Raw genomic sequence first — 70913 nt, 5'->3', positions numbered from 1 at the left:
CTGTAGATCTGAATTCCCATTTGTTAATTTAGCCACTGTTCTAAACAGTACCCAAGGATTTTTATTATTTCTATCTATTATTGTAGAATAGTATTCTGAGAGAGTTTTTAAGAGAGCTTTTTTATATTTTTTAAACACTCTCTGTCAATGCAATTTGAAAGACCTGCAGCTTTGTTGTTCTCCATCTGCTCTCCAGCTCTAATTTAAGAGCTTGAGTGTTTTCATTAAACCAAGGAGACTTTCTATGTTCTTTGATCACTTTTGTTTTAAGGGGAGCCACTGTGTCCAGAGCATCTCTCAGGGTCATATTATAATGTTAACTGATCTAAATGGTTTTCCACAATTACACTTGATTTACTCAAAGTATCTATAAATTTTGAAGTAGAATTATAGTCTAGATGTCACACAGTTTTTGTTTTAATCTGTGAGTGTATTGATAAGGGTAGGGCCAAATCAAACGAAATTAAGTAGTGATCGGAAATATCTTCATTTAATAGAGTACTACATGATCATAATTTACAGCCAAATCAGATAAAAGGTTGTTAAATTCAGTCTTGAGCAATGAATATGGCCCTAGTGGTCTGTAGACTAGCACTATAATTGTGTTGGAATGTGTTTTAATATTTAAAATGAATGCATCAAAGGATGTGAAGTCGCCTAAATTTTTAGAAGTGATTTGCATTTTGTTACAATGAATTATTCCAAGGCCTCCCCCTCGACCAGAATCTCTAGACTTATGAAGGAACGAATTTCCATCTGGTGACGCCTCAGCTAGGGGAACAGTGTCACATTTAATAAGCCAGGTTTCAGTGAAAAGACACAGATCAGATTTTGTACTTAATATAATATCATTTACCAAAACAGCTTTACTTCCAAGAGAGCGAATATTTTAAAATTTTAAAATGCATGCTGTTTTCTATACTGCTGATATATTTTTTGTTTTAATTTGAAGTAAATTTCTATTACAGGTGCCCCTGGTGGAGGGTCTGGATTTATCTCTTGATCTAATTATACACCTTATTTTTTGGTTATCAAGTAATTTAAGGTCTGCATCATGACTAAATTTAATGGATGCCCCACAACAGGGATTATAGGTAACAGTTTCAGAAAAGTAACCGGTGGGATAAACAATAACCTGTGATTTAAGATCACATGACTGCGGCCTAGATGGTGCTCTAATCAGTCAGCCAGGCAGTTTTGCTGCCATATTTTGGGATAATACATAAGATCCCCTCCAGTTAGGATGAAGACTATCTCTTTTGAAAAATCCAGGCCTTTCCCAAAAATCATCCCAATTGTTCACAAAAGCTATGCTTTTATTTGCACACCAGGTTTCTAGCCAACAGTGAAGGGAACACAATCTGCTATGATAATGATAAGATATTTGTAAGTCTGGATATACTCTAATAATCCAGTCCTAGTAGCCGACAAGACAAATTCTGCTGTTGCAAAGTGATTTTATCTCTGTGGTCCAGGCCAGTGATATCAAGCGAAAGAAACTGCATGTAATCTTGTATTATTTGTATCACATCATTTAGGGCACAAGTGCTTACATAGCTTTCATAAAATCCAAAGCATTGACTACAACTTTCTTTGTACAATGTCAGTTGCCTAGAATTCAAGAGTGAAGAGTGTTTGCTTTCCAGCTTACCCACCATTCATTGCTGTTTGTGTATGGATCAGTGTGATCCTGAAGTGCATATTGTCTATTGCAAGCCACTTTTACTACATACTGTAATGCCTGTGAACACAGGGGACAGCTTAAGGACTATGGTGATTGTAATTCCCCGCCTCTCCAGGGGTTGGCACTGTGTCCTAATTCCTTTCCTCTTCCTCCCGCTGCAGACCAGATGATTGACAGCTACATCACCTCTGATGTCACTTCCAGTGTCTATCAGCTTGGACCCACCTCTTCCTGCTGACAGGACTTAAGACTGGAAGATTTTCCATCTTGTAACAGTTCAGTTAGAACAGTTGGAACTCGCGTCTAGAAAGAAACATTTGCAATTATTGTGAGTTTTGTTTTGTGCCGCAGCAATTACATGAGGTCACCAGGGTGGTGCACCAGCTCTTTATTGTGGCCTGTCTGTTCTCTTACAATGCATTAACAATGCAAGATTTGCCACTGCTTCAGAAAGACAAAAAAAAAACCTGCCATTTTTCATTTTCTCTCATAAATCTTACTTTTTGGACATTCACTTATAACTTCATTCTATTAGATAGATAGATAGATAGATAGATAGATAGATAGATAGATAGATAGATAGATAGATAGATAGATAGATACTTTATTAATCCCGATGGGAAATTCACATTCTTCAGCAGCAGCATACTGATACAATAAATAATATTAAAATAAAGAATGATAATAATACAGGTGAAAAAAAAAAAAAAAAAAAAATTATTTTATTATTTAAAAACTTATTTTTCTTGTTATAATGATTGATTTTATCTAAAAACCAATATGCACAATTTTGTGCTTTAATGATGGTTCCATTCCTAAGGGACTTGTAGAATTCACCAGACCTTTTGGGAGTCTAATGGACAGCTTACTCTTGGAATAGATATTAGATTTTATTTCAAATCTCACATTTTCAAATCTATTTTAGGTTACTCTTGACTGCAGATGCGTTCCCTCAGGTTTAAGTGAGCTTAAAGGAATGAAAAGAATTGGTCTCTTGAGGTTCAGGGTGCTTTCAAATGTGCCTAGATTCAATAATTATTCATTTTATTGTTTGTTTTTGGATCAGTAATTGTGTCTTCTGTTTATTCCAGGTTTACAGATGCATTTTAGAGACAAAAATCAACCGTATCATTACCCAAGGGCAAAGTGCATGCATTATCCAAGCTAGAAAGTAAGTCTATGAAAGATCATATCTGGGAGCCTTGGCCTCCTAATAGTCCAGCTGGTCCAAGATTTTTCACTATGAAGAAAATGATGGCCTTGGTAAGACCATGTACTGCTGGTTTTAAATTTAATAAAATAACCATAAAAACAGTTATACCTTACCTTTGATTTTGTCTTGAATGTAAACTAGAAAAGAAAATCTGAGCCCATCTCGCCAGCTTTAGCCTTGTTACATTGGTTAACTGTATTTTTTAGAATCGAGTATAAAATACCACTAATGGTATTTTAAAGTATTCTTGCTCCTTAATATATTTGGGTGTACCTGCCCCTCTACATTCCAAGTCATAATGTTAGATCTTCTAATGGTGGTCTAGTGAGAAGTCAAGTAAAATGACACCTTTTATTTTCACATATCAGTCAAGGTTATACCCCCAAAACAACAGACACTCAAATAAGAAGAGCTACTGCCATTCCCAGAGACAACCTTCTGGAATATAAAAACAAAGGCAACAAGAACCACATCCCCCTTGTTATCACCTATAACCCACATCTTGAACCACTTTGAAAAATTCTGAAAGAACTTCAGGCAATGCTACACAATGACGAAACACTGAAAAATGTATTTCCAGAACCTCCCCTTCTGGCTTACAGACAACCACCAAACCTGCAGCAACTGATTGTCCGAAACTCCCTAAGTGAACCAACAGAAAATGGTACAACTCCCTGCCTACAGGAAAGATGTAAAACATGTGCTCAAATTTTTAATACAGACCGTGTAGTTATACCACACTGCCGACTAGAACATCACATAAAGGGATCATTTTCCTGCAGATCATCTAATTTGGTCTACCTCATGCTCTGCATGAAATGTCCCAACACTGCCATGGATGTGGGAGAAACTGGAGAAACACTCTACCAGAGAATGAATTTACACAGGTTCCACATCAAGCATGGCATCACAGATGTTCCTGTAGCAGCCCACTTCAACAGCCATGGACACTGTGAGAGGGACTTTAAAGTCACAGTGCTTATGGGCAACTTCAGAACACAGTAAGAGAGAAAAGAATGGGAAGTTAAGCTCATGCTAAAATTTAACACATTACAACATGGTTTGAACAGAGACAAGAGTTTTATGTCCAGGTATGAGGATTGTTTGCATGTCTGAGACTGACACAGACAACCTGACTACAGACCCACAATATATTGAAAAACTCATCAGAAACTTCAAAAGACTTTGTTGGAAAGTTATCTTAACCAAAAATCTTGACTATACATTGTTCTCCTCTCTTGCTTAATGAATCTTAGTCTGAAGAGGTGTATTATTTATTTATATTTAAGATGTCTCACTTAAAGGTTTTCCAGTGTTGTATCTGTCCTGAGGCCTCATGTATAACGCCGTGCGTAGAACTCACACTATAACATGGCATAAGCACAAAAGCGGAAATGTGCGTACCACAGGAAAATCCAGATGCAGGAATCTGTGTGTTCTTCCGCTACATAAATCCCAATCAGCGTGAAAAGTAACACACGTGCAAGCGCCTGCTGTTCCGCCCCAACTCCTCCCAGAATTACACCTCTTTGAATATGCAAATCAATATAAATAGCCCTTAAGCTCAGCCTTCTGTGAAAAGACAATGGGAAAAGCACAGGGGAAAATCTAAGAATTTCAGCGAATACCAAGTGGAGGCAAAGAAAAACGTACTATTTGTTGGTTTAAACAGTGATATAAACAACAAAAGGAAGTTGATCGAGTGACATAGTGTCAGAGAAACTCGAAAGCTCAAGTTCACAAAGTCGTACAGTGCCCAAAATAAAAAAGGTTGTCACATATCAAAGTCATTGTGAAAAGGCGAGTCATAGCCCACCGTCTGAGTGTCATATGAAAGTTTATTAGGGTACAGACAAAAAAAATAGGCACACAGTGGGAAAAAAGCACGAAATGTCAACTTTAATCTCGAAATTTCCACTTTAATCACATAGTTTATTTTGCCATTAAAGGAAACATCATAAACTTCATCTTAAAATCATTTAATTTACTACTTTCTCAAATCCCATCATAACTAAAGTAGCATGTTAAATGCTTTGTTCTGTATTTGATCTTCTATGTGCTCTATGTGTGTGAATCACTACCTGCTTGTTCATGTCTCATGCAAGATGCTTGGTGCGCCATGCGCGACCTTCAATGAAATAATTTATCGCAGCAGTACTGTCTCTTTCAAACATAGTAACCTCCAATTCTTGTCCTTACTTTTCTTTCCCCAAATACCCAATCGCCACACAATCAGCTCTGTAATAAACGTTAAACCATCTATAAGCTTAGAACAACGATTCTTCAAAACGTTTAAGGAACATTGAAATATCTTCGTAGTACATGTTTAATTATTCTATCTATCTATCCTACCAGTGTCGCGCCAGCACCAGCAAGAATAAAGCACAAGGTATAGAGTAATCCGTGAACTAGCCAGCATTGCGGCACCGTGTCCTCACATGTTTGATTATTAACAATATAGATTATTTAAATGAAGTTAAAGTTTTATCTGTATAATATAATCAACATATTTTGCTGCATTTCATCTTAAAAATGATACCGTCATCCAGGGCCAGATTAAGAGCTTTGGGGGCCCGTAGCACATTTCAGATTTGGGGGCCCTTTTGGTCTGCATCATCTGAAGTTTAGATTCTGAACAGTTCAAACCGGACTAAATAATTATTTTTCTCTCGATTTATAATAAGAATCTTATATTTATGTGAATTTTATGTGTTGGGCCCCTAAAGTTTTGTTGTGTAAGAAATTTACAGTTTAAAAACGTAAAGATAATATTTTTAAAGACCAGTTTTTCAATGCTACACTTTTTCATTAAATATTGGGTCCACCATTTGGGGGCCCCCGAAATTGCATATGCTACATGTGCCTATTGGTTAATCCGGCACTGCCGTCATCATATGTAAAAACGCGCTTTATAAAGTGGCGCAGGTTGTGCAATATTATAACTGTAGTGCAAGTTTACAGTGAGGTGATTGTACTTATAAGTACAGACAGTTCTACAAGGAGCACTTGATGGACTGATTGAGTGCATTTAAAGTTCTTGGGATAAAACTGTTTCTGAACCACGAGGTCCATATAGGAAAGGCTCTGAAGCGTTTTGCCATGGCTAAGGCAGCGTGTGCTTGATGCTGTATCCTGATAATTCTCTTTCTGATCAGCTGCTGCTGTGATTCCCCACTCAGGTACAGTGATATAAATACTACAAGTGGTGCAGTGAGAGTAATATGGAAAAAGATGATCCACTGTGGCAACCCTTAACGGGAGCAGCTGAAAGAAGAAAAAGAAGGTGCAGTGAAAGTAACAACGCTAAAGCAGTTATGGTATTTGGCTATTCCCTGGACCATTATATTGTTACAGGTTAATTACAATCAGATGCATTATACTAATAAACAATATGCAGTTAGTTTCAGTGTATTTATAAAGCTGCGTTAGGAATGTGGATCTAAGAAAGAAAGGGTAACCACACAGGAACAGTAGCACTGCTTTGACACTGGGTGCTGCCAGTCTGCAGAACCGAGCGGAGAACTTGCGTACACCAGGGTATGAGGTACCGTGGAAATGTGCGTGGCTCTACGCTAAGTTTAGGTTTTATACATCGCGATTTGAGCGTAGAAACATTCGTATGTAACATTTCTGTGCGTACGCACCATTTATACATGAGGCCCCTGGTGTCTATATAAACATAGGGAACTCCAGTTTCTTTATTACATCTTGCTTGAAGAAGGGGCCTGAGTTGGCCCGAAAGCTTGCATAATGTAATCTTTTTTAGTTAGCCAATAAAAGGTGTCGTTTTACTTGACTTCTTACTACATTCATAATGGGTAACATGGTACAACATTCTAGTACTAATGATGGTCTACTATTTTTTCCAAAAGCCACGCATAAAAGAAGTGATAAGGAGGCCTTTTACAGCTGAATACTCTACCAATAGAGATCAACACAGTAGATCATTACATTTTTTTAATTTGGCCATTTCATAACCATATTTTAGTTGTACCATTAATAAATTAGATATGCATGGAATTATCTTTCTCTTGAATGAATCTGCAGTCATTATTAATCTTTAAATTTCTCTGTTTTCTTCTCTTCTGTGGTGGCGTTGTGAACCATCATCACCTGATCAGAGTCCTGTGCAGAGGCCTGTGATGTTTGAATGAAAGCAGATACCCCAACTTACCATGAGACCCACTGCATTGAATCCCCTATAATAAAGCCTAAAAAACAACAACAAAGAACTACTTAAGATTATTTATGTTAGGTAGAATGCCCAGTGGCAACTGAGTGGTCTTTGTCCTTGAAGCCCTACAAATTTTGTTTTTTTCCCCCAGCTTAACTACAGTTGTTTTTTTTTGTTTCTTTTTTTTTTCTGTCTACCCTGGTAACTTGACGTCATCATTGAACTCACATTTAGAGACAATTCTATATTTAAGGAGTCAATTTCTCTTAATTTTACTGTACTAGCTGTGTAAGCCCGTGCTTTAAAAAAGCCTGGGGTCCTAAAAACTATTGAAATCATCAGAAAAAAACTGAAATATAGAGATCTCAGATAATTGAAAGGAACTACTCTGGGCATCTCCCTCCTAGGAGGATTTGTTTTGCCGACGTACTCACATCGCTTGTGCAAGAGTAAAAGGGATACTGTTTTGCCGATGTTAGCGACTAAGCGACTTTGTCTTTCTTCAGAGGTTTCGTTTTGCTGACATGATCACATCGCTTGTGCATTAGCGGCTAAGTGAGTTTTCTGTTTCTGCAGCAGCAGAGCCCTTACCACGACTCCTCCTCTCACTTCTGGGCTGACAGACACACACACTTCCACGTGTAGACATTTATATATAAGATATCTATATTATCTGTGTGAGTTATTTATTTTTGTTTACTGTTTATTCATTATTCTTCTTCTTCTTTCGACTGCTCCTGTTAGGGGTTGCCACAGCGGATCATCTTCTTCCATATCTTTCTAGCCTCTTGTTCTGTTACACCCATCACCTGCATGTCCTCTCTCACCACATCCATAAACCTTTGCTTAGGCCTTCCTCTTTTCCTCTTCCCTGGCAGCTCTATCCTTAGCATCCTTCTCCCAATATACTCAGCATCTCTCCTCTGCACATGTCCAAACCAACGCAATCTCACCTCTCTGACTTTGTCTCCCAACCGCCCAACTTGAGCTGTCCCTCTAATGTACTCATTTCTAATCCTATCCATCCTCGTCACACCCAGTGCAAATCTTAGCATCTTTAACTCTGCCACCTCCAGCTCTGTCTCCTGCTTTCTGGTGAGTGCCACCGTCTTCAACCCATATAACACAGCTGGTCTCACTACCGTCCTGTAGACCTTCCTTTCATTTTTGCTGATATCCGTCTGTCACAAATTACTCCTGACACTCTTCTCCACCCATTCCACCCTGCCTGCACTCTCTTTTTCACCTCTCTTCCACAATCCCCATTACTCTGTACTGTTGATCCCAAGTATTTAAACTCATCCACCTTTGTCAGCTCTGCTCCCTACATCCTCACCATTCCATTCACTTTCCATCCCTCTCATTTACACACATGTATTCCGTCTTGTTCCTACTGGCCTTCATTCCTCTCCTCTCTAGAGCATATCTCCACCTCTCCAGGGTCTCCTCAACCTGCTCCCTACTATCGCTACAGATCACAATGTCATCAGCAAACATCATAGTCCACGGTGACTCCTGTCTAATCTCATCTGTCAACCTGTCCATCACCATTGCAAATAAGAAAGGGCTCAGAGCCGATCCCTGATGTAATCCCACCTCCAACTTGAATGCATCTGTCACTCCAACCGCTGACCTCACCACAGTCACACTTCCCTCGTACATATCCTGTACAACTTTTACGTACTTCTCTGCTACTCCCGACTTCCTCATACAATATCACAGCTCCTCTCAAGGCACCCTGTCAAATGCTTTCTCCAGGTCCACAAAGACGCAATGCAACTCCTTCTGGCCTTCTCTAAACTTCTCCATCAACATCCTCAGAGCAAACATTGCATCTGTGGTGCTCTTTCTTGGCATGAAACCATACTGCTGCTCACTAATCATCACCTCACTTTTTAACCTAGCTTCCACTACTCTTTCCCATAACTTCATGCTGTGGCTCATCAATTTTATTCCCCTGTAGTTACTGCAGTCCTGCACATCCCCCTTATTCTTAAATATCGGCACCAGTACACTTCTTCTCCACTCCTCAGGCATCCTCTCACTTTCCAAGATTCCATTAAACAATCTGGTTAAAAACTCCACTGCCATCTCTCCTAAACACCTCCATGTTTCCATAGGGTTTGTCATCTGGACCAACAGCCTTTCCATTTTTCATCCTCTTTATAGCTGTCCTTACTTCCTCCTTGCTAATCCATTGCACTTCCTGATTCACTATCTCCACATCATCCAACCTCTTCTCTCTCTCGTTCTCTTCATTCATCAGCCTCTCAAAGTATTCTTTCCATCTGCTCAACACACTCTCCTCACTTGTGAGTACGTTTCCATCTTTAACCTTTATTACCCTAACCTGCTGCACATCTTTCCCAGCTCGGTCCCTCTGTCTAGCCAATCTGTACAGGTCCTTTTCTCCCTCCTTAGTGTCCAGCCTCTCATACAACTCATCATACGACTTCTCTTTAGCCTTCGCCACCTCTCTCTTCACCTTGCGCCTTATGTCGTCGTACTCTTGTCTACTTTCTGCATCTCTCTGACTATCCCACTTCTTCTTTGCCATCCTCTTCCTCTTTCCAGATGTCATACCAAGCATCCTTCTTGCTGTCACCCTTACTACATCTGCTGTAGTTTCCCAGCCGTCTGGTAACTCTTCACTGCCAGCCAGTGACTGTATCACTTCCTCCCTAAACTCAACCTTGCGGTCTTCCTTTTTCAACTTGCACCATTTGATCCTTGGCTCTGCCCTCACTCTCTTCCTCTTCTTGATCTGCAACTTCATTGTACAGACCATGACCCTATGCTGCTTAACTACACTTTCCCCTGCCACCACTTTGCAGTCTTCAATCTCCTTCAGATCAACTCTTCTGAATAAGATGTAATCTACCTGTATGCATCTTCCTCCACTCTTGTACGTAACCCTATGTTCCTCCCTCTTCTTAAAATACTACAGCCATGTCCATTTGGCAAAATCCACTATCCTCTGACCTTCTTCATTCCTCTCCTTGACACCATACCTACCCATCACCTCCTCATCTCCTCTGTTCCCTTCACCAACATGCCCACTGAAATCCACTCCAATCACCACTTTCTGTCCCTCGGGTACACTGTTCATCACTTCATCCCACTCATTCCAAAAATCTTCTTTCTCACCCATTGCACACCCAACTTGTGGTGCATATGCACTAACAACATTCATCATCACACCTCCAATTTCCAGCTTCATAATCATTACTCTGCCTGACACTCTTTTCTTCTCCAAAACACTCTTGACATACAGAATAACTCCTACCCCATTTCTCCTCCCATCCACACCATGAACAATTTCAATCCAAATCCAATCCACCTGGCCTTACTCCCCTTCCATTTAGTCTCTTGCACGCACAATATATCAATCTTCCTTCTCTCCATCCTATCTACTAACTCTTTCCCATTACCAGTCATACTGCCAACATTCAAAGTTCCTATCCTCAGTTCCACTCTCTTTACTTTCCTTCTCTCTTCCTGCCTCCGGACTCGTCTCCCCCCTCTTCTTTTTCTTCTTCGGCCAACAGTAGTCCAATTTCTGCCAGCAGCCTGTTGGCTACCAGTACTGGTGGCAGTCGTTGTTAACCAGGGGCTTGACCAATCCAGTATGGAAATTTGTATTGTTGTCTGGATATTGATTTGGAAAAATTTTACACCAGATGCCCTTCCTGACGTAACCCTCCCTATTTATCTGGGCTTGGTGACTGGCATGAAGAAACACACTGGTTTGTGCATCCCCTGACTGCATTTGTATTGCAGACAACAATACAAATTTGGCTGGGTTCTATTTATTCATTATTATACTTACCTAATTTATTTTGTTTCTTCTTTTCTTGTAGTTACTGCTTTGACATTTCAGTACAGTAAATGATCTTACAGTAGAATGGAGGTTCTGGGCATGGCTGCCATGACTCTGTGATGTCATGCTGGCCTCGCAAAGCATCATGGAGTGCTGAGAAAAAATGTTCACCTAAGCCAGCAACACCATGATTTTCCAATTAAATATTTGGCGAACAAGGTCATATTCATTGTGAAATACACTTAGGCAAATTTCACTGATCAACACTATTATACACCAAGTAAGATCGTCTGCAATGTGGTGATGCTCAAAACTTTGGTGCTCTTGACCACCTCAATAATAGATCCATTGATGCAGAATGGAATGGGTATGTGCAGGACCTCCTCTTTTGTTTTGTCAACATTAAGTGTGAGATCGTTGCTCTTACACCAGTCAGCAAGACTCGCCACCTTCTCCACGTATGCTGCTTCATCATTATTATTGATGAGATCCACCACAGATGTGTTGTCAGCAAATTTGATGATTTAGTTTAAGGTGAATGTTGCAGAACAGGTGTGGGTCAGCAGTGTGAAGAGCAGTTTTGACTTGAAGACCCACCTCTCTTTGCCATTCATTAGTCAAGAGTGCTGTCTTCGATTCAAAAAGCCACTCTAATGAGTCTTTAGTTTACAGTTTACATACTGTAGCTGATGATGACTCAGGAAGTGACTATTTAACAACATTTTAGCAAAAAGGCATTTGTTTTGTAAGTTTTGAGCTAGCAACTGTATAAAAGACATTTGGATTATGTGACATAAGCAGCATGAGACTTTTTTTTCTGCATTATGACAAACAGGCATTCTGTAGGTAAAACTTCATCTGGTAGCATCCTGCTCAAAACCTGAACTGAGCTTATTAGGTTTGAAGATTTTAAGCTTTGTGTATGTAATAAATAGATAGATAGGTAGTGTTGGACAGCTAGCAGCTCAACCCGGCCAGGACGTGCTAAAGGACGGAAGGATGGGAGAAGGCAGCTGAAGAAAATGCAAGTTCTCCATCTCACCCAGAAACATTGGCAAGTCACAGAAGCATTTCCGGGTCAAGGATTATATAAAGGACTGCTGTAAACCCCACAAGCGTCCCCGAGTTGGGAGGTAGAAGACAGAGCTTGCTGGGAGGTATGGAGGAGAGAATTGTATATGATTATTGGTTGATTAATGTGATTATTTACTTGCCTGTATATGGTGGCTGTGGTGCTTCGAAGGCACTATATTTATAAAAGAAAGGAATTAAAAGTACCTTTTTGTACTTTTACCTGGTGTCCTGGATGTCTGTCTGTTGGGTTAGATTAGTGACAGCCCCCTCTAGTTTCACAATAGATAGATAGATAGATAGATAGATAGATAGATAGATAGATAGATAGATAGATAGATAGATAGATAGATAGATAGATAGAACTTTATTTGTCCACAGAGGGAAATTTGGATTTTTACAGAATAGTAAGAACACTATTTACACTTAAGTTGAAATATTAAAAAGGTGACCATTAATATGCCATAGCATTTTCATATGTGGTGCAGTAGTTTAGGCATTGGAGCACAAACCATAATGTGGGTTTAAATCCCACTACTGACACCATGTGAGTATGAACAAGTTTATAACTTTATAAGCCTATGCTCTAATAGATAAAATTGCTTATATTTCTTTATTTTCCTCTTAACTTTTGTTAAATCACCTTGGATAAATGTGTCAACAAAATAAAACTTAATAATTATTGCCTAATATTAAACTACTGAATAATTTTCTTATACCATTATAAGGTAGTGTGACATAGTGGTTATGTCTTTGGACTTAAATTTGACCACTTGAATCTTAAATATTGTAAGTAACCTAGGATAAAGGTATCAGCCAAATAAGTTAATGTAAATATATGCTTCTCATTGATTATACTGTTATACTGTTGTCAAGAATATATTTTTTTTTTGCAAAAATTAATTAAACAGCTCTATTCTAAAATCAGATTAGCACAACATGAATCTGCTTCTCACCATTAAAGAAAATGACGTTAGTAGTTTAAAAATTCGAGGGTCAGCTGGGTAAAGGGATTAATTTGATGGGTCAGCTTCCCTTATCATATTTATTACTGATCTGGAGTTTTATGAAAAATCACATAATACCAGAAGCTTAGATTTAATTTAATTTACCAGGAATTGTAACATTCAGATGGTGACACTTAAAAGATTTCTTTTTTCTCTTAGGAGTTCACTAGAGGAATGGAGCGCAGGTTTTGCTGTTAGCAATAATTTAGAGCAGAAAATAACTCGCCCTCCTGCCACTTAAACACAATGACTTTAAATTAAAAAAACAAAAAAAAACCAGGACCAATTAAACCAATCTTCCTTTTTAAAAACAAGGCTCATTTCAGAAAACAATTACTGTTAATTCCTTTCCATTAAAGTTAATTTAAACTTTTAGTTCTTATAGAGATATTCCTGGTCTGGTGATACTTCTTTATTTTGCCTTATAAACTTCTAGACAATGCACATATTTAAGTACTAAATTACTTATTAGTTTGAAACACCTCAAATTTCTTTTGTCATCTTAGAATAATCCAGATGCCTGCAAAATGGAAGAAGAGTCATTAGGGAAACAGTATCACCTGATCATTTGGGTAGAAGAACTACTAAATGTCTAATTAATTCGGTCATCCTGCTTATTGGTCGTTAGTCATCTTGCTGCACCATTGAAGATTCTCATGAGGGAAGTTACAAAGTAGTGCCTTTAGGGCTTTGTCAGGGTTTTGTCTGTCTAGTTAGTAGACAATGGGAACATATTGGCGGGGGTCCTGTCCTGCCCTTGTTTTAGTTTGGTTGTTTTGCAGTGCTTTTGTATTTGGATTAGGAAATAGTTTTCTCTATCCTGAAGAGGCTAATTCTAAAGATGAGAGAAACTTGGCTTTTGAAGGAAATTCAAACCTTGGAGTTGATGGGAGCACATCTTTTGAAGGTGGTGTGTTTTCTGAAAACCATCTCTATAAAACTCATCGAGGTTATAGCAGTTCTGATTTGTCAATTCCAGCAGTGGCACCTAAGTACTATAAAGAGCTGTCATTTCAAGAAGATGATGCCAGTGACTCTAGTCCCTTGAAGACTGTGCCTGAATTTATCAATATGGCTGCTCACCAGGCCTCCCCTGAGTTGGGAAATGAGAATGCGAGAACCAGAATTTCAGATGGGCACCTTTGGAATGATGTCTTAACAGATATTTCCAATGTTTTATATGATGTAAACTGGAGAGCAGATCTTCTAGATGGAGAAAGTTCACCATTTAATTTCTATGGTGTGTTCAGTTTGTCAAAGTCTGTTAAAGTATGGGGTGATCAAAGTCCTGCCTTTCATTTGCCTCCAAAAAATGAATCCTCTTGTGGTAAAGATGGAGCCCCCCACCACCCCCTACAGTCTGTTAGTTGCAATATGACTAACATGACTGTTGTATTTAAAGGACATCTAAAAGAGCTCTTTGTACAAGGTAAAGGGTGAGCTTTGACGTCTGTAAGCTTGTGGAATGACTTATTAAAAGGGTTTCTTATGTGTATGGTGTGTGATTTTATTTTTACTAGTTAACTCCTCTACACTTTTGGATATTTCTAATCTTCTGCCTAAGTGTAAGTATGATGTAAAAGGAAAGCATGGGTCTTTTCATTTTACGACTCCATATAATGGCTGTTATGTAAAGAAACTGGTAAGTGACTACCTCCCCGCTATTCTCTCCAAGTAGTGGTTCTTTACAATTGGTCCAGTAAAGTCTAAGTTCCATTTGTTTGTAGGGTGACTGCTTTGTCCTCAACCTTGTATGGAAAAACAAGCCTGTGGTTCTTTCTTGTCCAGCTGAACCCACACCATCATTACTTACATTTTGCCAAAGGGACAAAATGACCATCGTCCTTCCTGAAGGTCCTCTAGACCTGCTAAAAGTGAAAGGTAATGAGCTTTCCTTTGTTACCTCCTGGTGTCCATTTTAGTCTCCCGTGCAAAACTTTAACCATCCAGTTTGCCTGCCTCTTGAAACTCTAGTAGAGAATTTAAAGTGTAATTATACCACTTCATTATGATGATATCCTGTAAATTTGCACCCACAAGAAATGTAATGAGGAATGGGATCTGCTGTTCTGTGCTCTTTTAGTATGGCAAGCTAGAAGTCCAATGGGCTTAATTACGTTTTCTCTTGTGCAGATCGCTTTAATAAATGGATAACTGCTTACAAGATTGCCCACAAGTGCAAATACCTTATATGGAGGGATTCTTTGGGCAGAATTGTCTTCTCGGCTTCTTTTAAAGCCTGCCATGTGATGGAAATGGTAAGTTTCACTTTACTTTGAAGGCTGAACCCATATTTGTGCTAGGTCTTGTATTAAGATGTTTTTTTTAACCTGGTCTAAAATGAGTTTGGCTTTATTGTTTTTGCAGAAGGATGATTATGTTCTAACAGTAAGCTATAAATCAGCTGGGGCAACTGGACACGTCGTGATGTCTTGCCCTGTTGAAACCCATGTCCAGCATCCTTACCACTATCTGGATTTCCCAAATTTGTTGTGTGCAAAGAATGGGATTATCATTCACCTCCCAAAATGGAACTTGCAGGCTATTCAACTAAAAGGTGAGAAGCAATTTTAATTCGACTACAGCTTTGAGTCCCATCAAATTTTGAAGCTCTCAATGATTGAATGGGAGACCCAACATAACTTGTTTTTACAGATGTATTTGGAAATGCAGTAAATATTGAGGATGTTGCAGAAGACTGTGACTTCAGGCTCATTCATGATATGGCTTCAGTCACGTTAATGGCTTCTTTTGAAAGCTGCAATGTAAAATTACAGGTAATACTCCAAGAATGTTTTCTTTCAAACATTAAGTTGCACATGAGTATCAGTTAAAAATATTTTTCCTCCTCGCCTTACCCCAAAACTCAACTTTTAATTTATGCCCAAGACCGTAAATTCATTCTGGATGTGTAAGAGGTGGGTGGCTATATTCTTCTAGAGGATATTTTCCGCTTTTTGAGCTTCTGTAAAAGCTATCATTCAAATGTTTAAAGTGGGCCTTGTAGAAGCATGGAAAGGGACAAACCACACATGACCTAATATGGCAGAATGAACACACCAAGTGATTTTAAATGAGTTTTTCTAAAGTAATCTGGATGGAACAAAACTGTAGCCACCACAACCCTCCAAGTGATTAGTAGCTTGAAGATTGGGTTGTAACAATCTGCAGTCATTACAGCCCTCCAGGAACTCTTTGCAAACCCCTTATCTAAAAACCAACCTACAACAATACCTGGGTTTTAGAGGTAGATAGGTACGATTACTACATGGGTTGAATTCCCAGTATTTTTGTTCACCCAACTTCCAAGATTTGAGACTGACTAGTTAGAATATTTAGGAAACAAATTCAACATATCTCCCTGCTGAAATGGCTTCGCTTCAAATAACTGAATTTAAATAATCATTTAAAGTATAGCTTTTATGATTGCTTAATTTCTTTTGTATTAAGACTAGCAAAACACCCACGCTTCGCAGCAGAGAAGTAGTGTTAGACGTTATGAAAAAGACAGGGAAACATTTTAAAAATGTAACATGATTGTCAATGTAATTGTTGTAGGCTTATTTTAGTATTGAGAGTGAATCTGATGATTGTAAAGTTTTGATAAATCTTGTGTATAAGAAATGCACATTTTAAGGATGGAAGGATCCCTTTGTAAACGATGTTTGTAGTTCTGCCCTTGGGCCGTAAAATGACCAAGCTGTCTGCTGAGCTTACTCTTGAGCATGCAATGTAATGTTGGCCATGTGAGAAACAACCTCACCATCAACCTTTTTTTAGTCTGGCCCTGTGACTTATTGTCATAGCGAAGCTGAGTCCGTTCCAGTGAAGAGAGTTGCCTCAATGTGATTCTTGTGCGGAGATCTGATCTGAAGCCTGGTGCCATTACAAAGTTTTGGTGGTTGTAAGTTTCGTAGTAACATAATTGGTGCGCCGACCTTCAAAAGTAGAGTATGCGGAGGCATGCCTTGAGGATTAAGTTTGAAGAAACTCTACCAGATAGTGCAGTGTCCTAGTTCTACAACAGAGTTGAAAGACTTGTATGTTTTTGTTTCGGAAGTTAGTTGGTGAAGTGTTTATATGAAGTCATTTTTAGGTGTTTAGAATAGCTCTACCCCTCAACTGTGAGATGTCATTTTCATGCAGATTTCGTAGGTTGGGATAAACCTTTTTCAATAAGGTTTTGTAAGGTATTCATCAGGATACCGCGATTGTTAGGAACATTGATTTTACAGTTCTGTTCAATTAAATTGCCATCTATTTTGTTGGAGAGCAGCGAACTCTCTCTAGCTTTTTTTTTGTTGCAGTTCAAGTAAACCCTCATGTTTATTATGGCCGAAGACCAACGTTCTTGCCTTAGGTATGAAGACTTCAGACTTGCTTTAACTTGTCGGCATGTGTTCCTCTTGGGATAACTGGTAAGGTCAGCTGGAAGTCTCCAGCCAGCAAGACTGTCAAGCCTCCCATCATTTTTGTCGCGTTTTATCCTGTAGGGTCTAAAACCTCAACACCTAGTCTGTGTGCCATAGTCCATTCATCCTATATAATGGGCTTGCAATCGTGCAGCACTTGTGCCATGGTGCTCTGGTTGGATATGTTACACATAGGGGAATTGGTATGGGTGAGGTTTAGAGGTAGCCTGAAAGAATGAGCAGTCCTTCCACCCTTGAAGCGGTGGAGTAAAGAGGAGAGCAGTGAGCACGACGAACAGCTGAGGAAAGTAAGGGAGTGAGGAGGCACGTGAGCGCAGGATGTCAATGTATATAGGCAGGGAGCCAACCATGTTGTAGGTGCGCGGATAGCAGCCGTGCAGAAAAAGGGGGACCAGAGCCAGCCCTTGTGTGTGTCTGCCGTGAAATAAATCCTCTTTTAACGGAAATAAGGAATGAAACCGCCAAAAGGAGAGGTTAGTTTGAAAAGTTCCTTATGGCATAATGGTGAGAACTGCCAAAAAGTCGTTACTTTCGAAGGATTCATTTTGCACTGTGCACCGTAATGAACTTAACACTTGTACGTACAGTGTAAAGGATGAGCATAGGAAATATTGGGCTTCCTACATATATTGGAAGTTGCAGAAATAGTGAGGGGTTTCCCATATATATATATATATATATATATATATATATAAAATATTATACACAGTTTAGGGGGTACATATGTGTAATACTTCTAAACTTAAGGACTACATGCAGGAAGAGTAAAGTAGGTAATGCAGGCTTTGGTAGACCTTGCAGACCTCCACCCATGGGACATGCAACAAATAATGTGACTTTACTATTAAGTGGTCAAAACCAGTCCATCTATGGCATTTAATAGTATGGTGCTATTGTATGACTTGTGAAATTTCAGTACTAACTGTGTTAAATGTTTGTATAACCTGGAACTTCAAGTGATTGGCTTGTCCTAGAATCAAGTATTCTACAATCTTTAATTATATCTGGCCCAAATAACCCATTTAGACTTGTATAATTTGTTACTGGTGCTGATATTGGTGGTAGGTGTTCTAGGTGACCATCTTAAATGGGCACCCTCTCCCATGACCATCCTTGCCGGGTGTCGCTGCTTGGCATGGGAACTGTAGTTCCCTCAATCGCAAAACCTTTTGTAAAGGAATGCATTCTGCCCAGCGAGTCATTGGGAGGGGTGGTGATCCTAACCTACCGGACCAGTTAGGGAGTGTCTATGGCAAGCCAGGAAAATCCTCAATGACTTCAGTCATTTGAGTTGTGTACCATTTTTTGTTTATTACCTTTATAGGCAGTCTGTACTGCAGCATTGGGTTCTAAACCAGCAGATTAACCACTTCATTTTAACAGTACCAGACACTACGTAAAATATACCCTTCACATCCACTCCCTCCCATATTCTTGTTGCTGTTCATCCCTATATTTTGAACTTTTGTATAGTTACTATACATTGTACAATCAAAATTTTCAGAATGTCTAGGAGTTTAAGATGTGACTTATTATTGTAAGTGTACTCCAGTTTTAAATTCAGTCAGGTGTCCAGGTTAGAATCTGAAATTTGTGCCACATGTGCCTTAAGTGTGAATACCCTGTTCTGTGCCATGTGTCTGTTTTAATGTGCCCAATGGTGAATTCAGTCTACTTTCAACAACGGGAGAGGATTAGGATCACTTAATCTGTCCTGCCTCTATCTGGCAAAAAGTCAGGGGGCTACACAAGTCCATTGCTTCACACTAATCCACTTGCCTCTTTTACCCCTTTTGTGCTTTTATTCTTAAACTAGCAAAATACCTGCACTTCGCAGCGGAGAAGTAGTGTGTTAGAGGTTATGTAAACATATATACATATCTACATATATACATATCTACATATACACATCTATCTATCTATATAAATATATAAATATAAATATATATACAGTACACACACACATACATAAACACACATATATACATAGTGCGTTGTAACACGGCCTGTGATTGTTACATGGGAGGGAGATGACAAATCACAGCTTCCCGCTTTCTAATCGGGCCTGTGATTGGTGCTTTGACTGATGCCCAGATCCCACAGTATGTCCCCTTAGGAGAGGCGTTAGGCAAGTGTAATGGAATAGCGGTGCTGCAAGTTTAGCTTTACACCTGTTTTTAAGACTTATTGACTGAAACGGGCTTTCACGAAAAAAGTTAGGGCTTTGCTACAGGATACACCCTCCACAAGTTAAGCAACTAAAAATAAAGGTATATATTTCTGTTTTATTTAAACCTTTTAAGTTTGTATGCGGGCGGCATGGTGGCGCAGTGAAAGGTGCCAGTTAGGAGACCTGGGTTCGCTTCCCTGCATGGAGTTTGAATGATCTCCCCGTGTCTGTCTGGGTTTCCTCCGGGTACTCCGGTTTCCTCCCACAGTCCAAAGACATGCAGGTTAGGTGCATTGGCGATTGTAAATTGTCCCTGGTGTGTGGGTGTGTGTGTGCGCCCTGCGGTGGGCTGGCACCTTGCCCGGGGTTTGTTTCCTGCCTTGTGCCCTGTGTTGGCAGGGACTGGCTCCTGTATTTAGGATATAGCAGGTTGGATAATGGATGGATGGACATTTGTATGCACAGCCCCATTTGCCCGTTTTCGTTTTTTTTTCTTTCTTCAGTAATATTTCAGCAAACCCGGAGCTTGTCAGTTCAAATCCTGGTATTGACACCACTGTGTGACCCTGAGGAAGTCACTTCACCTGCCTGTGCTGCAAAAAACAAAAGTAATGTAACAAATTGTACCTTAGATGTTGCAAGTTGCTGGAATAAAGGCATAAGTCAAATAGATAAATGTATTATACACACAGGAACTATTCATTTATTTTCAGTTAAGTCATCTGCAGCAAACCTTTATAAATGAGGGTTTCTCCTTTTTAGATAGTGCAAACTGTTTCTTCTTCATTGAGGTTTTCTCTTGGAGAGCTTTTTTCATTTCATTGAATATTAAAGCAGCAGCTGCCAAAATATATAGCATTCTTATTAATTTTTCAACATTGTGTAAAATAACTTTATAAAGTAACATAAAAGGTTTAAATACTGGTTATCCTTTTACACTAAAATATTACTAAAGAGATACAAAAAAAGTAAAATGCATATGTTTTTTCTTTAAGGAGATTAAATATTACTGAAGAAAGGGAAAAAAAAAAAAAAAAACTAAAACAGCCAAATGGGGCTATGCATACGAACTTAAAAGGTTTAAATAAAACAGAAATATACACTTTTATTTTTACTTCCTTAACTTGTGGAGGGTGTATCCTGTAGCAAAGCCCTAACTTTTTTCGTGAAAGCCCATTTCAGTCAATAAGTCTTAAAAACAGGTGTAAAGATATTGACAATAAGCTACGCAAATTCACCAAGACGTGGAATCGTTTAAATCAAGTATCATTACATCTTCCTTTCTTAAAGAGAAGTAAGGCAATACTTATAAGCTTAGTAATGTTATACATTTCAAATGCTACTTTGATAAACTTTTTATCACTTCAAACAACTGAACTATCCAGAACATTTCAGGCATACATCCAGCATTCAAACTATGTATAAAAAGCACAACTGTTAAAGGAATTCAGCATTTAATTGAAAATGTTCCTTTAATCCTCAACATGTCTCAATGAGTCGTTCTGGTGGTTTTACTTGACGTTTTGATCTTCTGGTTAATTGTGTTTGCAGTTGAGATGTTCTTTCCTGATTTATACCTGTTTTCTCATTAATATCTGTTTCGCTGGTGTTAGGGTTCTGATTAGAGGTTATTGGTCCTTTGATGTCTCGACGGTTTCTTCTTAGAACAGCTCCTATTACGCAATTCCGTCACATACTGGTCTATCGTTTCGCCGCTTTTCTGGAAACATGTAAAAAACTTGTGCCGCTCAAACGTCACATTGCGCTTTGGGTTGCAATACACTTCGAATTTTTCAACTATTTTGTTCAATTTCATATTGTCTCCATCTTCTTCAAACTGAAAATTGTTATACAACTCTAGCGCCTCTTCGCCAATTACATGTAGAAGCATAGACGCTTTCATTTTTTCACACTTCCTATCTGCTTCAATCGCAGCAAGATACAACTTGAATCTGTTTAAATCTTTTCCAATTTTTCAGCTACATTTCCCTTTAACTGGAGATTTGGTGGGGGCTGTAATCCTTCCATATTTTTTTTTTCCTCTTTTGCTAGAACGTCTTAGCGCTTTCTGACCACGTTTTCGGGGTACTCACAGACACGAGACTCGTTCAAAAGCTGAACCTCTTCTTCACATTCCTCTTCCAATCCGCCACTTCTGACACCATGTAGTGATCTTGTTAGGTTCATAGTTTAATCAATACACAGGATTGAAAGATATAATAACTTTTAAATAGACAGACTTTAGAGACATTTACTGTACATGTTACTACTCGTTCTTTAGTTCACGCCCATTCTCCTACTTGCATCAGCATTCATCCATCCATCCATCCATTGTCTCCCACTTATTCGAGGTCGGGTCGCGGGGGCAGCAGCTTGAGCAGAGATGCCCAGACTTCCCTCTCCCCGGCCACTTCTTCTAGCTCATCCAGGAGAATCCCAAGGCGTTGCCAGGCCATTCGAGAGACATAGTCCCTCCAGCGTGTCCTGGGTCTTCCCTGGGGCCTCCTACCGGTTGGACGTGCCCCGGAACAACTCACCAGGGAGGCGTCCAGGAGGCATCCTGATCAGATGCCCGAGCCACCTCATTTGACTCCTCTCGATGCGGAGGAGCAGTGGCTCTACTCTGAGCCCCTCCCGGATAACTGAGCTTCTCACCCTATCTTGAAGGGAAAGCCCAGACACCCTGCGGAGGAAACTCATTTCAGCCGCTTGTATTCGCGATCTCGTTCTTTCGGTCACTACCCATAGCTCATGACCATAGATAGATAGATAGATAGATACTTTATTAATCCCGATGGGAAATTCACAAGGTGAGGGTAGGAACATAGATCGACTGGTAAATTGAGAGCTTCGCCTTGCGGCTCCGCTCCTTTTTCACCACAACAGACCGATGCAGAGCCCCCATTACTGCGGATGCCGCACCGATCCGCCTGTCGATCTCGCGTTCCATTCTTCCATCACTCGTGAACAAGACCCCGAGATACTTGAACTCCTCCACTTGGGGCAGGATCTCTCTACCAACCCTGAGAGGGCACTCCACCCTTTTCCGGCTGAGGACCATGGTCTCGGATTTGGAGGTGCTGATTCTCATCCCAGCCGCTTCACACTCGGCTGCGAACCGATCCAGAGAGAGCTGAAGATCACGGCCTGATGAAGCAAACAGGACAACATCATCTGCAAAAAGCAGTGACCCAATCCTGAGCCCACCAAACCGGACCTCCTCAATGCCCTGGCTGCGCCTAGAAATTCTGTCCATAAAAGTTATGAACAGAATCGGTGACAAAGGGCAGCCCTGGCGGAGTCCAACTCTCACTGGAAACGGGTTCGACTTACTGCCGGCAATGCGGACCAGGCTCTGGCAACGATCGTACAGGGACCGAACAGCCTTTATCAGGGGGGCCGGTACCCCATACTCGGAGTACCCCCCACAGGATTCCCCGAGGGACACGGTCGAACGCCTTTTCCAAGTCCACAAAACACATGTAGACTGGTTGGGCAAACTCCCATGCACCCTCCAGGACCCTGCTAAGGGTATAGAGCTGGTCCACTGTTCTGCGACCAGGACGAAAACCACACTGTTCCTCCTGAATCCGAGGCTCGACTATCCGACGGACCCTCCTCTCCAGGACCCCTGAATAGACTTTTCCAGGGAGGCTGAGGAGTGTGATCCCTCTGTAGTTGGAACACACCCTCCCATCCCCTTTCTTAAAGAGGGGGACCACCACCCCGGTCTGCCAATCCAGAGGCACTGTCCCTGATGTCCATGCGATGTTGCAGAGGCGTGTCAGCCAAGACAGTCCTACAACATCCAGAGCCTTGAGGAACTCCGGGCGTATCTCATCCACCCCCGGGGCCCTGCCACGAAGGAGTTTTTTGACCACCTCAGTCCCAGAGATGGGGGAGCCCACCTCTGAGTCCCCAGGCTCTGCTTCCTCATTGGAAGGCATGTTAATGGGATTGAGGATGTCTTCGAAGTACTCCCCCCACCGACCCACAACGTCCCGAGTCGAGGTCAGCAGCGCACCATCCCCACCATATACAGTGTTGACACTGCACTGCTTCCCCCTCCTGAGACGCCGGACGGTGGACCAGAATCTCCTCGAAGCCGTCCGAAAGTCGTTCTCCATGGCCTCCCCAAACTCCTCCCACGCCCGAGTTTTTGCCTCGGCAACCACCAAAGCCGCATTCCGCTTGGCCTGCCGGTACCTATCAGCTGCCTCCAGGGTCCCACAGGACAAAAGGGTCCTGTAGGACTCCTTCTAAAGCTTGACGGCATCCTTCACCGCCGGTGTCCACCAACGGGTTCGGGGATTGCCACCACGACAGGCACCGACCACCTTACGGCCACAGCTCCGGTCAGCTGCCTCAACAATAGAGGCACGGAACATGGCCCATTCGGACTCAATGTCCCCCACCTCCTTCGGGATGTGGTCGAAGTTCTGCCGGAGGTGGGAGTTGAAGCTGCTTCTGACAGGGGACTCTGCCAGACGTTCCCAGCAGACCCTCACAACACGTTTGGGCCTACCACGCCTGACCGGCATCCTCCCCCACCATCGAAGCCAACTCACCACCAGGTGGTGATCAGTTGACGGCTCCGCCCCTCTCTTCACCCGAGTGTCCAAGACATGTGGCCGCAAGTCCGACGACACGACCACAAAGTTGATCATCGAACTGAGGCCTAGGGTGTCCTGGTGCCAAGTGCACATATGAACACCCCTATGCTTGAACATGGTGTTCGTTATGGACAATCCGTGATGAGCACAGAAGTCCAATAACAAAACACCGCTCGGGTTCAGATCGGGGGGGCCATTCCTCCCAATCACGCCCTTCCAGGTGTCACTGACATTGCCCACGTGAGCATTGAAGTCTCCCAGCAGAACGAGGGAGTCCCCAGAAGGTATGCCCTCTAGCACCCCATCCAGGGACTCCAAAAAGGGTGGGTACTCCGAACTGCTGTTCGGTGCATACGCACAAACAGTTAGGACCCGTCCCCCCACCCGAAGGCGAAGGGAGGCTACCCTCTCGTCCACCGGGGTAAACCCCAATGTACAGGCTCCAAGTTGGGGGGCAATAAGTATACCCACACCTGCTCGGCGCCTCTCACCGGGGGCAACTTCAGAGTGGTACAGAGTCCAGCCCCTCTCAAGGAGATTGGTTCCAGAGTCCAAGCTGTGCGTCGAGGCGAGTCCGACTATATCTAGCCGGAACCTCTCAACTTCGCGCACTAGCTCAGGCTCCTTCCCCTTCAGAGAGGTGACATTCCACGTCCCAAGAGCCAGCTTCTGTAGCCGAGGATCGGACTGCCAAGGTCCCCGCCTTCGGCCACCACCCAACTCGCACTGCACCCGACCTCCTTGGCCCCTCCCATAGGTGGTGAGCCCATGGGAAGGGGGACCCACGTTGCCTCTTCGGGCTGTGCCCGGCCGAGCCCCATGGGTGCAGGCCCGGCCGCCAGGCGCTCGCCATCGAGCCCCATCTCCAGGCCTGGCTCCAGAGTGGGGCCCCGGTGACCTGCGTCCGGGCAAGGGAAAACGCCGTCCAAAATTGTTTTTCTTCATAGGAGGTTTGTTTAACCGCTCTTTGTCTCATCCCTCACCTAGGACCAGTTTGCCTTAGGTGGCCCTACCAGGGGCATAAAGCCCCGGACAACAGAGCTCCTAGGATCACCCCTCCTTTAACCGCCACCTTATCGTGGTGGAGGGGTTTGCGTGTCCCAATGATCCTAGCATTCACAGGCATTACTAATCATTCTGTAAGTATCCCTTAATAGACCTTACTAATCAACTATCATTACAAAATCCAATGTGGTTTGTGCCCTTCAGAATGAAAACAGTTTGCATTTACTTTTTTAATAAAAGGCGAGCTTTTAAGCCTGAGAAATCACCCAGTAAATGCACACGTTTAATTGCACATGTGTTAATATGTATGCTTACACAGTATTAAACCCACCAAGACATGGAATGGTTTAAATCAAGGCACTGCGCTACCTTCTTCCAGATCGGCCCCAAGGCGTTTCATGTGATTACGTAGGAGGCGTGATGACGCGATACGTGACTCCACCCCCTGTCCATTACAGTATATGGACAAAAAAGAGGTTCCAGTTATGACCGTTACGCTTTGAATTTTGAAATGAAACCTGCCTAACTTTTGTAAGTAAGTTGTAAGGAATGAGCCTGCCAAATTTCAGCCTTCCACCTACACGGGAAGTTGGAGAATTAGTCAGTCAGTCAGTGAGGGCTTTGCCTTTTATTAGTATAGATTCTTGGCCTGCCTTTTTCCAGGTAAGATGGCATAGAACCAGCACATTCTTCTTGCGGCTTGTTCTTTGGTCTGATGCACCCTTGCTTGTAGAGAGCCAGTGTTGCTAGTACTGATAACTGGCACAGTTTGTAATGGAGATCTACTTCTAAATGAGTATAAAACCTCCTGGGATTATGTAAAACTTTGGACCCTTGTAATGCCTTTCCACTACTGGTATGGCTTTGAAAGATTTGGCCTGAACGATCTACTGAAATTGCTTTGTCCCAGTCCTTTACTGCCATACCAGTAATGGAAAGGCATTACAAGGGTCCAAAGTTTCTTACAATCCCCAAGGTGGGTTTTATGCTCTGCAGTGGATCTCTATAGTAGATCTCCATTAAGACTTCAGAATGATTTAAGATGCATACTTGTAAAGCTTGTACAAAATACGCTAGCAGTCCACTGTTGTATAGTAACAATTCAAGACCGCCTTGAACCTGCAAAAAGGACTCTGAAGAGTAAGTGAAGTGTGCTTTTTATAAGTTGGTGGTAAGGCCTTTTGAAGGCCAGCAGTCAAAATGCCATTTTAAAAAGACAATATTAGGTTAATGTCCGCTTGACTGTATGTGCTTCATTGAAGTAGTCCAATGTAGCACCCGTGTGGAAATTGTTTTTTTTTTTTTTTACGAGGGCAAGCAACATGTATTGACTGTTCAGTTCATAATGTCTGGAATGAACAAATCTGTCAATGTCCGATGTGAACAATCCATGAAGCCAAGAATTCACTGCAGGGCTTCAAACATGACGATAGAGCTACCACATGGACCCCTGGAGAAAGTTTTCATAAAATGTAAGTCACTTAGACTATACAGAACATCCTCTGCAGTCAAAAGAGCATGACTGTTTAGTGTCTTTTGGTTCCTTCAATGCCCATTCTAAGATTTTTTTTTTTTTTAAGCTCGACTGAATCAGTTGATTGCAGTCAAAGTTGCTCCCAAATACTGCAGGTACCATCTGGTCAGAGATCGTGGCATGAACCTCCTGACTGCATCTTACTTGTCCTGTGATGTTAAAACTGTGGTAAGAAGGGTTAGAAACTGCCTTTAGAAGTGCACACCATGAAGATCCTTCTTTGTTTTAGCTGACTTCTCTACCTTGTCCATCAGAATTACAACTATGTCTTGCCGGTGTTCTATATGTCGGCTTCTGGTAAGCAAGGTTCTGTAAACATGGAATGCCCAGCAACAACCGGAAAACCTAGGGTCCTCTGCAGAAGGTCCAGTATGACTCTGTACTTGCCAAAGGTTCCACTGGAACAAATCCGACTCAGAAGTAAGTTGGAAAGCTAAAATGTCTGAGGGGTAATGGAAGAGGGTTAAGTTGGCACTATTGCTTGTTTTCAGACCATCATGGAAAGACTGTCCCCATCCATGCTGCCAAGCACTGCCACTACATTTTAATGGAAGGAAACCGGCGCCTGATTTTCACTACTTCCTACAAGGCCTGTGATGTGCAAATAAAGGTGAGATGCTTACACCGGACATGTCCTTGGGCAGATTAATGCACTTTGTAGGCCAATACCGGATTCACTGTAGAGGTCAAAAACCAACTAAATTGTGCTGGCTACATTGTCTTAGTAGTGGTGTTCATGGATATCCTCTACTGTACTAATCGAATGGTGTCTCTGCATGTGGTATTTTAGTACAGGCATTACATTTTGACTGTGGTGTATGGAAGTGACACACAGGGCGAGGCATCTGTGGAGATGAAATGTCCAGTTGAAGAAACGGAGAATATTCCCAGCCAGGCAGTGACCTGTGGCAAATCTGGAATGTTTGTGTTGCTTCCAAAGGGTTCCCCAGAGGATGTTAAAATAATTGGTATGTGTCTTCAGTGTGGAGTCATCCTTGATCAGCTTGCAGTAATCATGAAGCTTTTGGTTTTTTTCTAGACTATCTTGGTAATGAGGTTGCAGTGATAAATGTGTCAAAACATTGCCAGTACATGTTGGAAAAGCATTGGAATGGAAGCATGTCTTTCACGGCCCATTATAGGAGCTGTGATGTTAAGTTGCAGGTGGGTTATAGGAGGCTTACAAGCATTTGACTGGCTGCTTCCTATGTAGGCCTCTAAATTATCTACATTTGTATAGTGGGTATTGACCATTGTGTCTTCGAGTGCATAAAAATGAACATTTAAAACAAATGGAGGCCAAATGCTTCCTCCTGAAATTGCTACACGTTGTGAAATATCCTTCAGCCTAGGATAACGGAACAACTGTCTGTATTTCCATATTTCACATCTTTTTAGGGGGGCTATTACTTGCTGACTGTACTCTACAAGCCATTGAGTGGCCCAAGATTGGTTGGACACATGAGGTGTTTGGCAAGTGACCAAAGCAGCCATACTCCTCATGACTTTCCAGTTGTGATATGCGAGTCTAATAGAATGATGGTGGAACTGCCTGCAGCTTCAGATGTCAAAGTTTTGGGTGAGTCTTCACCCAAAGTTTTGGGTGAGCTGGTGGGTGTACTGAATCTTCAAGGTTTTTACCCAATTTTTTTTTTTTTTTTTGGTAGATGAAGATAAAGAGCATCACATACTTGGTATTGCCAGGGAATGTGGCTATAAGCTAAATGAGAGAGAGAATACTCTACTCTTCACAACCACTTATGATGGCTGTCATGTAAATATTTTGGTAAGGTCCTTTTTTTGCTTATGCAGTTATGGTCTTTTGTTGCTAGAAGCCTCTGTTCATAACCAATAAAACTGATAGGCCAGGCTTAACACAACTTGCAAGTTTTGTGGACTTGTTCTTTGATGGAAGCCTGACTGTCTTTGCAGCTTATGTATTCAACCCTAAAACACTCTGTAAGCCTCACAGTAACAAGTGAATTTCCATATGTCCCAAGTGGGAATGTGAATGCTGCAAAAAGGATTTCCCTTTACTGTTTCTTGGTAGACTTTCATAGTCTTCAGCCCACCATGCTCAAAGGGTGGTGACACTAGGAGCTGTTAATGGACAGAATCTCCAGAGACTCCAAAGCTACCTGCATTATTTGACTGACTTCTTCCCCAGGCTGGTGTGTGTGTGGTGGTTTTTTGTTATCCAATGACTCCTAACTCTAATGGGACCCTTTTTATATAATCTTTCAACTAGTCTTGATGTCTAGTTATGCAAGACAGGTTTATTTGGGGATCCAAATGTTTGTCCCTATAGACTCTAAAAGACCTCATTTTGGTGTGTTAAAAATATTTCCTCCTTGCTAGGATGGTCATTATTCTCTGACAGTGATGTATAGATCCATTGGTGGAGGGAAATTCTGGCTGCAGATGAAATGCCCAGTTCAAGTATATCCAGGGCAGCCAACTCCACCTGCTACTGTGCCAACAAAACCCCTTCCATATGTGGCTTGCAAAAATGCCAGTATGACTGTGATGTTACCAGACACTAATCTTGATGAGATTACAGTCAAAGGTAAGTGTTTCAAATTTTATTTTTCTTTTCTAAATGGTTCAGCTATGGTTCTAACTTACTTGTTTGTGGGGTTTTTTTTTCTCCACCCCAAAAAGATGCTTTTGGCCAAGAAGTGCAAGTGGACAGTGTGACAAGTTATTGTGGCTACCAACTGGTTAGGAGTCATGGAAAAATAAACTTCACTAGTCTTTATGGTGCTTGTGATGTTTCCATTGAGGTAAGCTTTCCTCCTTTTTTGGGGTCAGATCTTCACTCTGGTTGGTAAGGAGAGTCCTTTAAGAAGTTCTAAAAGTGTGGTGTGCACATTAAACTGTACTTGCCACTGAATTTTTACAGTAGGAAGTTTCCTTGGGTTACCTGCTCACTAAGGACAAGATTTCGTTTGTTGCCTTGACTGACTGCACTTTTTTATTCTTGAATATGGAAGGTTTGTGTTGCGAATGTGTGGTTTGACTAAAACTTCTGGGAGGTGACAGTTTGCACAGTGAAATAGGTTTCTTTCCATTTTGTGTATTGGGGTAGGCTTTAAGAGTGACCTATACATGGAGTTTTAGAATTTTTGCCTTGAGGCTTCTCTTGAAGCTGGTAGAGTATGCAGAAATTAGGATGTGAATTAATGGTCTGATTTGAAATGGCTTTTTGGAGCTGTGGTTGGAGTTGCATGGAGACCTACTCTTGAGGGAGTACAGGCCTCCATGGTATGGTAGCAGTGTGCAGGGGTGGTGGGGATTCTCTCACACCCTGTCCATCCTGTGGACAATGGTGGTCCACAGTATAATATGGTATGGTTTGGTTTAAATTTTGGTGACTAATAGGTGTTACTTAGTAATGGTAGCTTGTCTGGTTCTTTTTAGCATGGCAACTATGTTTTGACAGTAGGCTATAAACTAACTCATGGGCCAAAGAAGTATATAACCTTAAGATGTCCGGTCCTCGTAGTGACCACAGACAGCTCTTCAGTAATTTGCAAAGATGATGGCATGAATGCAGTCTTACCTGATGGCAATCTAAATAAGATCAAAATAATAGGTAAGTTCTTAGGGGGTGGGATAGAAGGTAGCCTGGATTTTTGAAGTTGCTCATCTTGGTTTTTAAATTCTTCAGATCTATTTAATGAAGAATTGATTGTGAACCAGGCTCCTGTGGAGTGTGGCTATAGCCTAGTAAAGGGACATGGAAAGATTACTTTGACTGTCCGGTACACATCTTGTGATGTTACTGTGAAGGTGAGTTGCACTGGTCCTGTCCTACTTGACTTGAGTGGTGTGTGGTGGTGGTGTTTTTATATATAAAGTAGGCTACATATAACTTGTATAATTTAATTTATTTTGGCAGCATACTATGTATTGGCTCACTGTTCTGTACACGCCAGCTAAGAGTACAGAATTGTCTCTGACCATGAGTTGTCCTGTTGTGGCACCAAGCGTACCTACTACTACCACTGTCATGACTCCCAGCAGTCAACCCACTGTGATCTGTGGAAGCTCCAACATGAGGGTGATTCTGCCAAATGGGTCTCCTGACTGGGTCAATATCATAAGTGAGTAGTTTGGATGAGTCAAATGTGTGGCTCCAGAAAGTCTGAGGTTATTAAATTCCTTCATGTATCTGTAGATACCTCTGGGTATGAGGCACAGGTGGTGTCTCAACCAAGAAGCTGTGGCTATTTACTGGAGAAAGGATACAACTATCTTTCCTTCACAACTTCATACCAAGCGTGTGATGTAAAAATTTTGGTAAGTAGGCTTTTAAAATTTTTAAATCCTGTAAGTGCTGTAGGGTGTGTTTTTTTTTTTTTTTTTTTTTTTTTTTTTTAAAAGTGGCTTGTACTAATGAGAGGTAGGTGGTATTGGATCAAGATCTGGATTTTCTTTTCTCCAGGGTAGTTTTTATGTGCTCACTGTAATCTATGCACCCAAAGTTGGTCCTCAACTGGTAGTGAATATGAAATGCCCAACTGCTTCTGGAGACTTTGGCTTCACCACCCTTCATCCGCTAACTTCCCAGAAGCCCACCACTATTCCTCCATCCCCCATTGTTTTCTGTCGAGCAACCAGCATGATGCTGGTATTGCCTGGTTTGCACTATGAAATTCAAATACTTGGTAAGTGTGTTAGGATAAACCTTGGACTGACGGTCTGGGTGGGTTGTAATATGATTGTTGGTTACAGACATGGCCAGTGGGGGAGTTCTGGTGAATCGTTCGTGTGGATACACAGTGACCAAACATGATGGAAGCCTAATTTTATCAGCTCTTTATGATGCATGTGATGTCAACATTCAGGTGAGGAATTTTTTTTTTTTTTTTGGTCTTCCGGATGTACAGTATGTATGGGGAAGATGGGCAGCTTTCTTATTTTGACTGTAAGCTTTTTGGACTCTCTGTATCCAGTTGTATTTAAAGCTTAACTTGAATTTTGCAGCATCACCATTATGTACTGACGGTGCTATACAAATCTGCTGGTAATCCATGGAAATCTGTGACCATGAGATGTCCAGTTAAGGTACCAACAACTGCTCCACCTACAAAGCCTTCCACCCCAATCTCTGTGACTTGCAGGGCTAAAAGCATGATAGCAATACTACCAGATGGGCCTACAGATCAAGTCAAATTAATTGGTGAGAGTCTTGAAATGGACAGTCAAATCTGTTTTCCTAACTATACAAATCCATGTGTGTGGTTAACTTTTTCCTTTTTCAGACTTGCTTGGTGAAGCAGTATCTGTGAGCGCAGTTTCTCCAGAATGTGGGTATGTGCTGAGGAAAGTGAAAGGGAAGATTGTTTTTACTGTTCCATATGACTCCTGTGATGTTTCTGTTGAGGTAACTTTTATCCCATTTGTGTTCTGTAATCGCCAAACCCATTCTCAATCTCCTGTAAATGGTAGGACACTGAGCTCTAGATTTCAGGATTAGTTATGGCCTAGGTACTTTTGTGTAGACTCCTGAATTCTTTATCTGCAGGTAACATCAGCATGTTGGTTTGGCTAGTTGTGTGACCTGACTGTAGTGAGGCTACAGGCTGACTAGCTTTTAGTTCCAATATCCTAGTTAGTTATTTATTAACAGACCTGCATGGTTCTCCAGCCAATTAGATGTTGGATGGATGGGTATTCTTGGGGGGGGGGGGGGGGTGTAACATTTCTCACTGTTTAAAGTCTGAAGTTTCACCCAGTTAGTTTTTTTTGATTAGCTTGACTTAGCTTTGCTTCCCTATAACAGGACTGGATGGATACTAGAGGGTGTTGTTCATTGTCCATATAATGGATTGACACTTGTTGGTACTATGACTGGTGGGGTATATACAGTATGTTGAAATTTTAAGATGGTCTGTAATTAAGCTAGTTTCATGACTTGAGTAGAGAAGGACATGAGCAGAATTTCACTATATGCAGATATGGTACTGTATATATCGAATCCACAAAATACTGTGCCTGCAGTCCTAACAGTACTAACAATTTCAAGATTTTTTTAAATTTTTTTTTTCGGTCCGTTTTATCATCGCAGATCAGATTAAATACCTAGAGGGTAAAAATCACAAGTAAACAAAGCTCTTTATCAACCATTTTTGCCATCTGTATGATGGGGGGGGGGGGGGGGCAAGAGTATAAGCAAGACTTGCATAAATGGTCTACCCTTCATCTCACTTCAGCTGGATGAATTAACATTAAGATAGATACTTTATTAATCCCAATGGGAAATTCACATTCTTCAGCAGCAGCATACTGATACAATAAATAATATTAAATTAAAGAATGATAATACAGGTGAAAAAAACAGACAATAACTATGTATAATGTTAAATATTAACGTTTACCCCCCCTGGTGGAATTAGTCGCATAGTTTGGGGGAGGAACGATCTCCTCAATCTGTCTGTGGAGCAGGACAGTGACAGCAGTCTGTCACTGAAGCTGCTCTTCTGTCTGGAGATGACATTATTTAGTGGATGCAGTGGATTCTCCATAATTGATAGGAGCCTGCTGAGCGCCCTTCGCTCTGCCACAGATGTTAAACTGTCCAGCTCCATGCCAACAATAGAGCCTGCCTTCCTCACCAGTTTGTCCAGGCGTGAGGCGTCTTTCCTCTTAATGCTGCCTCCCCAGCACACCACTGCGTAGAAGAGGGCGCTCGCCACAACTGTTTGATAGAACATCTGCAGCATCTTATTGCAGATGTTGAAGGAAGCCAGCCTTCTAAGGAAGTATAACCGGCTTTGTCCTTTCTTGCACAGCGCATCAGTATATATAAGATGTATATTGGCATGTTTTGAAATAGAAAACCATATCTTAAGAAGGATATTCATCTAATTTAAGAAATTAGATTCAGCCATAACCTCAAAGTGCAAGCCTAAAAATATCTATGGCAGAAGGTGGCATGGCTCTACCCAACTTTTGATTTTATTACTGGGTGGCAAATATACAAGCTATAAACCTGGACATTAACACACACAGATGAGCATAACACAGGCTTGGTCCACAATAAAAATTTAATCCTGCAGTACTTTTTTATTCCTTGCTTTGTACCCCAATAAGTACAAGTCATTGCCAATATACTAACAACCCAATAGTGCTTCACTCACTCGGAATATGAAACCAATGTAGGAAGCATTTTAAGATGGCTTTTATCTGTGGCACCTCTGCACAAGAACCACTTTTTTCTTCCCTCTTTCCTCCCTCTCAAACGTTCAGTTAATGTCTGGAAAACCTTTGGGATTAAATGACTAGGAGATCTGTTCGTAGGATGCGAAGACATTGTCCATGTTCAATTATACTCTAAAGTTAACTTTCCAGTAACCCATTTTTTTCACTACCTTCAAATTAGAAACTTTGCTAAACAAAACCTGCCTAATTCTGAGAATCTAATTCTGTTTTTGGAGGATCTGTAAAAACTTTCAAAACCTGGCAGGATCTAATCAACATTTTAGAATAAACATTTAAGTTGAGGTAGTGGATTCTCTCCCTCTTCTTACTACTTTTTTTTAAAACTCTGCTGGCCTAGCTTTCTTCATGGGTGGGGGTTGATTTAGTTTCAAACCTAGTTGTTAAACTTGACTTGCTTGTATGGAATTTTTTAATAAATGCTAAAAATATTGTGCTGTAAAAGTGGTTTTGTTCCCTGTAGTATGTTAGTGCCCTGAAAGTCTGGGGTTTTAGGCTTTAGACTTTAATAGCCAGTGCAGTTGTCAAAATCTGTTCCTTTTTAGTGTTGGAGCTTGTGTGAACTGGCAGACTTTTAAACAAGTCATTGAAAAGCACTTCTGTAATTTTGTGTAGGAGGGTGACTATGTACTTGTGGTGTTTTACCAACCTTTTGGAGGCGTGCAGATGTCCATTACCCTTAGATGTCCAGTTGGTGATGTGATACAGACTACAGTCCCAAGTCCTTTTACTAGTAAAAGTACCACACCAAGATATCAACCAACTTCCACACCCATGCCAGCACCTGGTCCTTCAAATGTGATGTGTAGTGAAACTAACATGATGGTAACACTACCCAAGGCCTTGCTCAACAGTGTCAAAATAATTGGTAAGTCTTATGTTTGAATTATTCTGGATGTTATTAATCCACTCGTGTGTGTGTTTTTATAATATAAAAATATAAAAAATTATTCTGGGTTTTTTAGATAGATTTCACCAAGAAGTAGCTGTGGCAAATGCTTCAGTGAGCTGTGGGTACAAGCTTGTGATAGGTTTCATACATCCTGTATTCATAACTCCATATACAGCTTGTGATGTACGCATTGTGGTAAGTTTTGTCAAGTGTAGTAGTACCTCTCGGGCAGCAATTTTGTAATTGTGTGGGATTTGTATTTTCTTTTCCAAATTCAGGTTATTCTTTAAATCAGTGTTCCCTTTTTAGGGTGGCTTCTATGTGCTGACTATCTATTATACAACTGAAAATGGGCAGCAAATGAAGGTGTATATGAAGTGTTCCACCTCTTCTGGAGATGCTGGGTTATTTACATCCATCCCTCCTACTAGTGTAGTGAAAAGTACACCCAGTGCACCTCATATTACCTGTAACCCCTTCACAATGAGTGTGATGCTTCCTGGAGGCTCTCAAACAGATGTTTTTATTCTAGGTAAAGCCTCTACTTGAGTATTACACTAAAAGCCATGATTAAGCCAAGTTTTTGTTTTAATATCTGGGTGTTCTGTATATAGATAATAGTAATGAAGCAGTGCCAGTTAACCAGCTTCCTTCAAGGTGTGGTTATGTGCTCAGAAGAAAACCTGGAGGCCTCCTCCTGACTGCACAATACACATCTTGTGATGTCCGAATTAAGGTGGGTTTTTAATTCTTGGGCTTGACAGACACCAGTCTGGAATTGAGATTGAATTTAAGACCTAGGCAGACTCTGGGGAAACCGACCTGATGAATCTTAAAGGTCATTTAGTCTCTGACTTCAGGGTTTGTTTTGAATAGGAGTACTTACTGTTGTCTGATACTCTTAATGTTTGTAGCTGGGAGGTGAAAATTGACCTCTGAGGTGACCATGCTATTGGCACCATAAACTCTGCAGCCTAGCTTGTGGCATGATCACTAGTTTGGGGTGACTTTTGTGTAACTCCTAAGAGGCCTTGAATGTTGACGCGCTCTCTTCCTGCCAGATTTGAGGCCTTTCAAATACCACTATCTGTGGGTTGACCTAAATTTTTGGTTTCTGAACAGAATGGACATTATGTTCTCAGTTTGGCCTTGCAGGCTTCAGATATAAAAGTTGAACAGGTGGAAGCTCGGGGGGGGGGGGGTGTTGGAGGAAGAGTGTTGCATACTTGTGAGCATACAGCTAGGTAATGGACACAACATCCAAAAGCATGCTTATAAAAATTGATCGAATTTGCTTCAGTTGGTGCCAGTGTTGAGTATAAGCAAAGTTGGGTTTCACTATGACAGCATGAGCATTTTTTTTTTTTTTTTTTTTTTCCTCAGCCATTAATATAAACACTGAGTTAGTTAACAGAATCTCACAAATTTATGTACAATTGATGTAAGTTTTTTCTCTAATCTACTAGATGTGCTATTCCTGGTTCACAAATCTATCAATACTAGTTTTGAGCTCAGAGCCTCTTGTTCAAAAGGGTTTTTTTATTTACATTTTAGAATCGATTCTACATCCTGAGTGTGCTGTATACACCTTCTGGTGGAGTTGAAACATCTGTGACCATGCAATGCCCAGTCCTTCAACCACCAACAACCACATCGACCACTACAACCATGCCAGTGACGCTCAGTAACCCTTTAGTGATTTGTCAAGAATTCAGCATGAAAGTGATATTGCCTGCTGGGTTGCTTAGTCAAGTTAAAATAACAGGTGAGCTTTAAGATGTGGTTGGGTGGGAAACTTCTTGAACTGATGTAGGAATCGTGTCCTCTTTTATTGGTGTGTTGTCTACCCTCCCAAGATTTCTTCAATCAAAGTATGGCTGTGAACCAGGCTCCAAATGAGTGTGGCTATACGCTAAGAAAAGCAGGTGGAAAGATCATTTTCAGCACTCCATATAACGCATGTGATGTGTATGTTCAGGTATGGTAAATAGCAGCAAATCCATTTCCATTTGGGGTTAGTATAAAGAACCTGGAGAACTGCACCATTAGATTACTGCCTACTAATTAGGACCATCTCCAGGAGTCTGTATAACGAAAAGATGGTTGTGATAGGTGGCCTCCCTGATTTAGAGGAGTTCTTGTTCTTTCAGTATAACAGATACATCTTGACTGTGCTATACCAACCTTATGGACATCCCCAGAAGGCTGTGACCATGAGCTGTCCAGTTGTTGAGCAAACGCAACCCACCACTGCTGCTACTACTACTATCACTACCACAAAACCTACAACTTCCATTGCTCCACCCAAAACACTTTGCAGAGGGTCTAGCATGATGGTGGTTCTACCAGGCGGTGCCCCAGAAAATGTTAAAATAATAGGTGAGGTTAAAACACATTTTGCATATTGTTACTCCACTTCATAAATTACAATTCTCCCCCCAAAACCCGTTTTCAGATAAACTTCACAGAGAGGTGCCTGTCATTACTGCACCCAAAAGCTGTGGCTACACACTTGTAAAACAATACAAGCAACTGGTCTTTGCCTCCTTATACACGGCATGTGATGTTCAAATAAAGGTAAGACCTTTTGCCAGGTCAAAATGTACTTGCGCAAGAACCTCTAGATCAACTTGGTCCTGTAGTTCAAAGATGCTAGGCGCTTTATCCTTTCAGGGTGGCTTTTATGTTCTTCTGGTGGTCTATAAAACTCCAAGTGGTGCAAAAACAAAGGTTCCTATGAAGTGTCCTACTACTGGATCCCTTTTTCCAACTACACTAGCTCCAACTAGCAGCATTTGGACCACACCTAGTGCTCCTATTCTGATCTGCAAAGCTTCAAACATGATGATGTTGCTTCCAACGGGCTCCATAAATGATGTCAAAGTAATAGGTAAGCCTCTTTTTGTACTGATAACCTCTTTGCCTAACAAGCATATTTTACATCTGCACCTTCACCCTCAGACCAGAAGAATGAGGCATTGCCTGTGGTTCAGGCTCCTAGAGACTGTGGGTACTTGCTGGAGAAAAGGCCGATCAATCTTGCCTTTTCTGCCCTTTATACCTCCTGTAACATAAGAATTTTGGTAAGTGTATAAAATCTGTGACTGGCAAAAACCTGAAATGCATACAGAGGTGCTAGTAACAGTTGTGGAGGAACTGATTCTTTGGTACCTAGAATATTGCAGTTGGGGCCTATTCTTGCATCTAATTTTTGCCACCTTTTTCAGAGAAATAATTACGTTCTGAATGTACTGTACACACCTTATGGGGGTATGGAGATGTCTGTGACCATGAGATGCCCAATCAAAGTACCCACACCTACTAAGATGCCGTCTACCACCAGCACACTTACCACAAAGGGTTTTACTCCCACTGTAATCTGTCGCAGTTCTAGTATGATGGTCACTTTGCCTGATGGCTCTCCACAGTCTGTTAGTGTCATAGGTGAGTAGTTCAGTTTATACTAACCCACCCCAATGGGCAAGCACCTAACACTATCTTTTATTAGATGCTCTTGGTGAGCAAGTGGCTGTGACCCAACAACCTTCAAGCTGTGGATATACATTGGTAAAAACCAGAGGAAACCTGCAGCTCACTGCCCTTTATCAAGCGTGTGATGTGCAGATTTTGGTAAGTGTCTTGGCCATTACAGTGGGTTGTAATGAACAGTCAGGAGTTGTAACCAAGTGGATTTAACAAACTAAGATTTGATAGGTTACACCTTTTTTTTTTTTTTTTTTTGAGGTGGTTTTTATTTTTTTTTTTATTTTGCTTCTTTTTAGGGTGGCTCCTATGTTCTTGAAATAATATACCAGCCTTCAAGTGGACCAGCAATAGCTGTCCAGATGGAATGCCCAACTACCTTTGGGGATTATGGGCTGACTACGATTACTACTATGCCCTCCAGAACCACAATATTCACGGTCTCTAAAAAACCTACTGTGATTTGCAGCTCTACCAGCATGACAGCAGTGCTTCCAGATGGCTCTTTTGATGCTATTCAGATAATAGGTGGGTTCTGGCAAGTTTTAATTAGCAACTGTAGCTTGAGGTTTCTAACTGCTGGTTTTACATGTACAGATCTTGCTCATGAAGTGATTCCTGTAACACGGACGCCGCAAGGGTGTGGATATGCACTAGAAAGAAAGCGAGGATCTCTCTTCTTTGTTGTTAAATACACAGCATGTGACATCAATATCTTGGTAAGGTGGTAGTTTGCTGGTTAAGTTTGTTTAATCTTGCTGGGGGGGAAACTAGACTTAAGGTATGGATTCCACAGTAAACATTTTAATCTGCAAGTAAACCTGACCACGTACTGTAAAGGTGGGTTTCTCTAAAACTGTTTTCAAATGTAGGTTTGTCCTTCCTTTCAGAACAATAATTATGTCTTGACTGTGCTGTACAAACCAACTGGAGGGTCTATAATGTCTTTGACAATGAGTTGCCCAGTTGGTGTCCCAATAACTACTATGACCACTACCCTCTCCAAGCCTTATAGCCCAGGCCCTCCTGTGACCTGTGGAGAGTCTAGCATGAGTGTGGCCTTACCCGATGGACCTCTAGATCAGGTGAAAATAGGTAGGCAATTTTTTAGCCTTTGTAGACTCTCTCCCTCTTCTGAAGGACTTTTGGTGATGTGAACATATTTTGTTCTCCAGTATCTTTCAATGAAACGGTTGCTGTATACCAGGCCCTTCCAGAATGTGGCTACGTTTTAAGGAGAGTTAGGAGAAAGATTGTCTTGAAAGTACCCTATGATGCATGTGATGTTTATATATGGGTAAGAATGTAAGCTTGTCAAGTGTTTAGACACACAATCTTGCTGATTTCTACTTTTGTGGGATGCAACCCAGCCCCTTCTGTATGGCTTGATCAAGTGGATCTTAATGCTCCCCATAACCATTTTGTAACTTTTTTTCTTTTCTTCTCTCATCCCCATCCCCCAATCCCCCATTCAAACAAGCACAATACTTATATTGTGACGGTGTTATATGTGGCTGCTCATGGAGTTCAGAGCCCTGTAACCATGAGATGTCCAGTAATTAAGCCGTCTCCTCCAACAATCACAACGTTCACTAGGATAACCACACATATCCCTTCAAGTGCTGTGATTTGCAAAGGATCTAACATGACAACTAACCTCCCTGATGGTGATTTGGAAGAGGTTCATGTAATTGGTGAGTAGAACCCCAATGAGTGGTAGATATTAAATAAAATATTGCTTCCATGCTGAATTCTGATCGTTTCTTTTTAGATAAACATTACAAGGAAGTGGTAGTAGTTACTCGTCCTAAAAGTTGTGGCTACATACTGGGGAAAAGAAACCATCAACTGTCCTTCACTGCACAATACAAATCTTGTGATGTCAGAATTTCTGTAGGTACCATTTATCTGAAGCATGGGTGGTTTTATGGGGTTTTTGGTTGCCTCGGTTTTGATTGAATTGTTGTCCAGCTTACCTCAATGGTGAAGGAACCAGCAAGATGTTTGGAAAATCCCAAAATTTGGAAGACCATGTTGACTGTCCTAATGCTATAGTTTAGCTTTCTTGTTTTAGGGTGGCTTCTACTTGCTTACGGTAATTTACAAGGCTAAAAGAGGGTCACAAATGAGAGTGCAAATGAGGTGCCCAACAACTGGTGCCGATTTGCCAGACACTACTACAACCGCAACATCTGCAATCAAGCCTTTGCCTCTCCCTATAGCTTGTAAATCTTTAAGCATGATGGTGGAACTTCCTGTTGAATCACTCAAGGATATTCTGTTAATTGGCAAGTAGCAGCGACTCTCTCCCACCCCCACCCCCATCACGTCAATCTACAGCGGTGGGTGACTAGAACTGTCTGCTTATCAATGCAGGTGATTCTGAACAAATTCCAGTTGTGAAAGTCCCAAAAGCTTGTGGGTACACACTGATTAAAGCTCTTGGCCATGTGACTTTTTCCATACCCTACAAAGGCTGTCATGTTAGTCTTCAGGTAAGTTGGTGGTGGTGGAAATTGGTGTATTTGAACTTCCTTAAAGCTTATTGAGCAAAATGCATGTTCAACAGGGTGGCCATTATGTTCTGGAAGTCCTCTACAATCCTGCTGGTGGGATGTGGAGGTCTTTAACAATGCGTTGTCCTACTCAAGATCTTCCCGTAACGATCACTGCTGTTCCAGCTTCTCTGCCTAAAGTGGTTTGTGGATCCTCCGGTATGACGGTCCTATTGCCTAATGGTTATACAGAAGATGTTAAAGTTCTTGGTAATTTTTTGGGTTTATCTCTTGCACCTACCCAAGCTTAAAGACCCCCAAAAAGTAAATGTAACCCTAATTTTTCCACCCTCTCTCCTAGATAAAAACCTGCAGAAAGTGTCTGCCATTGCTTCTCCTGGACACTGTGGCTATGCTGTGCAGAAGGGTCCCAACTATGTCTCCTTTAGTGCACTCTACACTGCCTGTGATGTGTCCATTGTGGTTAGTTGCTTTTTGGTGTTTTATCATGACTAAAGCAGAAACTCTTAAATAGAACTGAGTCCTTAAGTACTATACTAACCACTTGTGCTCCACATCATGTAATTACCAGTAACGGTGGACTATATGTAACTTAGTTTTCATACTCTGTACGTTTAGCATTCGTTTGCTCAGAGGTTGATGAGCAGCTCTTTTCTCCACTCTAGTTGCCTGCTGCTTCTCTTCTTCTGTCAGCATCTTTTCACATTTGTTGCAGTTTTAGTATGGTGTTGTAGTTTGTGTTTTTTGAAAAAACACTTGAACACTTAAGTGCCAGCTTAAAATATGAAGTGGTAGAGGAAGTGACAGCAAAGGCGGTAGCTAGATGGCATCCTCGCTATCTGCCTCAATGATTTGAGATATGGAGAGGTAGGAGAAGTGACGGAGAAGCTAGTAGGGATCAGAACAGCGCCTGTACGCATGCGCTGCACAGCTGCCCTGCTGCCGAGAGCAGATTTCTACAATAAAATCAAGAGTAGTAAATCCTCCCAAAAGCAGACAGTAGAGGTCGCATAGTGTATACCAAATTCCAGGTCAATAGGTCAAATGGTTTGCGAGCTACAGGTGATTTAAAATTCTGGACAGACACTGACAGCCACGGTAGCTAATCGTACAAGATTAGATCTTGAGGCCGGATTTATACTTCACGCAATGCATGCTGCAGCGGATGCTCCTGCTACGCAAGCGTTGTAGTGTTTATACTTGTGCGCATACTTTACGTAAATCTGGAGGAATCCGCCAGGTGGCAGTGCGAGATATTATCACGGTGAGAACATGTTCGGCTTCTGTGTTGTGAATTGCCTAGAGCACCCATTAAATTCCGATGACACCTTACCACAATATCTCTGAAAAGGGTGTTTCTTGATTAAATCCAGGGATGTGTCCATTCCAGCAAGCATTGGGCAAGAGTGAGAAACAATCCCTGGACGAGGCCTCTGCTCATCGCAAGGTGAATACAAGCACACACATACACTTGCGTTATTTTATTGGCACCAAATCTGCATATCTTTGGAAGGAAACTGGAGCACACTGAGGAAACCCAGCAGGAAAACCTGTAAACTCCAGGCAGGGAATATCGGCAGCGTGACTCCCTGCAAGACAGCAGCGCTAACGCTCCGCCACTGTTGCCCCATGTGTGTAATTAACAGTATTCATTATTTAAACGAAATTAACCATTTATCTGTAAAATGTAATATACATACTTTAATGCTTTTCATCATGAAAGTGATATAAAGTATGAATCTAAGGATTCTAAATGTGCAGAGTTGGAATATCATACATTTAATGTGCTCAGTGTGGTGATCTATTGCTGGCGATCCGCTGCTGTCAGGACTAGAGGAAGCCCTAGAAAAAGACGGCACAGAAGACGGTATGTGAGACTGTAATGACACGATACATTTTAAATCGGGGAATAAGCAACGCTTGAATATAAAAGCACCACAAATACATCTGTATGTCGGCATTTTGCTTCACCACATCAAACCATTTATCAAACATCGAAGTGCGCACACTGATCTCGTAGGATCCACAAAGCAGCTTGCTGTCCCATATAGATAGTAAACTGAGACTCTGACGTCCCATTCCAACTTTTAGCACACTGCGCCCCCAGACTTTTTACTGGTACTGCAACTCGCGCATGCGTCACGTTAATTTCTGAGGACCTGCTCGGAGGACGCATCAAATGAACGCATGGCAGCCATGATGCAGGCGCGTACGCATTCTGAGCATGAAGTATAAATGAGCCCTTCGACTACTAAATTACAAACTTGGCAAGTCACTGATTAATGGCAGTATACTCTAAATGTTAAGTGGTGTGTGGTTGTTTTATTTTATTTTTTTTTTAATTTCATGGATTAAGATACTACGCTCCTGAACATCAATTCATTGTAATGTTGCATATTAAGTATATGGTGGACTTGGAAACTTCATAATGTCTGATTGAGAGTGAATGCAAGTCACCAGGACTGGGAGGCTTTTTCATTCTTTGATGTCCCACTTGACTTTCCAGTTTTTGGAGAGTCATATGCTTGGAATAAAGTGGTCTCTGGTTTCCTTGTTAATCAACTGTGCAGTTATTCAGGGCTACATCTTCAAGGTTATTCTCTTGAGATAGGCCTCAGCCCACCCACTACCACAACCACCTTACCCCTTTACACTGCTATCAGCCTTAAATTGAAGCCTATTTAAACTGCTCGCTTGTAGAGTTAATGGCTTAAACCATGCTTTTTGTCTTCTAGCACCACCATTACGTACTGACTGTTTACTATAAGACTGCTAGAGGAGCCTCCATGGTAGTGGATATGAAATGTCCCCTTCTCTTTACACCAAGCACACCTGTCACTGTAAAGCCTGGGACTCCTCCAGCAATGTGCTACAAGTCTGCAATGAGTGCAAGGCTGCCTACTGTCTCTGTGCAACTTGTGAAGATCCTAGGCAAGTTCAAGAACTGAATGGCTTTTTTAGAATTCTTGAGGGGATTTTAGCCTTACTGTCTTGTCTAATTTTAAATCTAGACAAAGTAGGTAAAGAAGTAACGGTGGTCAGCCTGGCAAGTAAATGTGGGTATCATCTAGTCAAAGAGGAGAGGGATATCTATTTCAGCGTTCCTTATACAGCCTGTGATGTCAAGATATTGGTGAGATGGCAGCTGTGTAAGTGTGGTGTCTCATCTGACTTTTTGTGCAGTCTGAAGGTTTGCCTTCCCAAATTTCTAGGATCACCATTATGTGTTAACCGTGATCTACACCTCCTTTGCTGGGCACAGAACAGTGATCCACTTGAGGTGTCCTGTTCCTGCACCCTCTCCAATTGAAGCTGGAGTGTCTTGTTTGGAGGACTACATGTCCATCGAGCTGCCATTGGGTCCTCTTAATGAAGTTAAAGTAGTTGGCAAGTATCCATGTGAAGGGGATGGTTCTAAATGTTGTATGAATTCATACTGACTTGTGATATTGCACCATAGATTCCTTTTACAGCTTGGTAGTAGTGGTTAACCAAGCTCCCAAATCTTGTGGGTATAGCCTGGTGGAGAAAGCTAAAAAGCTCATCTTTACTGCTGCTTATAAAGGGTGTCATGTCAAGACTGTGGTAAGAGAATTGTTTTGCAGGTTTAAAGGGTGTTGTGTGAAATTCATCCTTGATGAATCTTGGTATCTGCACAGGGCAAACATTATGAGTTAACCATTGTTCATCAGACCAGTACTGGAGAAAAGCTGCAAAAGCACATGATGTGCCCTGTACAGAGGATTGTGGCTCATCAAGGTAATGGTTGATTTGTGGAAATCTGTTGTTCGTCAAAATGAGGCTTGCTTGTTTTGGCTGTAGCTTATGGATGCCAATCTTAGATTCTGTGACTTGATCTTGTAACTACACAATGTACCCCTAATTAGGCTGCAACCTACCAAGGAATAAACAAGTGACCTGTGGTCCTCCTGGTGCTAAACCCCACTCCTGCTTGGCTAATAGATGTTGTGTGGATGAAGAAACGTCACACTGTTATTACCCCATGGACAGTATGTAATGGAATGGTGGAGAAAACCAATTGGGTGTGAAGTCCAATGCCTTTTTGTGAGCCAAATTTGGTTGTACCCCTTCTAGCATGCACAGCAGATGGCCACTTTGTCTTTGCGGTTTACCGCACTGCCAGTAAACCTGAAGTGGACCCAGCAACGTTGGTGGTTTCGGGCAACAAGTCTTGTCTCCCTGTGATCTGCACTCCACAATTTGCCATTTTTAAATTCCCAGTGACTGGCTGTGGCACTTACGTCTTTGTAAGTCCTTTTTGTTTTTTTTAATTGGCTTAGCTAATCATTTTTGAATGACTGCAAGCTCATGGTAAGCCTTTAAATGCAGGTCATTGCTGAAACTACAATTTATGTGGCCGAAGTGCAAGGCCTAATCAGACGCAAGCTGCAAACATATGGGCTGATTACAAGAGACAGTCCATTTCGGTAAGAGCTTAACCTTTTTTCCACCATAGTGTTTGATGGCTTAAGGCTTCTAATGTGACATGTGTCTGTAGTCTCCAGGTGGAATGTCGCTACTCCAAAGGAAGTCTGACCAGCACTGGCTACTTGGTAATGAATGTGTCTCCTCCTCCTGCTTCCATTTCTTCCGAGCAACTTGGAGTTTCTTTAAGAATTGCTAAAGGTTCACTTGTAGTATTTGAAACTAAGAATGATGGTGGGAGAGACACACCCTAACTATGGTCTGTTCGTTCTCTCTCTCTCTCTCTCTCAGATGAAAGCTACTCTTCATTCTACCCATATTCCCAGGTACCCCTTAGCTTATTGTTGGGTAATAAAGTCTACCTGCAACTCCAACTTGCAAACCCACCTGAACCTAATGTGGTGTTGCTGGTACATTACTGCATTGCATACCCTCGTTCTTCAATGAATGCTTGGGTACTCATCTATGAAGGGTAAGTGAAGATTTTGCTTAAGAGTGATCAAAGTACTTGAAGTAAATGCTCTTTTCTGGAGCTGTTCTGAAAGTTAATTCCATTATCTTTCCACAATAAACATCTAATGTCGCCATTTTAAAATGTAACCAAGTAGGAATGGAATAATAAGGCTTCACCCACGTGTACATAAACTAGCTAGAGACTAATTGAGGAGTTGTCCACTTTTTTTTTTTTTTTTTTTTTTTCTCTCCACAGTAACCCCTCAACCATTCCACTCCCCCCTTTCATACTGTAATAGAACGTGGATGTTTTGTCCTATATTTAAAGGCAAGGCTGTGATTAGGAGAATCTCCTTTTAAAATTGACGTTTGCTTACCTCTGGAAAGCATTTTTGTTTTGTTGCCTCCAGAAACCATTTTGTTAGTGTACAGCCAAACCTGGTCCTTAAGTGCCATTTCTGCCAAACTGATCTTTTAAGAAAATGACGACGAGACTTTCTATGACTTCCATCTTGAGCTGTACTGGTTGTGTGCTTTGGGTTGCAATCTCATTGCCTGAAGCCAAACTGAAACCTTGATCTACATGAACATTAGTTTCTTGACGAGCCAGTATAGAGTTGAATCTGGGTGTACTTCCCGACCCACCCCAGAAGTATTTCCATGTGCCTTTCTGTTTCAGGTGTCCACATAATGAATCTGCAGTCAATTTGATTTTAAAAGATTTAGCGGGGTATCCTTTGCCAAAATATATCCGTCGCTTTGACCTCCAAACATTTCAGTTTCTGGACCCCAGGACTTGGAAACGCCTGGATGAAGAGGTCAGCTACAGCCAAAACTTTTAAGCTTGCTTCATTTTGACATTTTAAAACCTTTAAAAACAAGCCTAGGCGGTTATCACTTAATACAAATTTAAACACTTAATGTTTTTTTTAGGTTTACTTCATGTGCTCAACTGAAATTTGCCCAGCGGCATCTCAAGCTTGCAATGAAGGCTGCTTTGATGGAGGAAGTAAGTTCAAGACTGATTTGTTGCCGAAACAACTATTGGGATAGCAGTTGTGTTCATTAAACTAACTCCTTTCTTTGTCTTCTCCTCCCCCCTCCATGTTCCTAGTAATGCCAAGCCCTGCTTCTGATGCTTTAGATAAACACTGCTCAGGACGTTTTTGTCCCAAAAGTGCCCACATTGCTAAGAGAGCCATTGAAGGGCCTGTAGCCATGTCTGAAAATCTAAACCCGGAGAATTTTCATTTTTATGGTAAGTCAACAATGTAGCTCTATTTGTTTCTTAAAGCACTTCTTTTAAACCATCTAGATGGATTTCTTAACTTTTGTGTGGGGTGCAGAGTGGCTCCTGAAGCAAGTATTTGGCATTTTTAAACTTTTTTTTTTTTCCCCTTCCTCAGGTACTCCTTTTTACAAGCTGACCCTCCTATTCTTAGGACTCCTCTGCTTGGTTATTGCTGCAGCCCTGTTAATTCTCAGAAATGCTATGCAAGACAGACATTAACTTAATAAAGCCAATTTTTTTTTTTTCACTTTTTTGTGGTGTGAAGTTTCTTGTGTTAACTTCAGAGGACAGAGATGCTGTACATGCTTTGACAGTATCCTGGACTGTTTCAATGTCCAAATCTGAATTTGGAGGTGGCTTTACCTCTAGTGGGCTATGGCCCCAATCCACCTAACTGTAGGACTCAGTTAAGATTAATTGCACTGAGTAACTTGTCACACGAGTCAATATAGATAATTCAGCACAAAAAAAGGGGCAAGATTCAAAGAATATAATTGGACTCTCAAACAAGGCTTGAAGTGAAACAGGAGTACACTATTTAGACCTAGGTACAGCTTCCCTTGATTTTTGTATATGGCCTCTGGAGTATCCTTAAGGGTTGAAGAGTTGTTGGCAAGCATACTGGGGGACTCCCTATCTTGGTCTGGATTTATTGCAAACATTTTCTGAAAACTGTGTACCTTGCTTGTTTCAGACTATTCAGATTTCCAAGGAAGGTTCAGGTGAGAATCCAGGAATTTTGTAATGGTATAAGCACAGTTGACCCATCCAGAGTTGGCGGTCTGCTCCCAGTGTGAGGCGTGGCTCCATGCCTGGTGGTGGTCAGAGGTCAGGAGTTACAGCTTTCAAACTTTTTTTTTTTTTTTTTTTTTTTTTAATACTGTTCTGCAAAGCAAGGGTGTGACATATTTAACATTGAACAATTCCAGAATTTACCCAAGAAAACCCTAGACCTCTTAAAGGTCCACACAATGAAGTTGAAACAATTGCCAGTGCTGTTTTAGTGGTGTATTGGTCCTCCCTTTTGAGGTAAGGCCACTCATTGCACTTTCAAGAGTTATTTGTTAGATTGGGTGGAGGTTCCTAACAGGTCTACTGCATATACTCTGGTTTGGCCTACTTCAAATCCTGGGTTTGGATTTTATTTATTTATTTATTTTTTTTTTAACCCCTCCACCTCAATGGCTGACAGTCTGATTACACATCTGAAATTGGTGGGGGAAGTACATTTTCCACAGAACAATTTAGGGACATTTGAAATCTTTTGAACAGTTTAAAGTTGATTATGGCCCAGTGAAGAAGGAATAAGCAGTGTCATGCATGCCAGTGAAGGCGTGTGGTGTGGGTTTTTTTTTTTTTTCCCCTCTCTCCTATTCTCCCAATCAAAAGGGGGGAGTACTGACCTTTAAAGTAGACACAATACATTTATAGCTTAGAATTTTAAATACCACTCAACTTATACTCAATTATATATAGTAATTAAGTCGGGTCTTGAAGCTCAAAAAATCGACCATAAAATCAAACCCCTGTGTATACCAATTCAAAAATGCAAAGCTTTAATATTTCATACCCCCCTGTCTTCTAGCTTTCTTAACTCATCAGTTTGTCACACAATTCCAATTTCTTTCGCCTCTTCAGCGATTTAATTTAGAATTGGCTTCATATTTTCTTCTGATCGAACACTCCGTTGTAGATAGATACGATAAAGGTGTATGAGGGTGTGAGATACACAGAACCGTGCAAACGTCGCTTCACAGTAGTTAGGGTATTAGTGTGGTCATGTAGGCACAATGCATTAAAAAAATAAAAGCAGCATGCTCTGTGGTTACTGTCTCAGGTGGGTATTGGCATATCAATCACTTGGACCAATAGCGTGAGTTTTCCACATTTGACTTGTATGACAGACATTCTAAAATACCAGAAATTTGTATGGTAAAATCAAGCCCTGACTTCTGTGGCAGAACACAAACGAGAGTATATACAGTACCTAAACATTCACTTTAACTCGGGAGGCTATTTTCCGTACAGCGCTTAAATCGGAGATCAGATGCCTCATCTTGGATGAGTTAATGCCGGTGAAACTCACCCGGGATAAGTTGGTTTTTCAAACGCGGCTGTGTAGTAGATTAGTCTAGCTGGATCTAAACATCCAAGATTGCGCACGCCCATGCTGATTGAAAAGCCCATATATATTGAGTCTACAAATCATGATCAGCAAGTCTTTGATAGGTTTTTTCCTTCACACAAGCGGAGCAGGACCTTTTTACTCGAAGGATAGGAAGAATTTCAAGATTTAAAATGCACAGGGGGTAACGCTGCAAAAGCAGCCCAAACCAGAAAAGACGGCTGGCAAAAAGTGTCCGACAAATTAAACGCATAAGTAGTGTGCATTGTATTTACTGAATGCAGTGTTTCATTTCCTATGTGTCAGATTAATCATTTAATATGTCATAATTCCAGCAAGAATTCCGACAGATCCAGGATCATGCTAAATCGTCAACAAGTACATCTGGCTAAATGAGTAATCCATGTACGAAAAATACCCCCCAGGACTATAAAGTAGTAATCTTTGCAAAAACTAGACTTGCTCTACCTGAAGTTGCAAAAGTAGGCATTTATTTAAAGTGGTGTGCTCTGATTGACGCATTAAAAGGCTCCTAAATGGAGGTGGAATTTGTGATTTCTAACATATTCTAATTAAAGGGCATGAGAGGTCTGAATCGATCATACTACCTTCTGAAAAGGATTGAGGAGTTGTTGTGGACTCGAAACTGTCAGATGGTGTTCAGAAGCCGTTATGAAGGCTATCAAAATGTTTGGTTATATTGAATGATGATGACTAGAGTACAAGGAAGTTCTGCTCCAGATTTATAACACACTGGTGAGCCCTCATCTGGAGTACAGTGTGTAGTTTTGGTCTCCAGGCTACAAAATTGAATTATGAGAAAAGGTTAAGAGTTGAGCCTTTTCACTTTAATCATGGCACCTCTTAATCTTTTTGCTTAAAGTGTTTTAAAATTAAGATGAGAGTTAGTACTGTGGGTTGATGTTATTTTTAAAATGAGTTCATTAAGAACAAGGGGACGCTGACATTGGGATGTTTTACTTTACACAGAGACCCATAGTCCCATTGACTAAGCTACCAAGTAGTGTGGTAGGCAGTGGGACTTTCAAAACTTGACGTGATGGTGTGTGGTTTTTTTTTTTTTTTTTTTTTTTTAATAATGAATTTATCAGGACTGGTGAACTTTGTTGGGCTGAATGGGCTGTTCTCATCTAGATTGTTCTAAAGCCGGTAGATTAATCTCAAACATTCAAAGAGCTGGGTTCTGCACAAATATCTCCATTACTAAGATTCATCAATTTTAATGGCCATGTAACACATGGTCTGGCATGTTACTTTGTCTGAAAATGCTCTGCAGTATCTTGGGAAAACAAGGTACTGTAAAATTAGCCTTCTGAGGGATTAGGAAAAATCAAACCTAGCCATGACACTGCTAGCCTGAGACCTTCAGTCCCATGTGGTGATCATCAAGATAAGTATATAAACTGAAGAAAAACCTATGAAGAGATGAGTTTCAGCTTCCAGCATTTCAAACAAGTTGTGTACTACATCTGACTAGAAATCTGGGAGCTGCTTGAACCACCAGCAGGGTGTACTGTAGCTTAGCATAAGGCTGAAGAAAGTACTGCGGAAGCACTGGGATTTGGATTGGATGACTCTTAAATGTTCATAGGCTGTCTTGAAACCCTTGTTGGTTAGTAATGTTTGTATGGGTTATTGCTGAAACAAAACATGGGATGAACTTTCTGTATACTTCAGCATAATTACTGCTACAGTAAAGTCTGTTTGCTTGACTTATTTTGGGTGTGGAGGGTTGCTACCATTAACCCCTTCCTTCACACAGACTTTGTCTAACCTTGTAAGTCTCCTTGGTTAAATATTTTAGAACTATGTAATAATTTAGTTTGTTCAACTTGCATAGACCCTGGAGGAATGGTGAAAACTGAACATAATGTTTTGAAACATTGTCAATCCAGTTCAGTGTCGGAAGCATGTACAAGACATCTCCATGGTCTTAGGGCCTCCTATATAAAACTTGCTTACATCCAAATGTCTGTAACCAATTCATGATGCTGAAAAACTGGAAGCATGTCAATTTTCTGCAACCTTAAGCCCACTTCCATACCAAGTCTAAGTCCTACATGACCTTTCTTGGTGTTTATTATTTTAGCTACTCCAGACAGCATACAAATCACTTTTTCTGCTCACTTCATTAATTGCACATTTCAACAATGCATCAGTCACATTCTGATGTAGGCCCATCCACCCACCCTTTTCCTAAACCCAAAACCTATAACAGAACAGTTGTGCGGTTTTTTTTTTTTTTGCAGGATGGTCTCTAATGTTGCTTTCAAACCTTAAATTACTTCACAACCGAAAAACAAGGTGCATAATTAGACCAAGAGATAAAACTAGATCCTCCATCAGAGCACCTGTTATAGCACCTTACTTCAAATTAAATCTTAAAGTATTTAAGCAGGGCAGAAACATGTTTGCAGTTTTAAATGCTGCATTTTAAACATTCACTCTCTTGGAAGTAAAGCTGTTTTGGTAAATGATACTATATTAAGTACAAAATCTGATTTGTTACTTCTCATTGAAAAGTGGCTTAGTAAATCTGGCGCTGTTCCCTTAGCTGTGGCGTCACCAGATGGATACTCGTTCCTTCATAAGTCTAGAGATTCTGATCGAGGAGGAGGCCTTGGAATAATTCATTGTGACAAAATGCAAACCGCTTTTAAAATTTTTGGTGAATTCATATCCTTTGTGGCAGTCATTTTAATGATTAAAACCGATTCCAACACAGTTGTAGTGCTGGTCTACAGACCACCAGGGCCATATTCATTGTTCAATACTGAATTTGGCAACCTTTCACCTGCTTTGGCTATTAATTATGATTGTGTAGTGTTGTTGGGGGATTGTAATGTACATACTGATGTGGAAACTGACATTTTTAGCAATTTGTTAAATCCCACAGGATTTTGTCAGATTGTCAGTGGTCCAAGTCATAATAACAATACATTAAATTTAGTTATAATTTACAGAGTTGAAATTCAGAATTAAAATTTTACTCCATTAAATTAAATTATTTCATGATCACTACTTAATTACATTTGATTTGGTTCTGCTCTTACCAATACATTCACAGATAAAAACAAAAACAATATGACATCTGGATTGTAACTCTGCTTCAAAATAGTTATATTTTGAGTAAGTCAAGTGTAATTTTGGAAAACAATTTAGATTAGCTAACATCAACTTACAATATGAACTTGAGAGAGGCCGTGGATGCAATGGCTCCCCTTAAAACAAAAGTGATGAAACACAAAAACTCACCCTGGTTTAATGAGAGCACTCAAGCTGTTAAATTACAGCGTCAAAAACTGGAGAGTAGATGGAGAGCAACACAGCTGCAGGTCTTTCAAACTGCATGGAAAGAGAGTGTTTAAAGTTTAAAAAATCTCTGTTTTTATTAAAAGCAAAAAACAATCCATACAATCAAATCAAACTTAACAAAATCAAAATTCAACCCCAATCCAAAAGAAAGAAAGAAAGGACAGCCAGCCAACAAAGCAATTCTTTGAAGCAGCAAGAAAGGAAGAGCATCCCTTTCCCCGATACAGAAGATGGTTCTAATATATAATTGATTAGATCCTGACATATTTTAAAAAGTGTTGAACAGATCCTCTGAGTGGGAATTTGATTTTTTTTTCAATTTCAGGTAGTGTATGACATTAGTTACCCACTGACTTTAAAGTGGTGAGGTGGGATTCTTCCAGTTGAGCGAAATAAGTCTATGTGCTAGTAGTGAGGTAAAGGCAATTACAGTTTGTTTGTCCTTCTCTACTTTAAGTCCATCTGGGAGTCCACCACACACAGCTGTTAGTGGATTAAGAGACATTGTGACACCAAGGTGGTCTGAGAGGCATTCAAAGATTTTTGTCCAAAATGCTCTTAATTTGGTGCACACCCAAAACATGTAGCCCAGTGAGGCTGGAGCTTGATTGCAACATTCACAGGTTGGATCTTGTCCTGGAAACATTTGGAATAGTTTTAATTGAGATCAGTGTGCTCGATAGAAGATTTTAGGTTGAATAATTGAGTGCTTTGAGCATATGGAGCTCTCTTTAAAGCTTGCTCATACTACTATTCTAAAATAATAGATAATAACAATGATAATCCTCATGTACTGTGTAGAGCAGTGGCTAATCTAACAAATGGGAATTCAGAAGTACAGTGCCAAATACCAACCGACATTAGCAATTCAGATTTTATGAACTTCATTAATGATAACATTGAAAATATAAGATCCCATATCTTAGCATCACAGTTCAAACCTCATACCAGCTTGGCAAACCTTGTCTCACCTTGCATTCAACACTTTTGAAATTTTAATTGTGTCACAGAACAGGAAGTCTTAGCTGTAATTTATACAATGAAACCTCCTACTTGTTCCCTAGATCCAGTGCCAACAAAACTAGAAAAAACACAATGGATGTTTTTGCAGCACCTATTCTTCGCATTATAAATAGCTCATTACGCAGTTCCTGATACACTAAATGTTTCAGTTATCAAACCATTACTTAAAAAGTCAGACCCAGACCCACATTTGACTTTCTGTTTCTTCCAACATCTCAAAGCCAAACATCTTAGACTAAATGATGTTTCCAAACTGGCCCCTTATAAGTGTGCCTATGTGACTAAGTATGCCCCATGATGGACTGGTACCTAATCCAGGGCTGCATCTTGTCCCTAAAACCCTGAACTGAAAAAGATGTTTAGAAATATGATGGGAGAATTAATGGATCATTAGAGCTGGGAATAAGAGTTTTCAATGGGTTTGTTTATGACAAAGTATTGAGCTTCAAATGAGTTAAGTAAACATAAAATTACCTTTTCATATAATAACAATAATAATAAGTTGCATTTATTGAGTGCCTTCCACAAAACTAAAGGTCGCTTTACATACAGAGTAAAAAAAATGGAAAAAAATTACACAGAAGACAAAAGTTCATCGAAGAGGAAAGTTTTCAGTTAAGATTTAAAGGTGCAGAAAGAGGAGCAATCTCGGAGAGACTGAGGAAGAGAGTTCCAGAGTTGAGGGGCTATAGCGCTGAAGGACCTGCCCTCCTAGGATGGACAGTCTGATGTGTGGGACAGTAAGGAGAGTACTGCTCAAGGACCTGAGAAAGCGACAAGGAGTGTATGGAGCTAGGAGCTGAGTGAGGCAGAGGGGGGCAAAGTTATGTAGGTCTTTAAAGGTGAGAAGCAGAATCTTGAATTTAATCCTTGATGGAACCAGTAACCAGTGAAGCTGGGAGAGAACAGGGGAGATGTGAGCAAAACGTTTTGTGTGGATGAGGACTCTGGCTGCAGAGTTCTGAATATACTCTAGCTTCTGTATAGATTTTGCAGGGAGACCAATGAAAAGGGAGTTATAGTAATCAATACAAGACTTTATGAAACAATGAACCAGGATTTGAGCATCATTAAAGGACAGAAATGGACGTAGGCAGGCAATGTTATGGAGAGGATAGAATGAAGTTTTGGAAAGAGACCTAATGTGTAGCTCAAAGTTAAGTGATGAATCCAACAAAACAAGATTTCTGACAAGAGGAACAGGTTTGACAAGTGTACCATCAACAGAAATAGAGAAGCTGGATGCCTTAGAAAAATGGGAGTTTGGGCCTACCAGCAACACTTCAGTTTTATTGGCATTAAGTTTGAGAAAGTTATTTTCCATCCACGGCTTAAGATCAGAGATGTAGTCAGTGAGTGTGCTGAAATGAAACATGTACTATATCCATATTACTAAACGAGAATGGTAAACCGGATATGGACGCAGGGACCTGCCCGTGGACGCAGGAGACATAGTGCGCAGGCACCACACAAAGCCCCTGCCCCAGAGCAAAACGGGAGAGACTACAAACCGTCTGACATGCCGCAAGCAGGATAAAGCGAGATCAGAAATAAAAGACAGAGTAGGAAAAAAAGTAAAACGTCATAAAGAGGTTAAAGAACGGGGCCAAACACATGGAGAGCAGGTTACAGACGATGAAAACTGGAAGGCAACAGCTTCAAAAAAACCTAGGCACGAAACACATGCACAGCGAGGGACAGAATATAAAGGCGGAAACAACGACAGTTAAACGTCCACACCACACAGCGGAGGCAGACCCGGAAGGTGCAGGCGCCTACATCGCGCGTCGGAAGGCGCGGGAAAGTACGAAAAGCAAAGGCGCCTACACAGCATGGTGAAACCCGACATAATACGGAAGGCACAGGCGTTGCCGCCATATTGTGAGTGGCACTAATGCGTAGTGAGGGCGCAGGCGTCACCGCCGTATTGTGCTTGGCACTACTGCTGAGTACAGTTAGGAATAATGTGCTGAGCGAAGCGAGCAGGGGGCGGAGCCCCCTTGTAAGTTCAGAGATGGCAAGAGAGTCAACAGGCGAGAAACAAGCGAGTCTTGATGATGGAGATGGCAGATCAGAATGAGTGAGTGACTGTGGTGTAGAGGGGAAACTGTGATAGATTTGATCAATTTTGGTATTAAAGAAATGTAACAAAGCCTGACACGGTTCAGCTGTATTAGGGCATACTAGAAGAGGGGGTTGGAGGAGTTTATTAACTGTCCTAAAAAGAGTTCTAGGCCTAGTCTTAGCACCATTTATGAGAGAGGAATAATAGTTGGAGCGAGCAGTGTTAAGGGCATCCCTTTATTTAAGTATGTGCTCAGTGTAAAGCTGTGAATGAACTATGAGGCCTGTTTTCTTATAAACCTGTTCAAGATGCTGGCTAGTGGCTTTCATAGCTCTGAGCTCATGGGTGTACCAGGGACAGGAGCGGGTGGCTGGAACCTGCCTACTACTTAAGGGAGCAAAGTTATCTAGCAGTTGGGAAACTCAGTTGTTATAAAGGGAAACCATGTTTTCAGGAGAGGGAAGACTATGTAAGCCAAAAAGAGACGAAGAACAGAAGGGAAGCAGCAAACTAATCAGAATTAACAGACTTAATGTCGAGATAAGAGACAGACTTTTTCTCTGTAGTGGCAATAATGCTAAAGTTACATTCAAAAAGCTTATGATCCGAAATACCAGAGAGTGAACCTGAGGCAGACATATTATTATATTATCATACATTTTTATAAAAATATATTTTAGTATTACTGGTTGCCACAAAACATCAGATGGAGAGATGATATTCTCTCTTTTTTGCAGCAAGTAATAAGCACACATCTTGGGAATTTATTGAAAAATATTGGAGGGTACAGTTCTCTCCTTTGGTCAAATTGAATTCATGTTAAAAAAAATGTGAAAATATTCTTTCTTTTCTTTTAGAAACCCATGCCTCCATTTTTCATGTCACAGTTTGCCATAAATTAGAAACCACTTACTCCTAAAATGGCAGAACCATTTGAAAATGATATTTGATGTCACCTTGGCAACTACAAGAGCACTGTCACATTCTGGGATGCTGATGGGTAATGCCATTATAAGCACTAGCTGGACTGGAATTATTTATACAGTTACTTTATAGCAGAAAGACTGGACCTAAAATAAAAAAGACAAGATGTTATTTTAAAGATATCTCTGGCTGAATATTTGAAAGAGCTCAGCACAAAGAAGTTGAAAACAAAGAAACAAAATGCAGCAATTAGCTAAGTGCCAAGAAACAAGTAATATGTCTCTCTAAGAGATGTAACATTGACATGTTTGCTTTGCACAGCTTCATTTGAACTTTTGCTATGGAGTGTTGTCAAGACAATCCATTGAGCTAACAGCTTTCAGAATGAATGTAATGTGAGGTGTAAAAGCTAGCCGCAGTATTTTACACTTCACCATTCACTTGTGGCTCCCTGCCTTGCACCCAGTGTTGTTAGGGGAGTCCCCAGCACCTTATTACCCTGTAATGGACTTAAACTGCTGAAATAATCGATAACTGAAACAAATAGTACAGTGCTCATGTTTTCAGGGCTGTGTGTCCCTGTATTTTTAAGCTGAGTGTGGTTCAACTTGTTCTCCTTGAAGACGGCCATCCAAGTGGGTCTTCTAAAACTATAGACTGGTAGACTTAATGGGTTCAGAGATGTTAGATTGGACACAATTGTGCAGCAAGATGGATTCACTATTTTCATTCAAGTTAAAATTAAAGCATTCTAATTAAGGAGTAGCTCCAGCATTTGGAGGCATGGTCGTGCAATGCTTTATAATTCCAGACACCTGCTTTCAACCCCAAGCTCACGCACTTGTGTCTGTAATGATCTACTCCAGGCTTAGTCCACTTTTTAAGACATGAAACCTTTCATTCATTTAGTAAACACATTTATTCCTACAGAGGTTTTTGAGGGTGAGGAAATACACCTTTCCTGGAAGCATCAGGTGCAAGACAGCATAGCAGGTCCATCACAGGGTACGCTTACATACTACTAGAGTCGAGCAGACACCAAAGAAGTCCACAGCAATATAAAACATGACACATAGTGAGCAGCCAGGTATAAAAGTCTAGAATTATATAGCAGTGACCATGAAATAGATCTGACCTGGGATTCTCACAGAGCAGACACTCTTTGGGCTGAGCAGGTCCATAAATTCTTATTCTATCTTCCACTCATTCACATGACAGACACGTTACATCAGCTGATACTTGTCAAATGTCTACCTATGTAAGATGAGAAATTAGCAAGCATACTGTGTGCACTGAATTCATTATCATGTCATTATCATTCCATGCATCCAGGCTCAATTATTGTTCTAACAAGACCTATTTATGAACTCTTTGAAATCACTTCAGTTTTTGTTTTTTTGTCAGGTAGCCTCCTCACATGTTATAAATTGCTCAATGTCTTGATGAACCTTTTTTGGTTCCACCCTATTTTCCACCCTCTAGACCTGAAATATTATAATTTTTAGCACATTATTGTACCATATTTTTCTGTACAAAATTACACCCTTATGATAGAGCAAAACCAAAAGGTGTCTTCAGGAAAAAATGATTAGATGATCTTGAAGTTGTGCATGCCGCATCAACTGACCCCTGGGGTTCACCCCCTAATGGGATACGTGCGGTCAAACTTACTCCTTTCCAAAAAACTAAAAGAATGGAGATGACTAATATAGGCCCATAGAAAGTTGTTTTATGCAAGGTTGCTGATCACAAATAAAATATTTTTAAGATTCTTTACTGATGGGCTTATCCCACCAAGACCCACTCCCAAGAGATTAAAAATGCGAAATTTCAAACATAAGCATATGAGGTATCGTTTTACACTATTTCAAGGTCAGTGATAATGAATATGATGTTATTTTTGATTTCTGATCCTTTATTACAGATGCAACCCTCAATGGATGTTTATCAGAGGATGACAAATGGCAACTTTGTATAACAACAGAGAATATTTACACTTTATTTAAACCGAAGCATACATTTTAATATTTCAAAAGTTGATGCAACTGTTCTTGATATACTTCTATCTCATAAAGTCATTAATTTCATTTTCTATGAATTAGGGCACCTTATGCTAATTCAGAATTTTGTAAATTATTTTTTCTCATAAGTGTCCACAATGGTTACATGCACTCACCTAACTTTTACTGATTAGTTGGGAGATAACATTTACATGTTGGCTATCAGTTATCTAGGAAAAAATGTGTCTGCGTCCATGCCACTGCCCCGTACTTGTGTGACACTGTCCCGTGACATTGTTTGTGCATGTGTGCTAGTGTCCCATATGTGTGTGACACTAGCCTGGAAAACGTAACATATGCATTGTGGTGTAATGCTGTTTGCAAAAGGTTACATGTTACAACGGCAACTGCACTGCAATGGCTCCTAACTGTTGTAATGAGCGTCATCAGGGGGTCCACACTACTATGGAGTGTGTGAAGGCATCTCAGCAGCCTGTAAATCAAGGCAAGACGTGACGTTTGCCCGTGAGCACGCGCTACTGTCCTGTGATACCATTCTTACGCAAGTGCCACTGTCCCCTGACACTGTTCTTGTGTGCGTGACACTGGCCCAGAAAACGTAACAGTACAGTACACTCCGTGCACTAACTGCTGCTGACCTCCCTTTCTCTCCCACTGTACTTTCATTGCCATCACTCTTTTTCCATGTATTCATTCTTAGATTTATCTCTCTCACTTTGTTTGTAATCTCTGATTGTCTCATTTCTTATTCGATTCTTTTTTGTAACTCTACACATCCATCTCAACATCCTCATTTCTGCCACTTCTTCTTCTGTGCTCCTGTTACTGTCCATGTCCCACCTCGTATATAAGTGGTTAATGCTTCATCAGGTTAAAGATTTCTAAAGACCTACAACAGAGTATCAGGAAACATATACTTAAAACAAGAAAAATCACAGGTATACATTGAAAAAATTGTTTTGATTATTACATGCAAAAATATCAGGGGTCGCCAACTCCGGTCCTGGAGGACCACTGTGGCTGCAGGTTTTCATTCTAACCCTTTTTTAATGAGTGCCCTGTTTGCCATGCTAATTATCCATCCATCCATTTTCCAACCTGCTGAATCTGAACACAGGGTCACGGGGGTCTGCCGGAGCCAAACCCAGCCAACACAGGGCACAAGGCAGGGAACCAATCCTGGGCAGGGTGCCAACCCACCGCAGGACCCATGCTAATTAACTTCTTGTGAATTAATTTTAATTGATTTGCTTTTTTAAGATTTGTTCCCCTGAATTTCTCCATTGTTCCTCTGAATTGCTTTATTTCTTTCCTTAAATGGCACCCAAACAGAAATATAATGTGAAGTGAGGAGCCAACAGAAGACCAATTAAGTCAGGGACTCAAACTCCAACCAATTTCACTCCAACCAGCTGCTTAATGAGGTGCTGATTCTTGTCATTAATTAAACCCGTTCTTTAATTTCATGTCTTGTTGCTTCTCTCATGGTGCATTAGCAGACATTGCTGAAATTGTTGATTTTCTCTTTCTAAGAGCACTGTTAAAATGTTTTGGGGACCTGAGCAGCCCAACATTCCTGAGACCTTCATCTTTCTTTATTTTCAGATATTGTATGATGGACACCAGTTGTTTTGGCTCATTTTGTATCTCATTATTGTTTGGCTGCTAATTAAGGAAAGAGAAACAATTAAGGGGTCTGAGTCTTCAAGAGCAAGTCAAAAAAAATTAATTCAAAAGAGTCAATTAGCAGCAAAAACAGGTCACTCATTAAGAAAAGGGTTAGAATAAAAATCTTCAGCCACGGTGGTCCTCCAGGACCAAAGTTGGCATCCCCTAGACTATTACATGTGAAAATATATATTTGAATGTGCCCAAATAAAAAATGGAAAACATTTTTCTCCACCATTTTTTTCCTGTCAATAATGTTGACATACAAGGAGTTCCTCAGGGCTCTGTCCTCGGCCCTCTTGTCTTCTGTATTTATATGCTTCCCCTTGGCCATATTATTCATAGCTTTGGACTGGGTTATCATTTTTATGCAGATGACACTCAACTCTACTTCAATGTTAAAAGTGGAACTTCATCAGAGCTCTCTCAGCTCACAACTTGCCTCAGTGAAATTAAAACCTGGATGGAGCAGAACTATTTAAAATTAAACTGCAACAAAACTGAACTCCTGCAAATTGGGACTAAAGTGCAACTTAATAAAATGAGCTCCTTCCCAGTCCATCTTGGCGGTGATCTCATCAGACCTGCCTCTACTGTAAAAAGTCTTGGTGTCATTTTTGATTCCTCCCTTTCTTATTCCACCCACATAAATCACATTAAGAAACTTTCTTACTTTCACCTCCGTAACATATCCCGTGTTCGCTCCTTCCTCTCCTTCTCTAATGCTGAGAAACTTGTCCATGCTTTTATCACATCCCACATCAATTATTGTAATTCCCTACTGGCAGGTGCCCCTTCTAATCTTATATCACAGCTCCAGCTTATTTAAAACTCGGCTGCAAGAGTCCTTACACGGACCAGCAGCAGTGAGCACATCAGACCCATCCTGTTCTGCCTTCACTGGCTCCCCGTGTCTTACAGAATTGAATATAAAATCTTACTAATAACCTACAAAGCCTTAAATAACCTCACGCCAAACTACATCAGTGACCTTCTCCATCACTATGTGCCTGTCCGCCCACTAAGGTCCTCTGATTCTGGCAATCTTGTTGTGCCCCTCACTAATCTACACTCCATGGGTGACAGGGCCTTCAGCTGTATAGCGCCCAGACTCTGGAATGACCTACTGAAATTAATCAGGTCAACTGACTCCATGAATTCTTTTAAAAAAGCAACTCAAAACTCATCTGTTCAGGAAGGCTTTTAGCTCTACTTGACTTTATTACCTTTCTCTCAGTTTACTTCTCTGTCAAGATGGTCATGTGACCTGTATGTGTGTGTGCGAGACCATCAATTATGTTGTTATTTATCTGATTTATTACAATGCTATATACTGTATACAATGCCATTCTTTTTTAAACTCTGTGAAGTGCCTTGAGCATGGGAAAGGCGCTATATAAATAAAATGTATTATTATTATTATTATTTTATTTTTGCACTATTGTTAATTATAGATCAATGTTTCATTGTACTGATAAATTGTTTGTGTCTAATATTTTATATTTTTAAAATATGTTTTAAGCAAAAGTTATTTTATTCAATAAGAAGGTCAGAATATAGCTGGAATTGCACATGGTGATGAGTCATAGCAGCCGATAACTGCATGAGAAGCCATTAGAGATAATAATAAGAAAAAAAACTTATTACATTCAGACACAACTCTTGGTACCAAAATAAAGAAGAAGATGAATTTGCAGCACATTTCAAGAAAGATTTTTAATTTACTGAATTGATGTAAGTGGCTTAGTGCAGACACTTTGCAGATGTTACAGTGCAGAAGAATGGAGATTATTTATAGAATCGTCTGAAAGAAGCCTAAAAGGAGTACTTTTTTTGCAACAGCAATAAATACACATTGATACCCATTGTTCATTCTGTGCATTTTAAAGAAGCCTGTGAGAACCTTGAAAAAAATGCAGGGACCTGAGCATTCTGGGTATTTACTGGTCAGCAGTCAGGACATACAAAATTCTTAGGTGTTCTCTCTGAGTGGGACAGCAGGGCCAAGAATTGACAGTTGTGTTCAGAAGAAACATCCAGCTAGAAAAAAATAACATCTTGGTGCCAATAAAATCACCATAAGACCAAGCTTGGTGGGTAAAGTGCTGCTGCCACAGCTTCATGTTAAGCTTGGTGTACTGAACGAGTTTGTGAAAGCCCTATCAGCAGATGGAGCCTGTTTTATGTATTTGTGCCGGGTTTGTTTCCAGGTTTGTCTAAGGCAAAATTTTTTGCAAGACTTTCTAATAAAAGTGATTTCTGATGCAGAATTTGATGGTGTGTCAGCTTGGGTATCATTCAAAGTAGTAGTTTCTAACTTTTTAGGTAACATATCCAAATTATAAAGAAATTATAAAAAAAAAAAACCCTTAAGGTTTAAGGAACTGAGTTGCAATTTGAGTCTCAATGTTCACTTTTTTACTTTCTTGTATACAAAGTATAGGGAGAATATTGGAATCGTCCAAAAATTTGATTTCGAGATTTTTATAAATCTCAAAGTTTAAAACCTTCCCTTGTCTGAAAATATCATGTCTGTGTGTCTCTGTGTGTGTGTAAACATGATAACTTGAGTAAGCTTTCACTTAGGTCAACCAAATTTTGCATACAACTATTAGGTACAAAACGTAGATTCCTATCAACTTTCAGCTATTTCTGCTAACCGGAAGTGGTACTTTTTTATTCATGCAGCTGCAGAGTCCGATTTATTTAACTTTACGTTTATAATAATTGTTCAATATATTATTAATTTGATTTGTTGTTGTTGGTTCTTTAATGTACATAATATAAAAATACAATCATTGTTTTGCAGTTTACTCCTCAAATATCCATCCCCATATCTGAGTAAACGAGAAAGTCAAGGGGAGACCACTCTCGATTTATTTGATTTTTATTTAAAACTTTTTCCACTGCAATCTTGGAGCGCTGAGTCAAGAGCAAGGTGAAAGATTCTATCAAGATATAAAGGACATGAAAAGAAGGTCCCAGGAACATTAGCATGTCAGTATGATAGCAGAATACTACTTGATGATTCATAGGAACGTGACAGAAAAAGTGGACAAACAATGAGCCACCAAAGAAAAAAACTAAGAAGTGACAAAAACTAGAGACGTTTTCCTCCATAAAAAAAGGAGAAGGGTCTGTGTGTCCATCAAGATGGTATGCTTCTGTCATTCCAAAAATGGCACATCCCAAACATTAACACTGCTTTTATAAATCCTATACCGAATGACATATAACAAGAGAAATCAGCATTGCATGGTGCACTGCAAACGTTAATACTGAGGTCTGGTTTGGTTACTTTCAACCTGTTTTAGATGGGTAGCACAGCTGGTCTTTACATATATGTTCAAAAATATCATGATGAAATTAAATATTGTAATAGCCAGCATTGTCACCCTAGAGATGGGCAGGGTCTGGACATGTGATTGACGGCAGGGTATTCACAGGTGTACATTCCAAGAACCCCTGGAACTTTCATGTTATACCTTTCAAGTCTGGGAAGGGTCAAAAAGGCAGGTGGAGACTCCCATGGCGTTATAATTACAGTCATGCAGATGATAACAGGGGTAACTGGGAAAAGAGACACAACCCGAGACACTGGATGACGATCAGGAACACTGCGAGAGTGGAATAGCCTGCCTAGAGAGGTGACTGTTATTTTTACAGGGCATTTGTAAGTTTGATTGTGCCAGAAGACTGCTGTAAATTATTTGTTGTAGAACAAAAGCACCCGTTATTGGGCTTAACTTTCATTTCATGGAAAGTCTCGGACTTTCCATCTCGGTGTTCGTTACAATATTTTCATGTTAATTTGATTTATGACACTATTGTATGCAAAAATAAATTCTGTAATTTGTTACATTTTAATTCAACTTCTTTTCAATTTTGTACTTAAATTTGATATGATGGAAGCATTCTAAATATTGTTGCTGTGTTTGTGAATGCAAATAAAAAATAGTATTCACAAATGGAACAATTTTTTTATGAGTGTAATTTTGCAGACTTGTGAAATCTTCAACCGAATGTCCCAGTTCAAAACAAGAATATCCTGCATAGCAGATTTAAATCTTAAGAATTATACCCATTATACCAATACTGTAAAGGAATTATTTGTATTTAGAGGCAAACGTTCAGTCTTTGTCCCAATGCTATCAGCTATCAGGAAATATAATGTGCTGGCAGTAAAATGTCTAAAAGTGGTAACATATTGTACTGTTCAATTAATACAACTTTGATAAAATACACAACATATAATTCATGACAAATGAGAGGTTGTGAGGTAGTTAATGCTCTTCTGAATGGAAATGAGGGAAATTCTCTAAATAAAAAAATAGTTTAATGCAAATAATTTCTGTTTTCAATATGCACAAGCTAATGAATAAGTACAAGCTTTACATTTCTCAGAACATTAAAAATGATTTGATTGCCACCCACGTTTTTGTCACAGGACATTGATTGTTTTTGCTTGCACTTTAAAAATTAGCATCTGCCAGGAAGTACGGGATAAATTGAAATATGTAGGTGGCAGCAAATTACTGAATTTTGAGATCAGTGCATAATTAAAGTCTATTCATTATTTTCTTTCAGTATAGTTATTTAGTGGTTTGATTACTAGAAACAAGAACTGTGGGTTGATTTTTATTTTTTAAATGCATTTATTTATTTATTTTGTAGATCTGGGTACAGCAGAGTCCCTTTGAGTACAGGAAATCATCTGTCCACCCATTCTGTAAAGAACGTGTTTGTTTCTTTTTATGGCAGTAAAACAAGTTCTGTGGTGCATAAGACAGATTCCGACTAGCAGGCCTATCAGTTTCTTTTGTAGGAGGAGGAGGAGGTCACCTAAACTCTTAAATCCTTTTCAATGCAAAGCTAACCAACAAACTGGCTAAGTTCATGCATGGAGACACAGGTGGACATTTATTCAGGGTAGATTTTACACAAACTTTACAAAGTTTTTCTTCACACAGGGAACCTTGGATACATGGAATAAATTACAAGATAATGTGGTAGACAGTAGGAGTTTAAGGACCCTCAAAGCTTGACTTGTCATTTGGGAGAAATTAATTGAATAGGATTGGAGAGCTGGTTGGACTTAATGGCCTTTTACTGACAAACTTGTTCTAATGTTCTAACTCGTATCTACTTGTGTTATGGTTTATATGCAATAGAGCTCTAGTACGTATCCAATTGCTCACTAATAGCCGAAAAGCATTTTTTTAATGAAATTACATGTGAAGTGTCTCCTTTCGTCATAATGAAAATTCCATTAATGAATTTTCTTCTTAATTTGTTCATTTATATGCTTAGCAGAATGTATTAAAATATTTCAAAATATGTTTAAGAGGCATTTTAAATTATTATAAGCCTTAAAAATGAGTGATTTTATACAGAAACATTTACATACCATATATACTCGCGGATAAGTTTTCCCGGGACTAGGAACTTGATTTTACTGTATAATTTCTGGTATTTTATAATGTCAGTCGTATAAGTCGAATGCGGAAAACTCACCCTATTGGTACAAGGGATTATGATATGGGGCGGCACGGTGGCGCAGTGGGTAGCGCTGCTGCCTCGCAGTTGGGAGACCTGGGGACCTGGGTTCGATTCCCGGGTCCTCCCTGCGTGGAGTTTGCATGTTCTCCCCGTGTCTGCGTGGGTTTCCTCCCACAGTCCAAAGACATGCAGGTTAGGTGGATTGGCGACTCTAGATTGGCCCTAGTGTGTGCTTGGTGTGTGGGTGTGTTTGTGTGTGTCCTGCGGTGGGTTGGCACCCTGCCCTGGATTGGTTCATGCCTTGTGCCCTGTGTGGGCTGGGATTGGCTCCAGCAGACCCCCGTGACCCTGTGTTTGGATTCAGCGGGTTGGAAAATGGCTGGCTGGCTGGCTGGCTGGATTATGATATGCTAATGCCCACCTGAGAGAGTAACCACGGAGCACACTGCCTGTTTTTCCTATGTATTGTGCCTACATGACCACACGGTAATACCCAAACTATTCCGAAGCGATGTTTGCACTATTTTGTGTTTTTTGTATCTCACACCCTTATACACCTTTATAGTACGAGCATCCCTTATCTACGATAGAGCGTTCGATCAGAAGAAAATATGAAGCTGGTTTTCAATTAAATGTCGTTGAAGGAGCAAAAGAAATTGGTAACTGCTCTGCTGTAACAAAATTCGATGTATCTGAGAAACTAATGCGAGATTGGAGGAGGCAATGTAAGTGTCACATTTTTGAAAAAGCATATAAGTTGGGGTCTGATTTTATGATTGATTTTTCAGGTTTCAAGACCCGACTTCCAAGTGAGTATATACGATGATGATTTTAATGCGACACAGCAACAAGGGGATTCAAAATGCAAAAACACTTAATATCACTGTCATGTCTGTCTGTCTGTCTGACATTCTGTGTTGTCACCTTTTTTTTATTCTTTCACAAGAGCAAAGATTTTTATTTTTAACATCCGTGATTATTTCTCACTCTGCCACCTGGTGGAATCCTCCAGATTTACTTAAAGTACACACACGAGTATAGTCAGTGCACGGCTTGCATAGCAGCAGCATCTGCAACTGCATGCGTCCCATAGCGTTAAGTATATCCCTGGCCTTAGAGGAAACATAAACTTTAACACTCTAATAATACTCTTATCAAAAATGTTACTGTTGAGAAATATGAACTTGAATCGGCCATATAACTTTCACAACCAACAATTAACAATAGCACATCAGTCTAAGAAGTTGTTACATCACTTAAGTTGGAATTTGGTATCTGTGAAAACTACTTCAGCCACCAAAGTCTATTTAGACTCAGTTCTTAAATGCATCACATTGTAAAATTAAAAAAAAACAGTGATGTGTTTTGCTATATAAGGAAATTCACAATCCTTGCAGCGAAATGTGTATCATTGACACAAAAAGAAATCTGTTTATTTCTATCTAGAATCATTTACATGATTTAATTCTGCATGTGTCTGCCTGACATTTAGTATTTAAATAACGATCGCCAGCGAAAAATAAAAACACATTGGTTTCATTTCCTGTGACATGTTAAAATTTTGTTGTGCCAACAGACGTGTTCTGGTAGTCCGATCCTCAGCTTCACCAGTTACGATGACAACTTTGGCAATTGTGATCCTAAAATAAAATTGAAGCTCCACAGTGCTTGTAAACTGCATATCTTCATCCTCTTCTGCAGAATCCAAGATATAGGAAAGGGTTTGTAGGGGCAGATGGGGGGAGCTGACAAAACGTGCATCAGGGTACATTTAAAAAAAAAAGGCACTGTGCCCCTTTGTAGTGCTGTGAATGAGAAGCAGAATTGATTTTACTGGTGTGCCAAAGATTTAATTCATGACACAGCTGTAGAAAAGCACATGGAAGTGTAAATGGGCCTTTAGGGAACAATATTTTTTGCTTTTACTCCGAAAAACCTCTGAAAAGCTCCTTTGAGTGAGTTTTATGTTTCACATTTGTGACGTCACATGCTAAATGAATTTTGGTGTCATGAAACTGAACCTTACCTGTTTCGCTTATCATTGTGGTAAGAGAGGTCCACGACTCGCCGTATTTAAAATAAATAAATAATGGATGCCCTCACGCTAGTGAGAGAAGCAGGTGAGTCAGATTGACTAAGAAGACAGCTCATCTTTGGGTTGATGTTAGGCGGTCAGCCGACTTGTCAGCACATGTAGGCGGCCTGATTGTCTCATTATCAACCCAGGGTGGCAATCGGGTGAATGCACCTGCAATCCTCCCCATTGTGTAAAAGGAGAGTGAGAAGACACAGAGGGGGAGGAAGAAAAGAAAGAAAAATGAAGGGAGGAACAGAGGTTAAAGGGATGGAGGCAAGCAAATGAATGAGAGAGCCAGTGCATGTTGAAAGGTAGCAGGCAGACTGGAATGGAGCCCCAGAGAGAAGAGTGTGTGGCCAGCGCTCAGGAGGGGGCCGAGGGGTCGCTCCTGTTGAGCGACCATCACGCCGTCATACACGTGCACATGAGAGTCAGATAAAGAGCTCCAAACAACGTAATTCCATGCCGAACCACGGGGTGGCAGAATGCACTAATCCTTTCTCTTTTGTCCCTGCAGACCAAACACGTGAAATTCTGCCTGGACTCAATGATGTCACTTCCGGCTCTGGATCTGATGGTATCACTTCCGGTTCCGGGTCAGATGACACCATTTCCGGTTCCTGCCCAGATGACATCATTTCCCCTGTCCAACTTTAAAAATCTGCCAGTCAGTTCTGTTTTGGATTCTTGTCTGTAAAAGACTTATTGCTTATTTTTGATTTTACTTATTTTTGAAGTATACAGGGTGGCTGCCCCAAACCTTTTTGTGGCGTCAAGGTGTTTCATTGCACAACGCTCAGGAGTGTGCTCTTGCTGAGAGAGGAGCCATTGAGTTGACAGCAGTGGGAGGACAGCGCACTTTTGCCAGGTGGGTGCAGAGCTCCCCAAGGAACGCTGTGGAATTGGTGGCAGGGACCTGAGCAAGGACTAAAGGTTGCCTGTGCCTGCTGGTGGACTATAAGGTCCATAAAGGGCAAGTCGATGAGACTTCAGTTATAAAGGGGCATCAGGGCTCTGATTTCTAACAACAGCTTCATGCCATGCCTGTGTTTTTAACTTCATTTGTAGGGATCTTCTATTTATTGGTTTTAACCTCCACTATGAACACTTCACTTTACTGGAATATTTACAGTATTTATTATGAATTTTGTACTGTATTTCGGATACTGTTTTGTTAATTTGTTTTGGTTTTAAAATAAAAGCACTGAGCACCTTTGCACCTACACCTTGCAATATGTTTTGTGTGTGTCCTCTTCTGCCTGGCTCATCCAGTTACATTATTGATGATGCTGGATTCAAACGGCTCCCAAAACGGAAGTGGGAGCATGGAGCCAACCTGCACCATCACAATCATTACCATAAACATGTATTATTTTTTATTTTTGTGCTCTTCTAATACATTCTGTCAACATTATTTAAATATGACTCATTGCTATAACTTTCAATGCAGTTCCTGAGTGTACCTTGATGTTAACGCCATGTGAACCTAATTTGTTAAGTGATCGGGCGTTTGATTGCTCTGAAAATTAAGACAACTACATAATGTCTTATTAGGTAAAGAACACACTATTTACGTTAAATTTTCTCTTTATACTATTTTAAGTTTCAGTGTTTTAACTCCTGTTTTATTTGCCTTTGAGCTGCATTTTAAATGTATGAAATGTACTATAAAAGTAAACTTTATTATTATTATTGTTTTTAAAAGGTGCTGCATAGAATAATAAATGATTGATTTAAACTTATTAAATATTTGACTTCTGTTTGCTTTTTCTCCTTTTATGTTAGGATTTCGCCTTGAGGCCTTGTTAAAGTGGAGAATACTCTGTCTCTCTCTCGCACACATGCACACACACATAAATATATTGTTTTTATAATAAAAAAGCCTACTTTACAGTCATTTGAAAGGGATACATAACATGATAATGCAATTGTTGGATACACGGGGGCAGCTTACATTAAGATGTTCTGCTTTATTTAACTGTGTAAATGCATCTCTTCTGTACATGAAATTAATACACTCACAGTTAGAGTTCACTGGAAGAAATTTTGCCTCCTGTGAAGAAAATAATATTACAGAGGCACTTACAAATAGGGAACAAAAAGAACAATTGCAATTTGTAAAGTAGATTGCCAGCTATCTTCACCGCATTTTGTTCTTAGTTGCCCCCCTCACAATCTACCAATAAGTTTTAAACTGCAGCAATACAATATCATTTCAAATTTCACATTATTTTCTACCATAACTCAGAAAAACCTTTGTTGTATTAGGTCAATTAGTTTCCTCATTAAATATCTGTTAACACTGGGGTGGGCTGGCGCCCTGTCCGGGGTTTGTTTCCTGCCTTGCGCCCTGTGTTGGCAGGGATTGGCTCCAGCAGACCCCCGTGACCCTGTGTTGGGATATAGCGGGTTGGATAATGGATGGATGGATGGATATCTGTTAATATAATATGTTATAACATAAACTAAAATGGCAGAGTTTTAGTATTATTTATTGAAGTTTAATGCTGAACTAAAATTCACTTGTCTGAAGTGAAATTTTTTGGATAAAGCATTATATACCAGGAATTTATAACTCAAAACCAAAATATTCTATTGATAGGTGTTAATGCAAGAGGGATCCAGAGACCCCCAAACCCCAACATGAAGACGAAAATAAATGGGATTTTATTATATAAATACTTCACAAAAAACACCAAGCACAATATAACAAGTCAAGTCAAGTTGGGGAGCATGCACTGGAATGACCCTAAATCTGCTGCAGCCACACAAATTTACTTCTCCTCCAAATGCTTCTCCTCTCTCCACCACACTGCTCTCCTCCAGCTGAGTGTTGCTCGCCCTCCTCCCAACTCTGACTCGTCTGGACAAAGGAGTGTAGTCCCTTAGAACTGAGGAACCAGGAGTTCATTTGACAGCATGTAGATCTGGTAGGTAACCACCCATACAATCAGATTGTGATTCAGACTACGAATGCCATGAATGTAATTACCCCGATCTACATGCTGTCAAATGAAAGAACCACACGCCGTAGCACAGTATTAGGGACTTCGCCTCTGGCGCTGACGTACGAGGTTCGATTCCCGAGAGGGGATGCAGTGAGTGTGTACACCTGATGAGCCCAGAATTAGGGCGAAACACGTGTC

At 40.5% G+C, this 70913-nt stretch overlaps 4 protein-coding genes across 4 annotated transcripts; all 4 read left to right on the top strand.

Annotated features, from left to right (window-relative positions):
- The first annotated feature begins 13616 nt into the window (after window positions 1-13616).
- Window positions 13617-27774, top strand: LOC127527428 (uncharacterized). The gene is made up of 11 exons (XM_051926149.1): window positions 13617-14398; window positions 14490-14611; window positions 14697-14850; window positions 15103-15227; window positions 15337-15526; window positions 15625-15746; window positions 26503-26662; window positions 26771-26892; window positions 26979-27144; window positions 27216-27334; window positions 27515-27774. The coding sequence occupies exons 1-11, from the start codon at window positions 13693-13695 to the stop codon at window positions 27761-27763; spliced, it is 2235 nt and encodes a 744-aa protein (XP_051782109.1). The 5' UTR covers window positions 13617-13692; the 3' UTR covers window positions 27764-27774.
- A 1316-nt stretch (window positions 27775-29090) lies between these two features.
- On the top strand, window positions 29091-40624 carry LOC114649926 (uncharacterized). Its single transcript, XM_028799300.2, has 29 exons — window positions 29091-29290; window positions 29386-29507; window positions 30145-30319; window positions 30395-30516; window positions 30626-30830; window positions 30905-31026; window positions 31172-31394; window positions 31462-31574; window positions 31714-31909; window positions 31992-32113; window positions 34564-34816; window positions 34914-35035; window positions 35150-35372; window positions 35455-35576; window positions 36395-36605; window positions 36697-36818; window positions 36991-37219; window positions 37296-37417; window positions 37514-37730; window positions 37802-37923; window positions 38068-38284; window positions 38349-38470; window positions 38623-38851; window positions 38921-39042; window positions 39214-39418; window positions 39499-39620; window positions 39804-40017; window positions 40095-40216; window positions 40398-40624. The coding sequence occupies exons 1-29, from the start codon at window positions 29107-29109 to the stop codon at window positions 40617-40619; spliced, it is 4902 nt and encodes a 1633-aa protein (XP_028655133.2). The 5' UTR covers window positions 29091-29106; the 3' UTR covers window positions 40620-40624.
- Window positions 40625-40704: 80 nt separating this feature from the next.
- LOC127527424 (uncharacterized) lies at window positions 40705-44279 on the top strand. Its single transcript, XM_051926143.1, has 6 exons — window positions 40705-40818; window positions 40893-41088; window positions 41180-41301; window positions 43575-43770; window positions 43851-43972; window positions 44052-44279. Exons 2-6 carry the CDS (start codon window positions 40938-40940, stop codon window positions 44277-44279), a joined length of 819 nt encoding a protein of 272 aa, XP_051782103.1. The 5' UTR covers window positions 40705-40818; window positions 40893-40937.
- A 1-nt stretch (window position 44280) lies between these two features.
- On the top strand, window positions 44281-47257 carry LOC127527429 (zona pellucida sperm-binding protein 4-like). The gene is made up of 11 exons (XM_051926150.1): window positions 44281-44424; window positions 44499-44598; window positions 44727-44849; window positions 44935-45107; window positions 45190-45287; window positions 45359-45486; window positions 45577-45757; window positions 46418-46556; window positions 46672-46747; window positions 46853-46996; window positions 47145-47257. The coding sequence occupies exons 2-11, from the start codon at window positions 44562-44564 to the stop codon at window positions 47246-47248; spliced, it is 1203 nt and encodes a 400-aa protein (XP_051782110.1). The 5' UTR covers window positions 44281-44424; window positions 44499-44561; the 3' UTR covers window positions 47249-47257.
- The last annotated feature ends 23656 nt before the right edge of the window (window positions 47258-70913 follow it).

Source organism: Erpetoichthys calabaricus, chromosome 4 (genome assembly GCF_900747795.2).
Source record: "Erpetoichthys calabaricus chromosome 4, fErpCal1.3, whole genome shotgun sequence".
NCBI lineage: Eukaryota > Metazoa > Chordata > Cladistia > Polypteriformes > Polypteridae > Erpetoichthys > Erpetoichthys calabaricus.
The sequence above is the reverse complement of the archived record's forward strand: the minus strand, read 5'-3'. Positions and strand labels throughout refer to the sequence as shown.

Bases quoted from the DNA above. Each gene is read 5' to 3' on its own strand.
- LOC127527428 (XM_051926149.1), top strand. From the start codon at position 13,693: ATGGGAACATATTGGCGGGGGTCCTGTCCTGCCCTTGTTTTAGTTTGG. The intron at 14,399-14,489 runs GTAAAGGGTGAG...TATTTTTACTAG, and splicing joins AAAAGAGCTCTTTGTACAAG to TTAACTCCTCTACACTTTTG. The intron at 15,527-15,624 runs GTGAGAAGCAAT...TTGTTTTTACAG, and splicing joins GCAGGCTATTCAACTAAAAG to ATGTATTTGGAAATGCAGTA.
- LOC114649926 (XM_028799300.2), top strand. From the start codon at position 29,107: ATGTATAGATCCATTGGTGGAGGGAAATTCTGGCTGCAGATGAAATGC. The intron at 31,575-31,713 runs GTGAGGAATTTT...TGAATTTTGCAG, and splicing joins CATGTGATGTCAACATTCAG to CATCACCATTATGTACTGAC. The intron at 36,819-36,990 runs GTATGGTAAATA...TTGTTCTTTCAG, and splicing joins CATGTGATGTGTATGTTCAG to TATAACAGATACATCTTGAC.
- LOC127527424 (XM_051926143.1), top strand. From the start codon at position 40,938: ATGTGGAGGTCTTTAACAATGCGTTGTCCTACTCAAGATCTTCCCGTA. The intron at 41,089-41,179 runs GTAATTTTTTGG...CCTCTCTCCTAG, and splicing joins AGAAGATGTTAAAGTTCTTG to ATAAAAACCTGCAGAAAGTG. The intron at 43,771-43,850 runs GCAAGTTCAAGA...TTTTAAATCTAG, and splicing joins GCAACTTGTGAAGATCCTAG to ACAAAGTAGGTAAAGAAGTA.
- LOC127527429 (XM_051926150.1), top strand. From the start codon at position 44,562: ATGATGTGCCCTGTACAGAGGATTGTGGCTCATCAAG. The intron at 44,850-44,934 runs GTATGTAATGGA...TACCCCTTCTAG, and splicing joins CTGTTATTACCCCATGGACA to CATGCACAGCAGATGGCCAC. The intron at 46,557-46,671 runs GTCAGCTACAGC...TGTTTTTTTTAG, and splicing joins GGAAACGCCTGGATGAAGAG to GTTTACTTCATGTGCTCAAC.